This window comes from Calonectris borealis, chromosome 17 (genome assembly GCF_964195595.1).
Source record: "Calonectris borealis chromosome 17, bCalBor7.hap1.2, whole genome shotgun sequence".
Lineage (NCBI taxonomy): Eukaryota > Metazoa > Chordata > Aves > Procellariiformes > Procellariidae > Calonectris > Calonectris borealis.
The window spans coordinates 1,595,378-1,664,444 of record NC_134328.1 but is presented as its reverse complement, the minus strand read 5'-3'; the positions used below and the strand labels follow the sequence as shown (position 1 = coordinate 1,664,444).

Here is a 69,067-nt window from a genome sequence, read left to right as displayed (position 1 = left end):
AGGCTGGGATGTCCAGGTGGGGGGCAGAGCCAAGCGTAGGGTCTGGGCAGTCACGGCTGGGTCCAGCAGAACCAGGTTGGGGAAGAGACCTGTATGCGGGAGACAGAGGCTGGATGAGGAGTATGTGGGACCTGGGACCTGGCAGGGGGACCCAGGATGTGGGGGAAAGAACCCAAGATCTGCAGGGGATGGGGGATCCCCCATACTGGGGATGGGAGGACCTGGGCTCTGGAGGGACATGGATACCCAAATAGGAGGAACAGGGGAACCCCAGATTGGTGGGGATAGGGGAGATCTGAGAGGGAAAGAAGTGTTAGGGGGACCAGTATTGGGGGGCACAGAGGTCCTCAGATGGAGAACACAGGGAGACCCAGGATCCGAGGGAGCACGGTGGGGACAGGAGAATGTGGGAAGAAGAGCAAGGACAGGGGAGTCCCCAGAGACACGGAGATGCAGGATAGGAGAGGTGACCCTGGGCTCAGACAACACACCCCAAACCAGAGAGAGAGAGTGAGACTTGGGATCTACAGTGCTGCTGAATGGAGGGGGGAAGCCCAGAGAGGGGCCTCAGACAGGGATCAGGGACACCAGGTGTGTACAGGGAGTATCAGCGTGGTACAGGGGCTATTGGGGCCGCAGAGGAGCCCAAGGGTGTACAAGGGTGCCTAGGGGCGTTGGGGTTTAGAGGGAGAGCAGGGGACCCAAGGGTGGCCCAGGGACCCCCCGTCTCTTACCCGCCTTGGCAATGCCTCGCAAGAGGCTGTCCAAGCCTGGCTCCAGGTCCAAGGGCAGGAAGGACCCGGCCAGGCCAGGCAGGAGCTCCCTGTGGGGACAAACGGAGCTGCTGGGGGACTAGAGGGGTAATGGGGGGCAGGCAGCTTCCTGGACACCTGGCTCAGCTCCCACTCAGTGAGACCCGGGGAGAGGAGGAGGGCGGTGAGGCGCCCAAATGTCCAGGTTCGACCCTGGCCTCCCTTTCAGCTCAAGAGTGGGAGCTGCGCCCTGGACAACCAGCTCACCTGCCCACTCCCTCAGGGAATGGGGCTGCCTGGGGCCGCGGGCTCACCTGGGGCAGTCGGACGTGTCCACGTAGACAACGGCTGACGCAGTCCCAAAGGCCACGAAAGTCCCATCGGCGCGAGGCAGGAGGGGGAGACCCCGCAGCTCAGCATGGCACCCATCCCCGGCCACGTAGCGCAGCAGGGAGAGCCGGTCGGTGGCCGGGAGATCTACGGCCCCGTGGTGCCGCAGCACGTCCCGCACGTGGCCCGCCGTGGCCTCTCGCACACCCTCCGCCATCCCCAAAGCCAGCGCCCTCCGGACGTGGGCTGGGACCTCAGCCACTGGCTCCCCGGCTGCCACCAGCAAGGCTTGGACCACCCGCCGTGTGGCCATGTCCCCTGCGGCCTCCGGCAGCAGCACAGCCTCGGGGCCCCGCAGCCGCCCTGCGGCCCCCTCCGTAGCTGGCACCAGGATGGGGGCAGCTGCCAGCTCGCAGCAGACACGGGTCACCAAACTGCGGATGCGGCCACAGCTCGGTGTGCGCTCGGGGTCCGGCCAGATGCTGTAGGCGTCTGCGCCAGGCAGAGCCATGGCCACGGCAGCCATGTGGCTGTAGACCCGCGGCAGGAGGCCAAGGAGCAGCAGGGCGTTCCAGCGGGCATCTTTCTCACCCTCCTCGCCCTCCTCGGGCCAGCGGAGGTGGCGGCGGTCGTCGGAGAGGGCGAAGGGGGCGCTGGCGTGGACGGGCAGCCCTGTGGCCATCTCGTCTGTGGCTGGCAGGGGTAGGAAGCAGCACAGCCGCCCTCGGCAGGGCCCACGGATGGGGTGCGCCAGGCTCAGCTCAGGGCAGCACCCCAGCCCTGCGCCCAGTGCCACGGCCGGCCCCTCTGTGGCCCTGCCCGTGGCCACCAGCCATTCGCTCCTGTCCCCCACCCCATCCCCGTGCAGGGCCACCAGACACCATGCCAGACTCAGCCCCTCGTCCCCTGATGGCCCTGGGACAGGGAGAGGCTGAGAGGATGCCACAAGGGTCCCCATGAGGGTCTGGACCCCATCAGGGGCCACGTGGTACAGGGCCACGCGGCGGATGTGGCGGAGGAAGAGGAGGGCAAGAGGGGCCTCGGTGAGGAAGGTCTGGAGGAGGCTACGGAGGCGCTCAGGATCGGAGACCCCTGCAGCGATTCCCGAGGGTTGCCGGCGGAGCGGGAAGCGGAAGAGGGTGCCCTGGGCAGAGCCACGGTGCTGTCCCACAGCTTCCAGCCCAGCCCAGAAGGGCTCGAAAAGGCCAGGAAGGTCCTGGGCTGCAGAGACGTCCCAGCGGGCACCGGCACCTGACAGCACCCGGCATTCGGGGTCCAGCACCCCCAAGGATGGGGGGCTCAGCACACCTGGCAGGTCTGGGGACATGGGAACCATGAGGCCACAGGGATGGCATGGATACCACTGCCTCCCCAGATCATCCCAACCTAGCAATGCCCCAAGTGCCACCCAGTACCCTCAAGTTCAACCCCACAGTGGCTCCCGTGATCCCAGGTTTAATCCCAATTTATTAGTCCTCCCTCAGCTTTCCCCTGCAGCCCTGCTCTCCATTGCCACCCAGCCTCCCCCCAGCCTCCTGGTGCTCCAGGTTGCCTCACTTCAGACACAGCCCTCCATTTTGTGCCCCCTCAGTGCCCCCCTCGGTCCCCAGCACCTGTAGTTCAGTGCCTCCAGTACAACCCATATCCCCAGTTCAATTCCAGTTGAGGCCCCCAGTGCCACTCACCGGTGAGGTGGTAGACAGAGGTGAAGCCCAGGCCGAAGCGCCCCACAGTGCTGGGGTCCTCCCGCTTGTGCGACACCCCTGGGCGCAGGAGCCCTGTCCAGTCCCGGGGGGACATCAGGGCATCATTGTAGGCCAGGAGGGCTGGGCCTGGGGGGTCGGGATCATGGGTTAGGGGAGACTTGGGACATGTAGGGGGGATTGCGACCCACACTCAGTATCCCCACAACCTCAGTCCCCCCTCCAGTCCCACAAAATCCCCCTCAGTGCCCCCAGTACCACTGAGTCGTCCCAGTACCCTCAGTGCCCCCAACATCCCAGAACACCTCATTGGTTCCAGTTCCCCCAGTCCACTCTGATCCCTCTTCAGTTCTTCACCAGTATCCCCCAATCCCTCCCAGTACCTGCCAGTGCCACCCTGCACTTGTGCCCGTAGCACTTCTCACCCTGGGTGCCCTCCAGCCCCCCTCCGGTGACATCAAACTCCCGTTCGTCGGACACAAACACGACCTCGTTAGCGCCAGCGTCGTCAGCATTCTGCACCAGCTCCTGGGTTCAAGGATCAGTGCCCAGAGAATTAGGCCCCCACAGCCCCCTGAGAAAAGCACCGACCCGCTCTCCCAGCTGGCCAGCAAGGTCCAGGGGCTGGTGCTGGGCAAGGACCACCACCCACCGCAGCCGCCTGCGGTCTGTCTGCCCAGCTGGGCCAGAGAGCCCAGGTGGCTGGGTTCCCTGGGGGTCTCACCTTGAGGATCTGCCCCCCGTCGGGGTACTTCTGCAGGATGCTGTGCAGGTAGTCAAGGAAGATGGGTGCCCGCTGGCAGAAGGCCTCCCTGCAAATCAGAGAGAAGGGGCTGGGACGAGGGCAGGGCTGGCCTCCATGGGTAACCAGGACCCCCATGTCCTCCTCAGATCCCCCAGGATGTCCCCCTCCTTGGGGAGGTCAAGGACCCTATCTCCTCCCCGGACCCACTGAAACAACCACCTCCAAGCCCCCCCACCTCCCCAAGGCCCCCATCTCTTCCTGGGATCCTCCGGCAACCCTGAAACTTCCCCATATCCCCCCAGCAAGCCCTGAGCCCCCCATAATCCCCACCTCCCACAGTAACCCTCCAGGTGTCCCCACAAACCCCTGAGCCACCAGTCCCACCAATAGCCCCCAGTGACCCCCGGAATCCTCCAGCCATCCCCCATGTCCCCCCATAAAACCCCAGTAACACCCCAGTGCCCCCCCCCGCCGGCGCCACTCACGCATTCGGCTGCTGGAGGGCCATGACGGACGCTGCAGGGGGACGCCCGGGTCCCCGCCGATGAGCTGCCCGCTGCCGGATGCCCGGGTCCCCGCCGATGAGCTGCCCGCTGCCGGATGCCCGGGTCCCCGCCGATGAGCTGCCCGCTGCCGGATGCCCGGGTCCTCGCCGATGAGCTGCCCGCTGCCGGACGCCCGGGTCCCCGCCGATGAGCTGCCCGCTGCCGGACGCCCGGGTCCCCGCCGATGAGCTGCCCGGAGCCGGACGCCCGGGTCCCCGCCGATGAGCTGCCCGCTGCCGGACGCCCGGGTCCTCGCCGATGAGCTGCCCGCTGCCGGACGCCCGGGTCCTCGCCGATGAGCTGCCCGCTGCCGGACGCCCGGGTCCCCGCCGATGAGCTGCCCGGAGCCGGACGCCCGGGTCCCCGCCGATGAGCTGCCCGGAGCCGGACGCCCGGGTCCCCGCCGATGAGCTGCCCGGAGCCGCTGCCGGACGCCCGGGTCCCCGCCGATGAGCTGCCCGGAGCCGCTGCCGGACGCCCGGGTCCCCGCCGATGAGCTGCCCGGAGCCGCTGCCGGACGCCCGGGTCCCCGCCGATGAGCTGCCCGGAGCCGCTGCCGGACGCCCGGGTCCCCGCCGATGAGCTGCCCGGAGCCGCTGCCGGACGCCCGGGTCCCCGCAGCTCGGTGGCCCCGCCCCGCCCCCCTGCCCCAGCAGTTTCGTTTCCCCGCCGCACAAGCTTCTCAGCTCTTCTTTAACTCAAAAATTGCAGCGGGGGAGGGGGCAGGGAGACACGGGGCCAGGAGGACACAGCGGTGGCTCGCGGGGGGGCCTGGGGCCCGCCATGGGGCAGGGACGTGGGGATATGGCTATGGGGCAAGGACCATCAGGCCATAGCGATGGGGATGTGGCTATGGGGTGGGTGACATTGGGCGACAGGAGTATGGCTATGGTATGGGGGCAGCGTGTGGGTATGGCTATGGGTTGGGGACCGTGGCAATGGGGCAGGGGGCCATGGGGATATGGCGAGAGGGATGGGGCCACTGGGGTATTATGGCAATGGGTCAGAGATACATGGGAATATGGCTATGGGGTAGAGTACGATGGGACCATGGCCATGGGGCTGGGGCCGTGGAGCCATGGATCCATGGGGCAAAGGCCTTGGGGCTGTGGCTATGGGGCAGGGGCCATAGGGATATGGCTATGGGTCAGGGCCCGCAAGACCATGGCAGTGGGATGGGGTCCATTGGGGTATGGCAGTGGAGCAAGGGCCATGGGGATATGGCTATGGGGCAGGTGGCCATGAGGCCATGGTAATGGGGTGGGAGACATGGGATACAGCTATGGGGTGATGCAGTTACATGAGACATAGCTATGGGGTGGGATTGCTGTGAGCAGTGGCCCATCACTATGGCACGTGGGGACATGGAGACATAGCTGTGGGGTGGAATTGCTATGGGTCAGGGAGACACTGGGATGTGGCTATATGCTGGGGGCATGGAGGACATGGCAGCGGAGTGGGGAGGACATGGATACATGACCTGGAAATGAGGTAGGGAGGATGTGGAGCATGTATATGGGGTGATGGGTACATGTAGGACATAGCTATGGGGTAGGGGGTGACTTTGGGACATGTCTGCAGGATGGGATTGTTGTGGGGTGGGGGGGACATGGGAACATGGCCGTGGATTGAAGGCTGTGGAAAGATTGATGAGATCCAGATCATCATCGGAAATATACTCGGTCTTAACCAAGGGTCGCAGCGAGAGCGGTTCTAATTTCTCTACTTTTTCTCTTGCTGCCTGCAAGTTGTCAAAAGGATAACCAGTTTCTGATCTTGGGGATATTTCCTTGTGGGCAGTGCCCACAAGGAGTTGCTCCTTAAGAGCAGTCTGCAGATGTTTCACCTGGTCTCTCTCTCCTTCAAGCTGTTCTTTTAATGCCGCCACTTGCCCCTGAAGGGACCGAACAAGGTTTTGGAGGGATTCAACAATTTAAGATTCCTCAACGCGACAGCGCTCCCTCGCCTCTACAGCAGCGGCTAAACCGGCACCGAGAACAGCACAAACAATCGCTTTTCCTCTTCCAGATCTCACTCTCGCATCCTTTTGCAAAGCACTCGTTCAATCAACCACACTCTGTAAATTATACCGATTTCCCTGAGCCCAGTCTACCCCGGGCACAGAGGGTCGTGCATTATGTTTTTCCAAAAACTCAAACAAAACTTCTCTCCCCGAAGGGACAGTTTTAGTATCACTCGTCTTATATAAAGCGGGGAAGCGGTTGTCTCAGGAAGGCAGCACCTAAGTTTCAGTCCCGCACCCCTTACTTTCCTGAGAGGTCTCACATAAAAAAAAGTACGGCACTCTCGTCTCAAGGGATCCTGTCCGTAACGCCAATTTTAATGTCCCGATCCAATGTCGGGAGAGGTTTCGATGTGATCCCAAGAGTGAGATTAAGACACAAACGAGGTCAAATGCCGCACATCCTAAACAACTTTTTATTATCAAAAGTAAAAATTAGTAGCGATAGGATAGATCAGAACAAAGAGAGAAATCAAGCAAGCATTCGGGACAGAGTTGCAAGAATAGTCACCGCCGTGGATCCGTGGCGTCCCGGGGGTCCAAGTCTTTCGGTGTTTCGGCGGTGGGCGGTCGCGGCGGGGTGGGCAGTGGGGGATCGCCCTGGGGTCGGCGGTGGGTGACGACACCTGGGTCGTCTTGTGAGTTCCTTTTATTCCTGTTCAAGGGCTGCAGTTTCCATGGCAACAGCACGTTGCTACATTCCTGTGCTCAACCGAGTCTTGCACACAGCGCAGCCCCTGCAAACCGGAGGTCTCCATGGCCTTGCAAGCCACTTCTGATCGTATTCAGAGCAATCTTTGAGATAAGTGTTCTACAGCTCAGTCTTTCACACGTATTCAGAGGATTCTTTGCTTAGATAAGCAATCTTTGAGACAACTGTTCTACAGTTCAGTCTCTCGCATCAGTTGGGCACAGAGCTGGACCTATGGCCATCTATAGGGGTTTCTGGGGTGAGGTAGGACCAGGACATGTGTCCAGGTGGGACAATATGAGCCAATGGAATGTGAGAATGTGGGAATGTGAGCCAACGAGGAGAGGTGCTATGCTGGACCTTGTTCTCACCAACAGGGAGGGGCTGGTGGGGAATGTGAAGCTCAAGGGCAGCCTTGGCTGCAGTGACCATGAAATGATGGAGCTCAAGATCCTTAGGACAGCGAGGAGGGTGCACAGCAAGCTCACTACCCTGAACTTCAGGAGAGCAGACTTTGGCTTCTTCAGGGATCTGCTTGGTAGAGTGGCACGGGATAAAGCCTTGGAGGGAAGAGGGGCCCAAGAAAGCTGGTTAATATTCAAGGATCACCTCCTCCAAGCTCAGGAGCGATGCATCCCAACAAAGAGGAAGTCAGGCAAAAGCGCCAGGAGGCCTGCATGGATGAACAAGGAGCTCCTGGACAAACTCAAACACAAAAAGGAAGCCTACAGAGGGTGGGAGCAAGAACAGGTAGCCTGGGAGGAATACAGAGAAATTGTCTGAGCAGCCAGGGATCAGGTTAGGAAAGCTAAAGCCCTGATATAATGAAATCTGGCCAGGGACATCAAGAGCAACAAGAAAAGCTTCTATAGGTACGCGGGGGATAAAAGGAAGACTAGGGAAAATGTGGGCCCTCTCTGGAAGGAAACGGGAGACCTGGTTACCTGGGGTATGGAGAAGGCTGAGGTACTCAATGACTTTTTTGCCTCAGTCTTCACCAGCAAGTGCTCAAGCCTCACCACCTAAGCCACAGAAGGGAAAGGCAGGGATTGGGAGAATGAAGAGCCGCCCACTGTAGGAGAAGATCAGGTTCGAGACCATCTAAGGAACCTGAAGGTGCACAAGACCATGGGATCTGATGAGATCCATCCACGGGTCCTGAGGGAACTGGCAGACGAAGTTGCTAAGCCACTATCCATCATATTTGAGAAGTCGTGGCGGTCCGGTGAAGCTCCCACTGACTGGAAAAGGGGAAACATAACCCCCATTTTTAAAAAGAGAAAAAAGGAAGACCCGGGGAACTACAGGCCAGGCAGTCTCACCTCTGTGCCTGGGAAGATCATGGAACAGATCCTCCTGGAAGCTATGGTAAGGCACATGGAGGACAGGGAGGTGATTCAAGACAGCCAGCATGGCTTCACCAAGGGCAAGTCCTGCCTGACCACCCTAGTGGCCTTCTATGATGGAGTGACTCCATCAGTGGACATGGGAAGAGCTACAGATATGACCTGTCTGGACCTCTGTAAGGCCTTTGACACAGTCCCCCACAACATCCTTCTCTCTAAACTGGAGAGATACAGATTTGATGGGTGGACTGTCAGGTGGATGAGGAATTGGTTGGACGGACGCATCCAGAGAATAGTGGTCAACAGCTCAATGTCCAGATGGAGATCGGTGACAAGTGGTGTCCTGCAAGGGTCTGTACTGATACTGTTTAATATCTTCATCAATGACATAGTGGGATCAAGTGCACCCTTAATATCTTCATCAATGACATAGCGGGATCGAGTGCACCCTCAGCACGTTTGCAGATGACACCAAGCTGAGTGGTGCAGTTGACATGCCTGAGGGACGGGATGCCATCCAGAAGGACCTGGACAAGCTCGAGAAGTGGGCTGGTGTGAACCTCACGAGGTGCAACAGGCCAAGTGCAAGGTGCTGCACCTGGATTGGGGCAACCCCCGGTATCAATACAGGCTGGGGGATGAAGGGATGGAGAGCAGCCCTGCCGAGAAGGACTTGGGGGTACTGGTGGACGAAAAGCTGGACATGAGCCGGCAATGTGTGCTCGCAGCCCAGAAAGCCAACCGTATCCTGGGCTGCATCAAAAGCAGCGCGGCCAGCAAGTCCACCTCTGGGGAGGTTTACACGGCACCGGGCCTGCTGGGGGCAGATGGAGTTCAGCTGTCTCACAGGGGGAAAAGGATTCTCGCGTATGAGTTGGCGGGGCTCATCGAGAGGCTTTAAACTAGGTTCGAAGGGGGGAGGGGATAAAACCAGGCTCACTAGAGAAGAGCCTAGGGGCAGCACGCCAATGTTGGGGGAGAAATCGGCAGCCCAGCTCAAGTGCATCTACACCAGTGCACGCAGCATGGGCGGCAAACAGGAGGAGCTGGAAGCCATTGTGCAGCGGGGTAGCTATGACTTAGTCGCCACCACGGAGACATGGTGGGATGAGTCTCACGACTGGAGTGCTGCAATGGATGGCTATAAGCTCTTCAGAAGGGACAGGCGAGGAAGGGGCGGCGGTGGGGTAGCCCTGTACGTTAGGGAGTGCTTTGACTGTCTAGAGCTCGATGGTAGTGATGACGAGGTCGAGTGCTTGTGGGTGAGGATGAGGGGGAAGGCCAACAAGGCAGATGCCCTGCTGGGAGTCTGTTATAGACCACCTAGCCAGGACGAGGAGGCAGACGAAATATTCTACCAGAGGCTGGCAGAAGTCTCACAGTCACCAGCCCTTGTTCTCGTGGGGGACTTCAACTTTCCGGACGTCTGCTGGAAATACCACACGGCAGAGAGGAAACAGCCGAGGAGGTTCCTGGAGTGTGTGGAGGATAACTTCCTGACGCAGCTGGTAAGCGAGCCCACCAGGGGAGGTGCCTCGCTTGACCTGCTGTTCACGAACAGAGAAGGACTGGTGGGAGATGTGGTGGTCGGGGCCGGCTTGGGCTTAGCGACCATGAAATGATGGAATTCTCGATTCTTGGTGAAGTAAGGAGCGGGGCCAGCAAAACCGCTACCATGGACTTCCGGCGGGCGGACTTTGGCCTGCTCAGGACACTGGTGGAGAGGGTCCCTTGGGAGACAGTCCTGAAGGGCAAAGGGGTCCAGGAAGGCTGGACGTTCTTCAAGAAGGAAGTCTCAAAGGCGCAGGAGCGGGCTGTCCCCATGTGCCGCAAGAAGAACGGGCGGGGAAGGCGACCGGCCTGGCTGAACGGGGAGCTCTGGCTGGGACTCAGGGAAAAAAGGAGAGTTTATCACCTTTGGAAGAAGGGGCAGGCAACTCAGGAAGAGTACAGGGATCTCGTTAGGTCGTGCAGAGAGGAAATTAGAAAGGCAAAAGCCCAGCTAGAACTCAACCTGGCCACTGTCGTGAGAGACAACAAAAAATGCTTTAACAAGTATATTAATGACAAAAGGAGAGCCAAGGAGAATCTCCATCCTCTATTGGATGCGGGGGGGAACGTTGCCACCGAGGACGAGGAAAAGGCTGAGGTACTCAACGCCTTCTTTGCCTCAGTCTTTAGTAGTCAGAGCAGTTATCCTCAGGGTACTCAGCCCCCTGAGCTGGAAGACAAGGACGGCGAGCAGGATAAACCCCCCATAATCCAAGAGGAAGCAGTTAACGACCTGCTACGCCACCTGGATGCTCACAAGTCTATGGGGCCGGATGGGATCCACCCGAGGGTACTGAGGGAGCTGGCGGAGGAGCTTGCCGAGCCGCTCTCCATCATTTACCAGCAGTCCTGGTTAACTGGGGAGGTCCCGGACGACTGGAGGCTTGCCAATGTGACGCCCATCTACAAGAAGGGCCGGAAGGAGGATCTGGGGATCTACAGGCCGGTCAGCCTGACCTCAGTGCCGGGGAAGATCATGGAGCGGTTTGTTTTGAGGGCGCTCACGAGCCATGTCCGGGACAACCAGGGGATCAGGCCCAGCCAGCACGGGTTCATGGAAGGCAGGTCCTGCTTGACCAACCTGATCTCCTTCTATGACCAGGTGACCTGCTAGTGGATGAGGGAAAGGCTGTGGATGGGGTCTACCTGGACTTCAGTAAGGCCTTTGACACTGCCTCCCACAGCATTCTCCTAGAGAAGCTGGCAGCTCACGACTTAGACAGGTCCACTCTTCGCTGGGTAAAAAACTGGCTGGACGGCCGAGCCCAGAGAGTTGTGGTGAACGGAGTTACATCCAGTTGGCGGCCGGTCACAACTGGTGTTCCCCAGGGCTCAGTACTGGGGCCGGTCTTGTTCAATATCTTTATCAACGATCTGGATGAGGGGATCGAGTGCTCCCTCAGTCAGTTTGCAGATGACACCAAGCTGGGCGGGAGTGTTGATCTGCTGGAGGGCAGGAAGGCTCTGCAGAGGGACCTGGACAGGCTGGATCGATGGCCGAGGCCAACTGTATGAGGTTCAACAAGGCCAAGTGCCAGGTCCTGCACTTGGGCCACAACAACCCCATGCAACGCTACAGGCTTGGGGAAGAGTGGCTGGAAAGCTGCCCAGAGGAAAAGGACCTGGGGGTACTGGTTGACAGCCGGCTGAACATGAGCCGGCCGTGTGCTCAGGTGGCCAAGAAGGCCAACGGCATCCTGGCCTGTATCAGAACTAGTGTGGCCAGCAGGAGCAGGGAGGTGGTCGTGCCCCTGTACTCGGCACTGGTGAGGCCACACCTCGAATCCTGTGTTCAGTTTTGGGCCCCTCACTACAAGAAGGACATGGAGGTGCTGGAGCGTGTCCAGAGGAGGGCAACGAAGCTGGTGAAGGGCCTGGAGCACAAGTCTGATGGGGAGCGGCTGAGGGAACTGGGGTTGTTTAGCCTGGAGAAGAGGAGGCTGAGGGGAGACCTCATCGCGCTCTACAACTCCCTGAAAGGAGGTTGTAGCGAGGTGGGGGTTGGTCTCTTCTCCCAAGTAACAAGCGATAGGACGAGAGGAAATGGCCTCAAGTTGCGCCAAGGGAGGTTTAGACTGGACATTAGGAGAAATTTCTTTACTGAAAGAGTGGTCAGGCCTTGGAACAGGCTGCCCAGGGAAGTGGTGGAGTCACCATCCCTGGAGGTATTTAAAAGACGTGTAGATGAGGCGCTTAGGGACATGGTGTAGTGGGCATGGTGGTGTTGGGTTGATGGTTGGACTCGATGATCTTAGAGGTCTTTTCCAACCTTAATGATTCTATGATTCTATGATTCTAAGTCGAGGGAGGGGATTCTGCCCCTCTGCTCTGCTCTGGTGAGACCCCCCTGCAGTGCTGCGTCCAGTTCTGGGGTCCTCAGCACAAGACAGACATGGACCTGTTGGAGCGGGTCCAGAGGAGGGCCACAAAAAATATCAGGGGGATGGAACGCCTCTGCTATGAAGAAAGACTGAGAAAGTTGGGATTGTTCAGCCTGGAGAAGGCTCCGGGGAGACCTTATTGCGGCCTTTCAGTACTTAAAGGGGGCTTATAAGAAAGATGGGAACAAACATTTTAGCAGGGCCTGTAGTGATAGGACAAGAGGGAATGGTTTTAAACTAAGAGAGGGTAGATTTAGCCTAGGTATAAGGAAGAAATTTTTTCTGATGAGAGTGGTGAAACCCTGGCCCAGGTTGCCCAGAGAGGTGGTAGATGCCCCATCCCTGGGAACATTCAAGGTCAGGTTGGACAGGGCTCTGAACAACCTGATCTGGTTGAAGATGTCCCTGCCCATGGCAGGGGGGTTGGACTAGATGACCTTTAAAGGTCCCTTCCAGCCCAAACTGTTCTGTGATTCTATGATTCTATGATAATACGTGTGTCAAGGGTGGGGAGGGACCGAGATGTATCTGGGGCAACACATGGGAGCCAGACATGCGTCCAGGAAGATGTGGGACCAGGATGTGTGTTTATGGAGGGCAGCTATCTCAGACCAGGGCCTCACAGACCCTCTTTCTCCATCCATCCATCCATCCATCCATCCATCCATCCATCCATCCATCCATCTCTCTGTCTCTTACCATCTCCCTACAGGGTGCTGGCTGTTCAGGAGGGCAGCACACCAGTCAGTGTCCACAGGGTCCTTGGGGAGAGGTTACAGGGGGACATCAGTGCTAAGGACAAGGCTGGGAGGGACAGCGACCCCAGGGGGGTAGTTTCTGGTCTCCTGCCTATGACTGGCCTTCAGAATCATCTGAACTGTCCTGGATGAAGGGGCTGTATCAAATGGATCATGGGGACCATATGGAGATCACTTGCACTGTATGGATCACACAAGACCAATTTAGGCCACGTGGACTGTTACAGACCATGTGGAGACCACAGGAAATCACATTGACTGCATAGACCACATGAGATCCCCAAGGGGGGGTTAGACAGGAGGCTGGGCCAGAAGAGGTGCCCCAGAAAAGGAGGCGGCCAAAGGGCACCCTGCTGCAAAACTTCTCCTACCCCATGATATCTCCAAGGGAGACCAGAAGGGCTGAAAGGGGAAGAAAGAAAAGCGTAGAGAGGGTCTAGGGGGCACCACCTGGGGCAGCCGAGAGCCCTGCAGGAGTCCAGTGGCCACTTCTCCTTTTGCCCCTAGATTGCAGCCATACAAACACCATCTGCCTAGCCCTGACCCAGCGGTTTTGTTCCTGCTGGGGCCAGTTGTGGCAGAGATTGTGCACAGTCAGAGGAGGGCAGGACGTGCCTGCCTGCGGTTTGCAGGAGGGCAGGGAGCTACAGATGCTGCAGCCTTCAGCAGTGTGGGATCCCTGGACAAGCTGCCACCTGTCCTACACAGCTCCAGTCCCATAACAACATCCTTTCCCTGCTCTCCTCGCTCCCACATCACCCAAAGGTGCAAGCAACTTCCCCTGTTTAATTATCCCTTCGTTATTGCCAAAGGGAGCTCTGTCTACACCACTGGCCAACCCAGACTAGATGGCAGCCGAGGAAGCTGGAGGCCAGGCTCCAGGTGGGTCAGAAGTGAGCAGTTATTTGGAGTAGGGACCTTGCCATTGCTCCTGCATAGGAACTGGGGAGGCCTGGATGGATGAGGAACAGGGCCAACCCTGTGGGGTGGATCCAGACCTACAGGTAGGAGATATTGGTGTCCCTCCTCCAATGAAAGACACTATAGGCCAGGTGGGATGAACAGCCCCTGAGGAGGCCAAAAGGGAAGCTAAGTTCCCTCTTATTCCACTCTGGAGCCACCAAACCTGCCCCGCAGCCGTGGGGAAGAGCACAGCCTGGACAGCCTATGGCTGGACCCAGTGTCCTTTCCCCCTCCACCACCTGGTCTGCACTGCGGCGGGGGGCACCATGCAGGGTTTCTGGGCATGGCGAGGGGGCATGACATGGTGCAGAGGTCTTCCTGGACCTCGGTGAGAAAGGCCTGACAACAAATGGAGCAATAAAATATCTGTTTTAGTGGCATAGAATAAAAAAGAGGAATATAGATCGCAAGTAAATCTTACGCCCCTTCAGATGCTGGGCACATCTCCACAGACGGGATTTGCCCAGCATGCCATCGGAAAATCTATCCAGGGTCCACCAATGCTGCAGGAAACTGGGTGCCCTGTCTCCGAAGGGATGTAAGATTTACTTGCTATCTATAGTCCCCTTTTTATTCTGTCTTATTAAAACTGCTATTTTATGACACCACTTGTTGGAGCTTTGTCACAGAGATTCAGAAAGAGTCCTGCACTGTCTCTTCTCCCTGCCCTGGTTGCAGAACATCACCCTATTTCGCAAGGGCTGAGAGGAAGCCATTTCCACATCAAGTGACCAGAGCCAAGAAAGAGAAACTAAAAGCCCCAGTAGCTTCTCTCCTAAGGTCCGCAGGATCCTAGGACCAGGTCATCACGGGTGCCCAGCCCTGGGCAGGTGACTGGGACATTCTGGTTCCAGTTCAACCATCCCAGCCCTGCAATTGTGTCTGCAGAAACCCAAGCTGTGGGACAGAAGGTGGCTTGTGGCAACGAGGGTGTATCAGGACCCACAGGAAGCCACCCAGCTGCTCAGTGCCTCCGGCCAACGCCTTCCTCTGAAGAAGCCCTGCTTAAGCCGAGGACAGAGGGAGCCAAGAGGGACAGGATGCTGCCCGTGACCCACGTGCTAGCCTTCGGTGAGTGCCAGAGGCTGTGTGGGCTCCCAGGGAGGGACATGAGGCATCCAGAGACTCCACGGAGATGTTACACAGCTGTTTCTCTTGCAGGTGCTTGGCTGGTGGCACAGAGCAAGGCTACACCAAGTGAGTACCATGAGGGGGTAGAGGGGGACTTTGGACACATCTCTGGGCCCCACCCATTTCCCAGGGCTGTTCCCCAGCCCCACAGAACAAAACTTGCCCTTGTGTGGAGATGGGGCCTGGAGCCAGCCCCAGGCTCACGGCAGGGCAGCCGGGCGCTGGGGACTCCCTGCCTGTCTGGCAGCGTCTCTCTCCCTGTGCAGGTGCCCCCACAATCTCCATCTTCCTGAAGCCGCCCGGGGTGATCCCACCGGGAGGCTCCACCACCATCTGCTGCAGCTGCCAGTGTGACAGTGGGACGTTCGTGCTGTACAAGAATGGCCGCCAGCTCCGTAGCCTGGAACTGCGTGGCAGCAGGGCTGAGTTCTCCATCTCTAGTGCCACCCAAGAGGATGCAGGTGCCTACAGCTGCCACTACCTGGATGGAGGCACTGTGCTGGCTCGCAGTGAAACCCTGGATGTCATAGTGCAAGGTGAGAGATGTGCTGTTACCCCTTTGCGTGGGGTCAGACGCCACGAGGGCAGACCGGGGTGCACATAGCCACTTGGCTTCCCCGTCCACAGGATGGGCAGGGTTTTTCCTCTCTTCCTTGGCTTGGAGAGGTGGGGACCATTCTGCACCTCTGCCTGAGCCAGGTTGTGGGGTCATGGAGATCCCGGTGGCTCCTGGCACCATGTCAAAGCCTTGCACACCTTCTCATGCTCTCTCCTCTCCCCACAGAGTTCCGTCTCCCCAAACCTGTCCTCTCAGTCCTGCCTGGGCAGGAGGTGGCTGCAGGAGCTTACGTGATTTTCCGTTGCACCATCGCACACGCCAAAGCTGTCTGTTTCCTGTACCTGGAGGGCCAGATCAAAACCTTCGACTTACTCTCACAGGAACAAAATTATTTCAACATCTCCCATGTGCATAAAGGCAATGAAGGACGCTACAGCTGCCAGTGTTTCACCAAGGGTGCTTCGTTCAAATGGTCTGCTGTCAGCAAGACCCTGGATTTGGTGGTGAGAGGTGAGACATCCCCCCCAGCCACATCCTACTCTTCTCTTCCTCTCTGACATCTGCCACGTCCTGGGGCAACTAGAAAAGAGGATGTGGGGGAAGAAAGCAGCTGTAATAGGGGCCCAAGCAGAGGATGACAGCTTCCTTCAGATGTGTTTGAGCCTTGCCAACTCCTCAAAGACCCTAGAGATGACCTATAGACCCTATAGACACAGGGTTGCTAGGCTACCAGTTGGGGGGCAAGGGTCAGGGGACACCTATGCCTGCACCTACCAGCCCCAGGGACAGTCATACGTCTCGTCGCAGCCCAGTGGCACCATCTGGCTAGCAGTGGCAGGTGAGGGCCAGCTCCATGTTCCCGTCCTCCTCCCCATCTTTGGTGCCACTGGGCTGGGGAGGGGGTGCCCGAGGGGGGAGGTAGAGCCGACAGGAGCCCTTGGGGCTCTTTGCTCCCTATGAACTTCCCTCTATCCTTCTTTAGCCCAGGAGCTCCCCAGCGCGTCCCCTTGTCCGCGTGTGTCTGTTTGCCCTGGGATCCCTTCCGTCCCCTTGGGTCGCCTGTGGCCCCCACGGGACACCTTTGGTCTGGGAGCTCCCGGGGGGCTCCTCCCGGGGGGCTCCTCCCGGGGGCTCCCAGTGACTGTCCCTTCCTGTCCCCTACAGATTACGATTACACCCGGAGCAACGTGGTGCGCCTGGCCCTGGGGGCCGGGGTCCTGGTCCTGCTGGGGCTGATCGTGGCTGAGGCCACCTACAGCCACCGGCGCCGGCCGGGGCCCCGCTAGGACGGGCCGCAGCTCCCCCCGCCCCCGCGGGACAGACGGCGCTGCCCGGCCGCCGGAGCTGAGGGGCCGGCGCGCTCCCCGCGACGGGGACCAGCAAGGGGACACTGGGACCCCGCTCCACCGCCTCTCAGCGGGATAAATAAACCGCCCCTCCCGTGCGGCCGCCTCCGGGCGTCACTCCGCGGGCGGGCGGGCGCGGGGGGGCGCGGCGCTGCGCACGGTGACCCCACGGCGGGGGGGCCCGGGCGGGGGCTCCGGGCGGGGGCGCGGCTGCGGCTGGGGTGGGGCCCTGCAGATGGGGCGGGGCTCTGGGCTGGGGCCCTGCAGAAGGGGCGGGGCTATGGCCTGGGGGCGGGGCCCGTGGCACCGCAGCCCGCCCCCCCCCTCCGATGTGCCGGTGTGGCTGTCCGTGTGTCTGTGTGTCCGTGTGTCTGTGTGTCCGTGTGTCTGTGTCTGTCGGTGTGTCGGTGTGTGTGTGTCTGTATCTGTCAGTGTGTGTGTCGGTGTGTCGGTGTGTCTGTTGGTGTGTCTGTGCGTCTGTGTGTCTGTCGGTGCGTCTGTGTCTGTCGGTGTGTCCGTATCTGTCAGTGTGTCTGTTGGTGTGCCTGTGTGTGTGTCGGTGTGTCTGTCGGTGTGTGGGTGTGTCGGTGGGTGTGTCTGTGGGTGTGTCGGTGGGTGTGTCTGTCGGTGTGTGGGTGTGTCTGTGGGTGTGTCGGTGGGTGTGTCTGTCGGTGTGTGGGTGTGTCGGTGGGTGTGTCGGTGGGTGTGTCGGTGGGTCTGTTTCCCCCTGTCCCAGCAGGGACAAGCGCCTTTCCCCAGGGCAGGCAGCAGGCCTGAATAACCAGTCTCCAGCTGCACGGACTTCCATTGCTCACATTCGTTTATTATTTTAAAACACTGACGAAACACATCACACCATGATCTATATATATAAATTTACTTTTATGCTTTTATGCAGATATAAATTTATATATATAGGACCTTTAAACCTCTGTATACTCAGGACACAAAGTTCCAGAATAGCTTCACTGGCTACAACAAAAGTATTTTTGTTATGAAAACACAAAAAGGAGGTGCGAATATCAAAAACGCAGAAAAAAGAAATTAAAAACGAGTGCAAAATGAATGAAAGTGCAAAAAAGCTTTTGTTATCATAATCACGCTCCTTCCAAAATGCGTCCCCCCCTTTCCTCCCTCCAAGGACGAGCGAGCCTCGGACCCCGAGGGAAGGGGTGGACTGGAGGAAGGGAGCTAGGCTGCAGCCCTCAGGTCTTTCCCTCTCCTCTGCACCGAGGGGTCCCCTCCCGAGGTTAAGGAGCTGGGAAAGAGGAGCAGAAGCCAAGTCACATCCCTCTCCCGCCTCCCTCCTCTCCTCCAACACCCCTCATTGCACTCACATCCCCAGATTTGCCTCTGCAGGCGGCAGCTGCCCTAAGCCCTCAACCCTCCTAGACAATCTGGGGGGTTCTTTCTTTTCTAAAAGTGCTTGTGATCGACATGGAAATCACTGGAGGAAGGCAGAGCCAGGCAGCTGTGCTCGGCGAGGCGGGCATGGCCGCCCTCCTCGCTGAGCTTCAGGCTGGCTGCTCTGACGGAAATGGAGACCTTGGCCTCGCACCATCACGATGCTGCTCAGTTGCACAAGGAGGGAGAAACACCTTCCTGAGAGGCTCCAACTGCTCCCATGCGCCCGGAGTCACCTGCGGACCAGCCGCCCCAGAAGACACCCCGTGCCCGAGGCTGGAGCATGTGGTGGGACATCTCCCGTGGCTCCAGCTAAGCCCTGCCAACACCATCTGCAGCAGCAGGGGCAGGAATGACAGGAGCACAGGCTTGGGGGCCTCCACTCAAAAAAACATTTGACTTGAAAAATTCTTCATTGACATAGAAATTTTGGCTGCAGTCACATCTCTCAGACTCCAGAGAGGAACCTGTGGGCCAGACTCAGCCCCATTGTCCTCTCCGGCTTCTTAGTGACACAGCAGTGGACATCCCTGTGAGGAGTTTGGTGGGGCAACAGGGGAAGGATGAAAAACTTTGGTGCTTCTGCCTTGGTCATAGCTGCCCTTGATGCTCCTTGAGGGGGGACTCCCAATCAATGCTCTGTGGAGATGGAGGACCTGCCAAGGCCAGGGGTGCAGCAAACCTTCCTTCTCCTGGCTTCCCTGCTGGGACCAGAGACAACTTCTGCTCATGGAGGACACATTGCCCGAGACTCTGGGACCAGAGCCTGCCGCCTCCACAGCCACAGACACCACCACATTAAAACAGCGACACACCAACAGTAGAGAAATGGTGTTGTGGTACTTCCACAAACACCCATCCACACGTACACACACAATGCTTTGGGTTTGGTGTGGTTTTAAAGGAAACAAGAAGGTTGTAAGTTTTAACAGTAAATAGCCCTTGGCCACCTACAAACCCTGTAACTCTCACCCAGATGAATCCCGAAGCTTTGCACCCAAATGTCTGAGTCGGCCCAAGAGGCTGATGAACCGACGCTCAAGACAGCAGGTAAGTGCGTGCGACAGAGACCTCACATCTCACATCACCCTTCCAGTGGGGCTGGTTTTCCTGGCAGCTGCTCCCTGCGCAGAGCTCAGACCCAGCAGAGGCTGGGGCCCAGCTGTGCAGCCAGACCCCACAGCCCAGGGGAGCACCTTGGCAGTCCTGCCCAGTTTGCGTCTGCTCTCTTAGAGGGAGGTCAGAAGAGCCCAGGTAAGGCCGTACCCCACGGGCACAGCCTCCTGCCCACGGCTGGCACAGTCTGGAGCACGCACCTCTGCCCATTTTGCTGGTGCCCAGGCAGAGCACGGCTTGATTGCACCCAACAGCAGAGCAAGAGCTGATGGTGTTGGTTGTACCCAGTCTTGTGGGCCAGCCACAGCTTGGCTCATGGCTCCTCCTCCCCTTCAGCAGGGATCTTCTGAGCTCACCACCACCTCTGCTCTCCAGGGCAGCCCTGTGAGAGACAAGGCTCTCCATCCTTCACGCTCGTTTCAGATCCGACACCTGGGTAGCAACTCCTCTCCCAGCACCCAGGGACAGTGCTTAGTCCCTTCTCCAACAGGAGGAATGACTTGGCATGAGGGAATGAAGCAGATGAGAATAGGATGCTTTCATAAGATGTTCCCTTATAAGCTCAATAGCCATGTCCTGTGCAAGGGTATCAAGAGCCAAACAAGCCGTTCCGTTCCAGATCATACCCGGAGAAGTCTCAGCACTGTTCGCACAGAGAGTCTCACAGCTGAAGGTCCCAGGGCTCCTCTTCTCCCCCAGTACACAGTAGCCCAGAAAGAGACTCCCCATCAACTGAAGAGACCAACTTCAGGACCATTTACTGCAGATCAAGGGTGACTTGGAAGTGACTGCGGGACCCAGGGACATGGCTGTTCCTTCCCACTCCCCCTCTCTCCACAGCTGGCCACACTGCAGTGCTTGAAGAGATGGAAAAAAACAAAAAAGGAAAGGAGAGGGAGAGCTGCCTAAATCAAACCCAAGCATTGACAAAACAAATACACGGACTAGTTGCAAGTCCTGCGTGAAGAGCAAGCAGCAGACATTTCAAGAGCAGGTCAAAAGTGACCCCGAATATTCAATAACAAAGAGTCAAAATGCTACATTTCCATGGGAAGCCTAGAACAGATTGACCCAGGTGTGACAGCGGCTCCCAAGGAGTGCTGCTCCAAGACACATTGCTGGTGCACTTGCTAAGATCCCTTCATCCTTGTCTTTGGGCACCGGGAAAGGGGGGGAAATTGTTTTGCTACTGATATGTCATTCTTGGGAATGGGAAAGAAAGTGGACGTGGGACTTGGATCACATCGTTGCAGACTATGGAGAGCCCTCGGGGCAGGTGGCCGTCCTCCAGCACTGCCCTGGCACATCAGTGCTCCAACAGCACCCACAGCAGGCGTGCACAGGACGACAGACTATGGCGAGAGCAGTGTGGGTGCTGCCAGGGGACACAGGGACTATCCGAAGCTGCCTGAGACTCTGCCAGGACTCCCCAGGCATGTTGGCTTTCCTGGCTCTGGAGTCCTAGCCTACTCGGCCTCTCCTCCATTACAAGGGGACAGTGTTACATGGGCATTCCCAAAGTGCCTGCGCCCTTGTTGAAAAGGTGCTATGTTACTAAAAGGACAAAAAAAACCCAGTTAACTGCTGAATTTCTTTTAGCTCTGGAGGTAAGGAATCCAGGGACAGCAGAAGATCCTGCTCTGCAGACAGCAAAACCTGGGGGCCTCGTGAGGGCAAAAAAGGGGCAGAAGGCGGCTTGGCAGGATCGAGTCAGCCAACTCAGGAACACCTTCAGACGTGAGCCGTGGATCTGCCTACAGAGGAATGGACGCTTCTTGTCCTTGGCAGCTGTCTCCGCTCTAGAGAGGGCCTTGCGCCTAATACGTGGACCAAACAGGGCCCAACTCTCCTTTGCAGAGGATTTTTTAATTGCTGGGGGGGAACAAGTTAAACAAGCATCCTTTCTCCCAGAGGCATGCTGGCCAAGACAGCCTGAAGAGAAAGAGGAAATGCAGCTTGTTCTGCACCCACCCAGCCCGTGGGGCCCCAGGGCTGCTGCATTACAGTGAAGAAGAATAAAGCACAGACGCTGGTCATGTGCAGAGCAGCAGCCAGGGGACACTGCTCCCTGGAAGGGGCAAGAGGTGGGCCACTGGTTCCCAGTGAGGTGAAGGAGCAAAGCAAAGTCATTATCTGTCCTTAAATGGGAAAGTCAAAAGAATTCAGAGAAAAAGGCAAAGTGAGCAGAAGCTCCTTGAGTGTCCCTTGGAAACGATGTTAACACAAGCCCCCCCAAAGGAACACATTGAGGGGGAAAAAAAAATCTCTCTCTGCTGCTGAGCAAAGCCAAGACCAGCCTTTAAATGGTTGCAAGCACATAGGCGGGCAGTCATCCCTTCCCTTACCTGGGTGACTTGAGTAGTGGTGTCAGCCCCCAGCTGCCACACCCTCCGCACTGCTCCCCCGTCCCTCAACACAGCCCCCCGAATCAGTGCAGTCACAGCAGGACATGGGGTCAGCTGTCACGCTAAGACAGGCTAGTCCCACATCCACCCTCCGTCCCTGCAGCCGTCCCCGAGGCTTGGGGTCAGCCTGTACCCAGCGCTGGAGGGGAAGGGCAGTGTGGAGTGGAGGGGAGAGGATGGGAGATGGACTGGTGGGAGAGAGGAGATGCGGCATCCGAGAGGACATGAGCAGGACATGACAAGCTGTGGTCGGTCGGGGGGAATCTCTGTCCTGACGAGACAGTTTGGCAGCACCGGTGCTGAGGGAGGGTCCCAATCGGGCCAAGAAAAGTCACTTTAAGGTGTCATCAGCATTCTTGAACATGAGGATGGCATTGTAGATCTTGAGTGCCGGGCCCAGCTTGACACTCATAATCTTGACTATGTCAGCCTGCGTCAGCAAGAGGAACGCCTCGCCATCGATCATCTGGAGAGGAGAGCAGGGACAAAGGCACTCACCGAAAACCCAGGCTGTGAATTTCTAGGGACAGCCAGCACGGGCACAACCTGGGGACACGCACAGTCGCACTCACCCTCAGCCAGGTGCCACAGATGATGCCAGGGAGTAGGGCAGGGGCAACCCACAGCACTCCCACGCTGCCCCAGATAAGCCAGAGCTGGGAGCTCACGCGCCCAGGAACAGGGCAGAGAGGGGGAAAGGCCCTTCCAGGGGCCACCCCAGGAGCTCAAGCTGCAGCCGGCCCGGGCTTCTGCGACAGAGCACAACGGGCACAGCACACAGCCAGCAGGCAACCTGCTTCGGGCCAACACCCGTCCCTTCCCTGCTCCAGGTCCTGGCACGCGTGGAGGCTGCCCCCAGCTCAGCTTTGCGTGCCTGAGCACCCTTAAAGCACAGGAGCCATTTACTAACAGGCTGGGACACATTTGCTGTACCCAGTGTGCCCGGATCAGCCTGCGCTGGGTGTACTGCGCATGCTGGAAAGCCGCCCCTCTGCGCGTTTATCCACAGAGGGGTCTAAAAACAATGCACCGGGCTGACAGACAGCAATGCCACCGAACTGCTGTGCTGGTGAGAGGATGCAGGCGGGGAAGGGTGAATGGGTGAGGAGTAAGCAGCTTCCCTCGGGAGGTGACGGTGCTATTAAGGCTGCAGCACCATGCTCCTCCCGCTCCCCCCATCCTAGCCTCCTCAGAGGGGCCCTCCCTCACCCACGCCGGGGCAACAGGGCCACACAGCTCCTTGGGTGTCAGCATCTCCCTCCTGCTACCATATCTGCACAGGCAGACAGTGCACACTCGAATGCAGTGGGGCTGCTGCCCCCAGGGCTGCAGGGTGGGATCGCTGCCAGGTGCTGGACACGCTCGCAGCATTCAGCAGCAATCCGTTGCAGGAAGGCCACTGGCCAATTCCTCCCTGCCCTGTTGGCAAACAGCTGTCCTCGGCCACTTGCACTCATCCCCCAGCCCTTCTCACCTCATCTCTGAAGAGCTTGGCTTGGTCCTCGCAACCCGTCAGAGTCTGAACAAAGCTAAAGACCTTGAAATAAATAGAGAAAAACATCAAGATAGAAGCAACATTTCTGTCTGGAGACCCCCCATGAGCCCACATCCTCGCTTCCACAGAGACATTTTGCACCCTGTAAGGTGACATGTGGTGTTAGGGCAGAGGCTGCAGCTGCAGCACCCTCCCATGCCTAGAGATCACCCTTGGACCAGGGCACAGGTGCTGGCCTCCTCCAGCCCCAGAGTAGCAAATACCAAGCAGCTTCACCTCCAAGAAGCCACCTCCAGCACAGTGAGATGATTCCCTCTGAGGGGCAGGGGCAGGAGAGGGGCACACAGGCGGGTAATGGGGAAATCAGGCGGGGGCTGCTGGGACTGGGACCAGAGTTCCAGCTACCCAGGCCTTAAGAGGGGCCATCGCAGATGCCCAAGAAAGTGAATGAAGGTGACGACGAAGAATCTGAGGTGAAGATTTCTTTTTCAGAGAAACCGGGAAGTGACTTCTTATCTGCAGAGTCTATGGTTTAATTTTTAAACTTGGCAAAGATGAAACTGATTTGTTTGGAAAACTGTAACATGCTAAATGAAGAGACTGCTGTTTGCCTTCACCTGCCTGCCCTGGGCTGGGGTTACATTCAAGCCAAGCGAGAACCTGGTAGTTCTGCATGTGCTTCCCAGAAGCTGCCATCAGGGCTCATGTCTGGCAGCTGTCCACACAGTACTCCACAAGCGTGTCCAGCTGACCGCCTTCTCGCTAGCCCAGTGAAGTGGCCGCCGAAGCACCACCGTGCCTGGTGCATGTACCATGGTGCTGCACAGCCAGGTAGAGTGCTCCCAGCCATGCCAGGGGGGCAGGAGCCAGCACGCAGTCTTCAAAAACCATCTTACCTCATCAATGGTCCACTTGGCCACTGTAGTTGCTGTGATGCCAGCCACCCCCGGCAGGAGTTTGCAATGCTGCTCCCAGCAGAGCGACAGGGAGCGGTCGGGATGGGCAGACAGGGCAGACATGAAGAGCGACTGGTGCATATTGTCTGAAGAAATAGCTGGCAATAAAAATGCAAGATGTGATGCAAGGTAGAAGGACAACAACATCCCATCTCATCCTATCCTACAAGCCTTGGGGAGGGCCCCGTTCGGGGGGGGGCAGGGCTGGCAGCAGATGGTCTCATGGGTCCAGGCATCAAGAGCAGGTTGTCCCTTGGATTAGTAGAATATCAGTGTATCCAGTTTGGTAGGATTGGGGATGGTGGGGGAAGAAGTTTAGAGACAAGCTTGGCTTTGCCTTGTTCTCACCACCTTCAATCATTCGTTTTCCGTACTGAACTAGATTTCGATGTCAAATTTCACACCAGAATGCTAGCCCATATCATCAGTTCATTTCACATTTTTAAGAAAGCTTTTTCCTTGCTCTCTGCTCCAAGGAGCCAAGGAAACTCCCAAGAACAGATCCTCTTCATTCACCCCCCGCGCTGGGGTAGGCAGCAGGACAGCCCCCGGTAAAACCAATTCTGTCCGGAATAAATGTCAGTCATAGTTTTATGTCAGTCATCAGAACTAAATGCCAAGCAAACTGTTCAGCATCAGTTTCTGCACTGCAGCAATAATTTGGCACTTCACAACCACACTGATGTTTTGGGATACGGCAGCCACAGGATGAAGGCACAGCATCCCTGTCTGAAGAGGACAAAGTGCCGGGGAAAATGCACTGCCATAGAGAGAGAATGCTAATTTCCTGCCCTAAAGCACTCAAAGATTCACAAACATAAACGAAGAGACATGACGAGGGACCTAGAAGAGCTCTGGTAAGAGGCAGGGACGTTCCTTGTCAGACAGTCAACTTTGGCAGTTGACCACCAGCTCCTCACTGGTGCTCACCTGCGTGAGGTCTGACTGAGTGAGCCAAGGGAGACCTGCCTCCAACAGCCACCACCCCAGCTCCTCGAGCCTTGCCCCCTGCGATGACACTGCGGCAGAGGACGGCACTTACTCTGGAAGTCTTCCTGCTGGATCTTCCGGTACTTTGGAGGTCGCCCTCTAAAGAGACAGGAAGACTGATTTCCAACTGGGTTGGGACCGGCCCGAGGGCCTTCCTCCACACCGCACAGAGCCACGCCTTGGCAGTGGGAGCAAGGACCTCTCGGACCCTGACCCAAAAGGTTGACAGCTAAAGATACAAAACGTAGGAAGAAAAACCAAGAGAGGTGCCCAACAGAGCTGGAAGGACAAACGCCAGCTGCCAGCAACCGTGCTCCCCCGCGGTCAAGGAGCCTCTCCGGCTTGGCCATCCCTCCCAGGGATGGCAGTCACGGCACAGGGGCCCTTCACTGCTGCACGGGGCTCACCGGGCTTGCCCCTACCTCCCATGGTGCCGAGATTTCTTTCGCTGAGGGAAGCCAATCAGGTTCCTCTTGCGAGTTGAGGCCTCGGTGTCGGACAAGTCCGCCTTAAGCCTGCCCTGGTTCTTCTCTGCCAGCGGGCACCCTGAGAGGCAGTAATGGGCCGTGAATCTCCCAGTCACGTGTCCTGACCCGTCGCAACCCGGCGTGGGGCACTTCCTAGAGAACAGAGGGAAGGCAAGCGTTGGACGCGGCTCAGAGCAGCACGGCGGGGCGAGCCAGCAGGGTCACCCCTCTGCCCCCGAGCACGGGAAGCCGTAGCCCTGGCCACGGAAAGCACAGTAAAGACGTGCTGAACAAATTCCAGGGGCGAGGGCGCTGGGTGCACGGGCAGGGCACACCCAGTTCCTGCAGGTACAAACACCCGTCCCACCTTCTCCACTGCCATCACAGTGACCCTGTGCAAGCCACCACAGTGCTGGTCAAGCAGGTCACCGGGGTTCACAGGGTCTCCATCTTCCCTTCCTTATCCCCACAGGCATCCAGACTAGCCTCAGAGTGAGGAGGATGCAAGTGTCACGAGTGTGGCCAGTAGAGAAACCCCTGGGAGCCAGATCTACCTTCCCCATCCTCACAGACGCTCCAACATACTCGCTCCTCTTGATGCCAGCCTGCCGTGCTGGGGTCGGCACTACACCGTGTTTCCAGGTTTCCCCTGGAAAAAGTCACGCAAGTGACTGACTGAGCTGGGGCAGATGCACTTCCCTTCTCAGAACTTCCCAGCTCACAACTTCACAGTGAAAGGCATCCATGAGGGGCGGGAGGAACATCGTCCTCAAAGCTGGTATCAGTGAAAAGCATCGTAGAGGCACTGACCCCTACGTAGCCCATAGGTCCCCACCGGTAGATGGGCACGTAGGGCACCCCCAGGGGCTCTGGGTGCCGCAGGACAGTTGCTCACAGGAGTTACGCTAGCCGTGGGCTCCGGGCTGCCTTCGGGCCTGGCCTGGGGAGAGCAAGGGCTGTGCCTAAGCAGGGGGCAGAGCCGGGCGTGGGGTGGATGCAGGGAAGGGCTGGTTGCTGGTGGGTGTGGCGGATGCAGAGGAGCAGAGGATGGGTGGGCATGGGCTGGCAGGGAAGCTGTGCCCCTCTGAGCTGCGCTGGGGAGCCCACCTGTGGTGAAAGCTGTACTTGGAGCTCTTGGTGTGAGGGATGCTCTTGCAGCCTAGGGTGGGGCAGCCCCCGTGGGCAGAGGAGGCTGGTTCCTTTGGCCCTAGACCAGGAGGAGAAACAGGAGAGAGACTGTCACAGCAGAGGCCGACTCAGGGCTCTGGGCTCCCTGCCCATGCCAAAAGGGGAGGACTTTTCCAACTGAGAACTCCACGGAAAAGCCCTTCCTCCCTGCCCATCCTCGGCCGGCACCTGCCCTCCCATTTCTGCGCATGGGCAGGAGGCGGTGACAGTGGGGATCTGGCACGCTTTGGCCCTGGTATGAGGGACTGACCCAGGCGCAGGACTTACTGAGAGGAGGCTGCAGTGGGTGTCCAGTTTTTGAGCACCAGCCTATGGGGTGGATGTCCGGATGATCCGCATCAATCCAGAAATCATAGACGTGACTCCAGCCATCAAAATGGATCTGGGAAGACAAGTAGAGAGGTCACCCTTCAAATCTCAGGGCACCTCCCTGAGGAGCTCTGGAGCCCTCCAAGCTGCCAGCAAGCAGCAGGGTAGAGCTGAACTGCAGCACAAGGTTCTGCTCCACTCCTGGGACCTGGCACTGGGACCTGCCATCCTCCACACAGTGTGCTTCCACAGACCTTCACACACTTTGCCATTGCAACTGGCAGTGAGCTGGGAAGGGCAAGAGCAAGCCAGCACAGTGCCTGGACACAGGCTCAGGACTGGGACTCCAGCACCCACCTTTATCCTGTGATCTTCCACGTCTTCCACACTGGCCACTCGGATGAAGGAAGGAGTCCTCCTGTCCACTGCCTCCAGCTTCATGTTGACCAGGAAGCCGTGGGATGGGCGCTGGGGCCAGGAAGAACCCAGGTCAGCGGGGAGCAGGGCCATGCTTCGGGCTCCCGCGCCCCTCGGCAGCTTTCCCAGCAGCGTGCGCTCCTCAAGCCCAGCTCCCAGCCCTGGCCTGTCTGGGTAAGAGCCATCCCAGCTCACAGTGGCAACAGGAGAGAGTGGGGACAGGTCTCCTGGATCTGAGCTGTGTTTTAACAAGATGGGAAAGCTGTGCCCAAGGGAAGAGGGTCTCTAAGAGACACATTTTGGGGATCTATATTGCCGTCACACTTGGCTAGACACAGCTGCTGCTGCTGCTGCAGTTGGAGACAACAACTATCAAGCAAGCCTAAATGATTTCCCATCACCCGGCTCCTGTCTAGCCGAGGGGATGGTCATACTTCCCATTTTTCCCAGTTTTGAACTATTTGCCCAGGACAGCCGTGACTTCTGAACCTTGAGTGTAGATCCGAACCCCAGGCCTGTGGCAGGAGCATACTGAACATCACTTGACTCTTCATAAAAGCAAAGAGCTGACAATGGAGAAAACCCGAATTCCTGCCCAGGCACAGTGGAGCAGATGATGTGGCACTCACCACTTTGAAGGCCCAAGCTGGGACAGCAGATGCTCCGGTTTCCTTCAAGTACTTTTCCCAGGTGAAGTTGTCAGGGTCAGGATAATCTAGAAGGGGGAAGATGCAGGTGAGACATGCCTGCAGGAAGACAGCAAGTACCCCAGAATGTACCCCTTCTACTGCCTTGAAGGACCAACCAAGTCTGTGCCAGGCACATGGGAACTTGGGAGACATCAAGAAGTGCTACTATTTTCTCATGGAGCATGAAATCCAGGGTACAAGGAAGCAGAAACATCTGGGCCTGCACAGACAGCTTGGGTGCTCCTCATGTCTCCACTCGGCCCAACGCAAGCACCATGCTGCACCTGAACACGTGTACAGGAGCCTCGGCAGGAGTGTGCCGCCTCCCTGGCTGTGGCCTTGCTGAAGGAAACCGCCTGGGCCTGCAGACAAGCAAGGGCCATGGGGTTTGCGCCCCCAGGCTCCCCATGCCACCCTGGGAAACCTGTCCCCAAGGGGATGCACCAGTGAAGGTGCTCCCAGGCCACTGACTCACCTTGAGGAGGTGTGAGGGGTTTGCCGTGCTCCTGACACCATCCAACTGGGTGGATGTATGGACTGCTGGGGTCACACCTAGAAAACACACCCAAAGTCTTACAAAGGGCTGAGATACCCAGCTCATCACCACCAGACAGCGCACGTTGCGGGGGCCCAGGGCAGGCCACTTGGCAGCAGCCCCCAGGCCTGCACCACCAGCAAAAGCCCCTGCAGAAGCCAAGGTCTTCTACAGCACCCTTGTCCCTGAGTGACCCAGGGGATCACGGGCCGTTGCAAAGCAAGGGCTAGAGCAGGGGGACTCCAGCTCAGAGGGGCAGGACACAAACATGCCCCGGGTGCAAGCCCTGCTGCAGAACTGCCCAGAGAACAGCAACCCTTTGCTGCGAAAGGCCATGCCTTTCAGAGCTCGGAACAGTGAGACCTGAGCAATCGGGGGGGCTCATGTCCTGGTCACAGCTCCCAGCAGGTCACAGCACACTCAGGTGCTGCTGCTTCGCAGGCCTGCCCTGGGACAGAGCAGGTAGCTGCCCAGCACCAGCGAGTGAGGAGCAGCCAGGGACAGCAACTGCTGCAGCCCCACAGCTCCTCGGGGCAAGAAGTAAGAATGTCAGAGGGCTCCAGCCACAAAGAAAACAGAGCTGCTCTCAGGACCTGGATTGTGCAAACTGGCCATTTTAATTGGCCTTAACCACAACTGGGACACCTCGCCGCCCCAGCCACAATCCCCTGCCTACAGACGCAGGAGCTCCTTTTAAGATCAGGTTTTCAGTCTCTGCACTGCAGGTGGCCCCATCTCCCAGGTGGGTTTCAGGGCGAGCCCACAGCATGCGATCACGCCTCTTTGCCCCACGTTAACTACAGGGCCATGGCAATGTCCCAGGAGGTGGCACGGAGCAGGTAAAGGTTTGTCCCTCAGCTCTGCCTCACTAGACCCCTGGTGGCCTGTCTGCAGCAGCATGCTGGGATTGCCCCACGTCTTCCCCAGCACCCCGTCACTCTTGCTGAAGCAGTGGCAGGGTGTCTCCCCAGCACTGGCACCCCAGGAGCCTCTGTGCACTTACCAGTAGTCATAAGTATCATCCCAGTTGTCAAAGTGCACCAAAAAGCGATTGTCCACCACGTCAGTCACTGTGGCAACACAGATCAGGGAAGGGTTCATGCGGTCCACAGCTTCGAGCTTCATGCCCACCTCGAAGCCTGGGGAAGCCTCGTGCTGGGAGGAGAGAGGGGCAGGTTTCTTTCAGAGCCGTGGTCCCAGCGCCCTCCTCACCACTTCCCTTGCCTGCTGCAAAGAGGCATCTGCCCAAAAGCTCCCAAAACCAGACTCTCCCTGGCCTCCAGGCAGGCCCAGGATCACTCAGGATCCCAGAAGGGCAGTGCCGTGCTGTGCATGCAAGAAAAGAGGCAGAGGGTAAGTAACTCAGCTTGGCCACACAAAGAAAGAGGAAAAGAAATCTTCAGACCCTCAAGATCCTCTATAAGCAGTAACCTCCAAGAGAAAAACAGCCTCCAACTTACACTGATTCAGACTTTGTCACAAAACACTTGTCTGTGGTCACGCTCCTCCAGTGTTAGCAGTGACGAATGCCCTAGGCTTGGCAGGAGGAGCTGGGATGGGGCCCTTCACCCTATCTGCCTTTATTCCTTGGATCCAAAATCTGTGCAAAACGCTGCATCACACACGCTAGTGGGATTGTTGCAGCAATGAACAGGAGGGTTTAGACACAATAAATAACTTGGAGAGGCTGATTCATCAGTAGGTTGTTTCCTCTGCAGCTGACAAAGAAACCATCAGCATTTTGCACTCCGCTATATCCCCACTTTCCTTACCCAAGCTGCCATATGAAAAATAAAGGCAGAGACAGAAACAATGAAAACACAAAAAAGAGACAAAATAATTATACTTATGAAACATTAATTGAGGGGTTTTGGCAAAATAATTGTTGCGAGTAGCGGTTACTTCTCTTCACCAGCACTTCTGCAACAGATTTAACCGTCCATGAGACCGACCTGGATGAAACAGTGAATCAGACCAACGCCAATTTTGGGCACACCAAACTGTGTCCAAGCTATAGATGCTCAGCAGCGAAGCATGCCACATCTCACTAAGCAATGCCAGCAGTACACTCTCCTGGCTCTCTGCACTGTGGGCTTTCTCTGTGGGGTGGACAGAGAAAAGCCCAGCACTAGCACAGGCATTCTGCTCAGCTGGAGGGGAAGAAGTCACACCCGAACCTGCAGGCTCTGGCAGGAAGGAGAAGCTGCTACTCACAGTGTTTCGGACCATGAAGAGGTGCTTAGGAGCTGCCTGAGCCTTTGTTATCTTCAGGTAGTTTGGCCAGCTGAATTCTTCTTCCTTATAACCTACAACCCCTCAGGAAGAGAAATGAGAGCAGTGAGTTCACAGAGAGCAGCCGGGAGGTCATGAGGCCGAGCCCGGACACCCCTGACCAGCCCTCGCCTTGCCAGGCATGTCCTACTGTGGGTGGACGGGGTCTACAGCAGCCCTGGGAAACGCAAAGCCCGTGGCTTAGGCCCAATGGCTGATTTTGAAGAGGTGCTAGGAAACATTAGCAGTGGACTGGAAATCCAGAGCTCAGCTCTTGCCCAGAGAGCATCAGTCCCACCTGCCCTGGGACACAGCTGCTGGCTCCAGCCTGGCACTGGGACATCCAGGGTGACAGGGCTTTGCCCCAAAATGGGAGCGAGCGGAGATCTTTAGCGTGATGGGTGCCTGCAAGGTTGTCCTGTGGAAACCCCCCAGCACAGCAGCATCCCCCCCTGGGCCCCATGGAGCCACCCTGTCCCCATCTCCAGGTCTACGTTTGGGGGCCCACTACTTGTCCCCCTCCTTCAACAGGACTCACCAACTGAGACTCGCTAACTCCTTACCTTTCGGGGGCTGGAGTTTGTGCCCCGTCTCCTCAAACCAGCCAGCAGGGTGGATGTCGGGGGAGTCAGCATTCAGCCAGAAATCATGGCACTCAGAGTAGCCATCGAAGTGGAGGCGCATTCGGTAACCGCACACCTACCAGCAGGGAGGGCAGGAAAAGGAGAGGACCATGGAAACCTCTCGCTGTCCCTGGTTGAGCATTGCACGCACCTCCCCTCCCGCCCACAACCTCAGCATACCACCTAGGGAAGCCAAGAGTCAATCATAGGCCAGTGCCCAAATTGGGAGGCACATGCCAGTCCCAAAAGGTGTCCAGCACAGAACAAGGTAAGTGCAAGGCCACCACAAGCCAGCCCTAAGAAGGGAGGCTCAGGCTGGTGCGTGGGATGCCATGGTGAGGCACCTTGCTGGGTCCAGCAAGCGCAAGGATTGCCTTTTCTGCACCTGGGGGAGGTGCTGGCGCAGGGATTTTGGCTAAATGCCACGCTGCTTTGGTGAAATCTCTCCAGCAGCAAGAACAGCAGCCGCTGTTGTACAGCTGATCTCCCTGGCTGCCTGGGGAGCACTGTGAGGCAAGGCTGGTTCAGCTGCCACATGGGCAAACAGAGGGCCTCCACGGACACAACAGCAATGGGATGCCTTCATACCCTCCATCTCAAAGGCTTAGACCTATCTGAGGGGCATCAATTTGAAGATAAGAAACTGTTGCCATCACCACAGTCTCCCCCCACGGTCCTGCTGTGTCAGGGTGATGGAGAGACCAACGAGGCTGGGGCACGACAGCTGCTCCACAGCACTGTCTCCTGCCCCTACGAACTGGAAGGAAACTCCCCGTTTGCTTGACCGAGGTGCCGGCGCTCCAGCTCATCTCATGCAGCGACATGCAGGCGAGGGCCCAAAGCCCGTCTCCTCCACGGGCCAGCGGCAGCACCTCCCCTCCCACAGAGCCTCCCGCTGCGCGGGTGCGAGGAGAAACCAAGGGAACCGGAGGTGCCTTACCTCAGCCACTGTCAGGATAAAGTACATAGATGGGTGCTGCGGATCGATCCCCTCCAGCTTCATCCCCACTTTAAAGCCATTCTTGTGCTGGGAAGCTACTTGGTACTGGAAACAAAAATTAAACTACAATGTAAAAAACGACACAGGTAGTCGGGTCTAGAACCATCCCAAGGAGCAACCATCAGGCAATGGGAGCTGCTGGGACCAGGAGATTGTGGGCCACAGGTTATGTTGTTGTCCAAATTTTAATTCTTTTCCCGTAGAAAAACACATTCTTCCACCTCCTCGTGGGTTTGCGTCTCTTGCTACTGGCAGGGCAGGGTGTCCCTGGGCTAACAGCCGCGGCTGGGGAGAGTGGGGCACGGGCCTGGCTCCTCTTGCACCCTGGCAATCAGACGCCTGGGAGCAGGGGTGCAGCGCAGCAACGTGGTCTCAGGGGAGCCCACACCTGGCTTCGAGGAAGGGCTGGAAAGTCTCCACCACCCTGCCAGAGTCACAGGGGTGTCCTAGGCAAATGTGGGGTGCTTGGGATGGGAGACAGCACCCTGCTGGGGAGTGGGACTTGGGGCAAATCAAAACTGGAGGCTGACTGGTCACCTCCAGATGAAGATGGGAGCTTGCTTATTGCTCAGAGTCCCGCAAAATAGGGAAGCAAGGAAGAGAGGAGAAGGAGGAGGGGTGGGAAAAAAAGGGAAAGAAAAGAGAAGATGAAAGAGGGAAAAAGACAGGAAAATCCCAACTCACATCCTGGAAGAGATCTAAAGGGGCAGCGACAGCTTTCTGCTCCTCCAAGTAGGACGCCCAAGACCAGCCTTCTTTCTTCTCCTCACTGGCACCTGAGCGCAGCACAAACGCACACACAAGAGGCGCTGCTGAGGGTCCGCTCCAGCCACCATCCCTGCCTGCCTCGGGGCAGCGCGGAGGGCAGGCGAGCGCATGGGTCCTGCTGGGGCCGCATCCGCTTTCACGCACAGTCCTGTGTCCCTGCAAAGCTCAGCACCATCCTACCAGAGCCCCTTCTCCAGCAAACCTGGCCGGCTGTCCGAGGAGGGACAGAGCCAAGAGGCCCCCTCTCACATAGGTCCCCATGACCCAAATGTCCTCTGTCGCTGTACAATGCTCTAGTAAGGCACCTAAGGAGCCTGAGGGACAAAGCATCAGGACACCTCTGCAACCCGTCCTCCTCCAGCCAGTACATCCAAAATGGCCACAGCACTGATGGATTTGGGACAGCCAGCAGGATCCATACAGAGGTCTGGGAATCAGTCCCAGCTGCAAGGGGCTCCCGGCCAGTCAAACCAGCAGTGGGCTCACCTCCTGCTGCTGCTCCAGAGGCACCAGCTCTGCTATCCTCTGCTCTAAGACAACCACCTGAGCCCCCCTTGGCACACCAGGGCCACCCTGGTGCCCTAGAGATGCATTTACCCTCACGGTATTCATGAAAAGAAGACAGCACCATTTCTTCATAGGCAGGGAGGTGATCCTTCATGCCTTCGAACCCTTTGGGAAGGCCACAAAGGCCTTGCCCAAGGCACACAAGACACAACCCAAGTCTCTTGCTCTCCAGCCTCTTTCTCTCCCTGCTTTGTAGCGCCTGAAGGGACTTCAGGAGTGCTGTGCCTATTCCAGCACTGAGTAATTCACAGCTACAGGTCAGCCATGGCAGACAGCCTTGGGTAGGGCAGGTCAGAAATGCAGGGGAAAAACAGACCAACTCCTTTCTGCCTTGGGCTTAGGGAAAGTGGAGATGGAAGAAATAGGAACTCGTGGAAGAAATTAAAGCTGAGCTTCAGTGAGCAAGGTTACTGACCTAGATGCTTTGCTAATACTTTAGAGTGATGAACCTTTATTATTCTTTACGACATGGAAAAAAGTGGTGGCAGGCATGTTTGGGGAATCCGTAAGTACAAGCTCTGCACTTCTGGAGAATGACAAATACACCTGGAGATAGAGCATACACCGACTCTGCTGCGCTGAAGCATCCAGGTGTGTATTTTGTTTGCTGATGTACTTCTAAAATAAGAGAAAATAAAATGCTGAAGTCACAAGGCTCAGCACTGCTTACTTGTATGCAACAGGGAAGGTTACACGCTCAGGGCTAAGATTGTAGAGAAAAGGACCTGGCAAGCGCGTATGAGATCTCTTTCTAATAGTTGTTAACTCAGTGTAACATCAGGGGTTAACGACATCTAGCCCCTGCTACTGTCCCTACATTTGGCTATGGAGAGGAGTATGAAGCTGGAACAGTTTCATTTTAAAATTACTTTTAAGTATGACCTTTCACTATTCAAAGACAAAAGGTTTCCCATAAATGTTTATTTTCAGTATTTTCCCAAGTTTTCCTTCCCCCTCGCCCCCATCGCACTGCAGGGAAAAAAACAAACAAGCAAACACTGCATCCCTCAGCTTGTCTCCTTTCCCTCTGTGTCGACAGCTCTGAGTTTGAGATCTCCTCTGATACGGTCCAGGAATAGATCCCCACGAGATGAGACAGCCCCAAATCACCCGGCTTCAGCGGCACCAGACCTACAGGAGCAGCTCCCAAACTTGTGAGCTACCGATCACGTGAGGGAAGTTCCCCGTAAGACCGTCCAAAGGGGGGGCAAAGCCAGACATGGCGCAGAGGCACGTTATTGCTCAGGATAGTGCCTCTCGGAGCAAACATGGTATCCACGAGCAAGTAATAAATTCAGCTCCCAAGGGAGGGACCAGAAAGCACTGTACAGTACGGCCCAATGCCTGAAGAAGACACAGCCGTATCTGTAAGGGTGCATCCTTCCCATGGAGAGAAAGAGAGGAAAGGAGAGAAATGGAAAAAGACAGAGAGAGTAGGATCAAGCAAGCAGAGGAGCTTACAAGCCTTCAGGAACATGTATCAGCGCATTGCGCCGGGTGTTTGACTCTGCTGGAGCACCAAAATGCTGGTCCAGCCCCTCAGCAGGACCCCACAGCCGTGGCGGGAGCACTCACCCCACCGCCCGCCCGGCCCTCCATACCGTGCTGGCTCCCGTTCCACGCATCAGCCTCCGGATTGCTGATGGCAGAGTCTCCCACAGAGTTTTTCCTCTCTTCCTGCTTTTCCTCCTAGACAGGAGAGCAGACAAATCAGAAACCCATCATGTTGGAGGTCTGCACAGAGATTTATGCTGTGTGTTGCACCCTCACACCGGTGCCAAGGGCCATACTGGGCCTCCGCAACATCCATGATTTGACTGATGCTTGGCTCAGAAATGGGCAGCCAAGAGGATCTGATGATGGGAGCCCGAGGGGGATTTTGGTGCTGAGCGGTAGCAATCACACCTGGAGTGGATCTGCTACAGTCAGGGCTGGCAAGCAGAGCTTCCTTGCCTTGTCAAAGTCACTCTCCCTTCCCCAGGATACACATCACGCAGACAGACACTCTCTTACTTCAACACTTACTTTGGTGGCCCAGAATCAAGAGAGCAGTTCGGAGCACTCGATACCTACAGCCCAATCAGGACGTGTCTAGCACTGCCCGATCCGAGGCGCTCGGCATGCCAAACAGCCAGCCAAGTGTCTAGAAGCCCTGATGCTCCACACATTCAAGTCTTTTTGGCATTAAGAGCCAACAGGTTACCCCTTCGACATACAGCTGACATAGCACTGAAAAGCACCAATGAGAACTGCGCACACCCGCAGTGCACACAGGGGTGGCCCACGGCCCACCCTCGACATCAGCACGTGCGCACACATGCCCTCCTTGCCCTCTTCCTACCATTTGCTCAGATTCATATTCTTCCTCCGAAGGGCTCTGGTAGTCCTTCCTCTTTCGTTTCTTCACCGGCTTGAGGATTTCGGAGGCATTGGCACTGCTGGCAGAGTTTTCCACAATGACGGACCTGCACGGAGGAAGGGAGAGTAAACCACGGCGGCGCGGTATGTGGCAATGGCTGGGGTGTCGGTAAGGGCGTGGCTGCTGGAGAATCACTGTCACCCTATTTCTTACTCACAGGTGCTCCCATCCCTCGTGACTAACCTATGCGCTCCTCTTAGCACACAAGTTGGCAAGAGGTTAGAACCAGGGCACAGACCAGAATCACGCTCATGCGCTTGGGTCTCAGAAACCTGAACCCAGGGATGGATCAGAAGCAATCTAGTTTCGTAGCAGGGCTCTAAGCTGCATCAGAGTCACACAGAGATGCTGGAAAATGAGTCCCAGGAGTCACACATTAGTAAGCAGAGGGGCTGGAAATGCCCTTGTGACCCACACCTCCCACTGCTGCTCAGTCTGGAAGCACACACTGCAGCAACCTCCTGCTGCAGCCCTGTTCCACCAGACACGTGTTTGTCAGGCCACAAATTGGGCAGGAGAAAATCTAGCTCCTGTGCTTCCTGCTGTCCCCTGGGACAAGCCTTCATCCCCTCACACTGCAGCCAGGGTACTCTGCCTACAGGAAAGAGGGAAACAAGTGGTGTCGCCAGCACCTGCCGGAGACAGATACGCTTACATCCCTTGCTGGAGCATCCCTCCAGGGGAGGGAGGGCAGACAGACAGATGGATATGGCTCTGCATGGAGCAGACTCCCCCTCCTTTACCTTTCTTTGAACTGCTGGTGACAGTGCTCGCTGCAGAAGCCCCTGCCTTCCCGAGCTCCATCCGACACGTGTCTCCGGCCACAGGTATCACAGTGGCACATGCTTTCTGCTGTTGGCAGTTTGGTCTGCTCCAGCACATCTGAGTCAGAGAGAAGAGGAGCAGTGAGGCACAAGGTGCAGCAAAGGAAGGAGAGCAGGAAGCAGGAGACATTTGCCTCGCTCAGGGCCTACGCCAGACAGCATCTGCTGGATGATGGTACCCACCCCAGAAATGCCACCATGGTGCCCTTACCCTGAGCCACAGTAGGATTGTCCCGGCTGGTGGGTGCCAACTCTGAGTCCCCATCATTCTCTGTGTGACCCTCCTTTATAGCTTCCACTGGAGGCATCTTATCAGCACTCACCACCTTCAGCGTCCCGTACTCATTTATTCGAAACTATGTCATTGAACCAAAAAACAAGGAAAAATAGTTAACAAGGAGGATAGAAATATTAACTTGATAGCTAGTGGGTGCATGTGAGCTCTGAGAATGAGAGGGACACGGTTCGGTCATTAGTGCGTCCAACAACAGGACAGCTCTTCTGATGATAGAGGTGAGCATAGCACCAAAGCCACCTGTCCTGCTGCCTCTCCCTGCAGTCTGTGCTGGCCGCTGAGCCTGCCAGGGCAAGCACACTGCCTGCACTTGGGTAAGACCAGCACCAGCTGGCAGCACGAGGGGCAGGGTGATGGCTGGAGGATGTGCTGCCCTGAGGCTGAGTAGCAGCTGAGAAATTGGTGCATTTTGTGCAACCTATTTCATGTACCGCAGAGCCGGAACAGCCGAGGGATCCTCCAGCTGGGGTGCGGGTACTGCCAGGGGCCATGTCACATCCTGGTGGTCCCTGCCTGGCACAGTCTGCAGGACTGCCACTTACAAGGGCAAGCAGCTGCGGGGAGTGGCGGCGGGGGCAGACACGGTGGCCCAGGGCTACACTTACCCGCAGGTTACTCCCAGGCAAAGTAGCCACCCCATCTTTCCACTCCAGCACACGGACTGTGCTGCAGGTCTGCACCCCGCTGATCTGGGGAATGACAGTAGCTGTGATGGGCTCACTCCCTGCTCCCCTCTCCGGCCTCTCGGCCCCTGTGCTTCTCTGTGGTTCCCGGGGGAATCGCTGAATTTCTAAGGTGCTCGTGGGAAGGTTGATGGTAGTGGCATTTGCTTGAGAAGGGAAGAAAGGAAACAAACAACCAGAGGCATACACAGAACACTTAACTGATGCAAACAAGGCTCAAAGGCAGCGCAAAACGACAGAGAGGACATAGTCTCCCAGCCGCGGGCTCAGTGCTGTGGGCTAAAGCTCCCACAAGCAGGCAGTGTGACCCAACAAGATCTGCAGCCAGCAATGGCTTGTGCTGGGGGGTGGCACTAACACTATCCACATTCAGGGGTTCCTACTTCAGCCTAACCTCAGACTGTTCCCATGACCAGGATGCCCTGATGTGGCAGGAATGTGCTGGCGAGCTCCTGGACCGCATCTTCCAGTTTAGTTTCATTTCAAAGGAACACACTGTGCAGCCCAGGGCCCCTCTGCAGTGGGAACTGAGGCACCGGGAGCAGGAAAAATTGGGAGATTTGCTTCTAAAGAACACCCCTGATCTCACCTAACACACATCCATGCTTTGCTCGCACACCTCCTGAAAGCCACTGGTCAGCTGGGCTGAAAATTGTTGTCCCAATTTTCAAGAAGTATAAGAAGGACGACCCTGGTAATTACAGGCCTGTCAGTCTCACTTCAGTGCCTGGTAAAATTATGGAGAAGGTTATTCTGGGAGTTATTGAAAAACACTTGAGAGACAATGCAGTCATTGGTCATAGCCAACACAGGTTCATGAGGGGAAAGTCCTGCTTAACTAACTTAATTTCCTTTTATGAAGAGGTCACCCATCGAGTTGACCAAGAGAAGCCAGTAGATGTGGGTCTTTTGGATTTTAGCAAAGCTTTTGATACTGTCTCTCACAGTATCCTTCCAGACAAAACGTCCAGCACACAGCCAGACAAGTCCATAATAAGTTGCATGAACAATTGGCTGACGGGTGGGGCTCAAAGACTTAGAGTAAATGGGGTCACATCAGGCTGGTGGCCAGTCACCAGTGGGGTTCTGCAAGGCTCAATTTTAGGGCCAGTGCTCTTTAATGTTTTTATAAATGATCTGGATGCAGGAGTCGAACATACATTAAGTTTGCCGATGACACTAAACTAGAAGCAGCTGTGGACTGCCTCGTGGGTAGAGAGGCCTTACAGAGACATCTGGATAGACTAGAGAGCTGGGCAATCACCAGCTGTATGAAATTTAACAAGAGCAAGTGCCGGATTCTGCATCTGGGACGGGGTAATCCTGGTTAAATGTAAAACTGGGGGACGAGAGGCTGGAGAGCAGCCCCGCGGAAAGAGATCTGGAGGTTTGGGTTGATGGCAAGTTGAATATGAGTCAACAGTGGCAGCCAAAAGGGCCGGCCGTGTCCTGGGGTGCATCAAGCACAGCATAGCGAGCCGGTCGAGGGAGGTGATTGTCCCACTCTGCGCTGCAGTGGTGCGGCCCCACCTCGAGCAGTTTTGGGCGCCTCGATAGAGGAAGGACATCAGACTACTGGAGTGTGTCCAGAGGAGGGCGACCAAGATGGTGAAAGGTCTCGAGGGCAAGACTTACGAGGAGCAGCTGAGGTCACTTGGCTTGTTCAGCTTGGAGAAGAGAAGGCTGAGGGGGGACCTCATCGCAGTCTGCACCTTCCTCAAGGGGGGCAGCGGAGGGGAGGTGCTGATCTCCTCTCTCTGGTGACCAGCGATAGGACACGAGGAAATGGAATGCAGCTGCGTCAGGGGAAGTTCAGATTGGACATTAGGAAAAGGTTCTTCACTGAGAGGGTGGTCAGTCCCTGGAACAGGCTCCCCAGGGAAGTGGTCACGGCACCAAGCCTGTCAGAGTTCAAGGAGCATCTGGACGATGCTCTTGGTCGTATGGTTTAGTTTTAGGTAGTCCTGCGAGGAGCAGGGAGTTGGACTCGATGATCCTTATGGGTCCCTTCCAACATATTCTATGATTCTCTGATAATGCGGCAACCCAGGAGCCCACATGCCCTGCAGAGCAGGCACCCAGCACACTGTGCTGCACTGGCACAGGGCCCCAGACATCAGGGCTTTGGTTTAAAACTCAAGAGGTTTTGGTCGGCCACAAATCGTCCAAGTGACGTGGGACAGCCACAGGGAACCTCTAAGATGGCAACAGCAGCACGGCTTTGCCTCCCAAGGTTTGGGAGGAGCACAGATATAGAAGGAGTGTGAGGTATCAATGTGGGGGGAGAAGGCTGGGGAGGCACCAGTTAGAGAGGACAGTTCCGCATACCTGGTATGATGAAGGCAGTTGTTGGCAGGTGGGTGCTCTGCACAGTGCTCTCGGTGGTGACCACGTGGACGCTGACTTCCCCAGCAGTATTCCCCTTCGTGCTTCTCACAACCTCCATCTCTGCTCTGCTGTCCATCACCTTGCCTGGGCACAGAGTGAGACACTGGAAGACAGCGAGAAAAGAAATCGAGTTGGGTACAAGTACAAACATGACAAAGGAGTGACAAAGAGACTGTGGAGGATGGTCCCTCCCTTTCCACCAGAACCCCCTGTAAGACATATTAAAGGCTCATTGAACCCAACAGAGAACAGCATGAAGGTCACAGGTGGTACCAACATGACCTAGTAAAGCCCCTGTTGCGAGAGCCCAGCTCAGAGCCTGCAAACGCTAAGGGTTTTTTCTTACCTGGCACCACCATAAGATGGTACGAGCACAGCAGATCCACCACAAGCTATGATTGCTCCTGGCTCCCACGGAGGCCTACAGCACTCTGACGCAGACTGTGACCGAGGGTTGGCAAATCCAACCCTGGAGAAGACAGATGTCCCTGAAGTTCCCCTTCCAGTTCTCCCGTTGGGCAGTCACCCTTGATCTTCTAACTGACTGTAAGAGAGAATTTCACAAGTGACAGGAGTTAACTGGGGTTGGGGCAAGAGGTGGAACATGAAGTCTACTGCATGCAGCTGAGTTTCTCACAGGACTGGTGATGTTCAACCCATTTAGCCATGAATTTCAAGGAGTAGGCAAGGTGTCAGGGCCCTGAGGGCGCTCCTGGGCCTTACTGGCCCTGACCAGCCTCCCCTGGGACCCTCACCCATGGGCCCAGGGGCTCCATGTCAGCCCACCCTCAGCCTGTCTATGCCGTGCTGCAGCAGTGCTGGTCTCCAGCTGCTGGCTGGCAGCAGCGGGACCTGACCTGCCGGCTGGCATCCTGGCTTGATCTCAGACCTTGCCTGCTGGCCTGAGCTCCAGGACCTGGCCACAGTGGCCCTGCCAGCTGCCTTCCTCGGTTCCCTGTCCCCTGCCGTGCCCCAGCTGGCAGGACGGTGCCTGCACCAGGATGTCCCCGGACCAGGGCCTTCCTGCAAGCCGGAGGGAAGCATTGCCTCCCGGTGCCCAGGGCGCCTCGGCGAGGGAGGGCTCTCGGTGCTGCTCCTGCCCTAGTGAAAAACACAATGGACACAGGGAGCCAAGCAGAAAACCAGCAGTATCATCGCATACGCTCAGGGAAGATGGATCTCTCCATGCCTACGGAAAATGATGGTCCGAGTGTCCCGGAGACTGGTGGAGTCTGAGGACACTAGGCTGGGGAAGGATTTTGGACCTGCCCTGTTTCCCACACCCTCTTCAAAGCACTTGCTGCTGGGATGGAGGCAGGGCTGCTATGGGGCTAAGTAGGGGACCATGCTCATGTCTGGGTTGCTTTTGATGCAACCTGAATTTGAAAGAGAAGACAGCCATGTGGAAAACAGGATGATCATTTCAGCGAAACACAGTTCAATAAGAACTCGGCTACAAAGGGCAAAGTCTGCAATTTTAAAGCCTGAGACATTAAGATAAAGGTGTTACAAGCAGAGGATAAAGAGTGGGATGGTGTGCTCACGTTAGGGTAAAATCTACTTCTTCCTCTCTCTTACAGTGCTGTCAGGTTTGTGATCAGAAATACCTGATGTTCAACTGGCAGATGGTACAGACTTTTAAGGCTCTCCAAGTGCAATGTCAGAAAAGTACTGTTAAGTGTCAGGAGAACTGAAGGAACTGAGTAACTCAGTTGGACACCAGACTCCAACTGAAAGCCAAAATGGATTTGGCAGCCAATCTGTCTTGGTGCTTCCTAATACCCACTAGGAACCTATCTGCTTTCTTAGGCACTTAAATCTGATATTTATCCTTCATTCATCACTTGGGTCAAATGTTTCAAGGACAACTCCTCATTTTGTGTGAGCTGCTGGTTTCTTTTTAATTTAAACAGAACTTGGGACTGGAAATGCCTAGAAATGCTTAGAAAGAGAAATAACTAGATCCAGTGCCCAAGCTGGGTGATGCTCAAACTGATCTCTGTACAGCAGTCTATGATGTGAACACAACAGCGAATAATTGCACAGGAAATAGCCAGCAGTAATTATCACATGTCAAACACTCTCCAAATCCTTGCAGGGCTGCATGCCGATGCTGTTGAGACTGGTTCTCCTGTGCCTTATGAATTCAGGGTGAACAGAATGAATTTGGATTATAGATTGCAGTGCTATTCCTTAAACTGGAAGAACTACATAACTGAGATTTAGAACTTAAGTTCCAGACAATCCCTCCTCCAACAGCCTCCTGGGAATGGCCTCACTGCAGCAAAGGGCATGTCCCCCCACCGCACCACAGCTGGGAGCCCAGCTCAGAGGGTCAGGAGCCCTCCAAGGAGCTTGAGGCAGGCAGAGGAGTCCATCCAGCCCAAGGCCCTGCCCTACAAGAAACTGTCACTCCTGTTCCTCCTATCTGCCCCTCAGCAGCGGTGTCCGTGCTTCCCCCGGCAACTCTGGCCAGAGCAACCCCTTTCTTGTTGGCAGAAACCTTTCCCTAACACCTTGCCCCAACTCCTGCCCTTTGAGCACGTGTGGAGCACGAATTCTGTAAACAACTCCCCCAGCACGTGTCCTGCTCCATTCCGCAGGGGAGCAAAGACTTTGAGGTCCTGGACACCACAAAACCTTATGCTTACAGACATCTCGAGCCACGTTTCTCTCCTTTTAAGATCCACGGAGAGAGACAGGCCTGCAGCTATTCCAAGGCCACACATGAGTAGCAAGAACATTCTGGTGTGAACTTGTAAGCACATCGTTGCCACAGCTGAAACCCAGCGACTCCCAGGGCTCTCCCACCTCTTGTCAAGGGCTTCCATGGTGTTAGACTACAATTTACCACCAACACTGCTCACATCAACCATAGCACACATTGTTAACTCAGGATTTCTGAGATAACCCCCACACAAACAGTCCCAAGCCCCAGAGCACTGCTCTGGACCATTGCCCTGCCATGCTCTGGAGCCTTGCTGGTGAGACAAGTGTGGGCACGACACGACACCCGGGCTACAGAGCTCCATCCCCAACCCGGAGGAGTGAGAATCAGGATTGGAAACATTGTTTGCAGCTCACAGTTTTCAAAACCCTGGCAGAAAAACCCCTGGAAGCCCAGCCTGCTCTGAAATATCTCAGGTCAGGAGCAGCATATGAGGAAAAGAGGAGAAGAGAACAAGCATCTCTATAAAGGAGCACAGCCACAGCTATGATGTGCCCTAGCATCACTGTCACAGCAGAAGAAAGGCACTGGCACACATCCCTTTGGACAACCCTGCTCCCTGAGAGCAGGACCTCTGATGTCAGGGAGAGGATGCCTGCGGCTGAGAGAAGTCTGGTTGCTTCAGCACATGGAGCCAGAGCCTGGGCAGGTACCACCACCTCAGAGATCACTTCAAGGAGTCTCCTGCAAGCCCTGGTACGACCCATTAAGAATCGCAGGATAATTCAGGCTGGAAGGAACCTCACGAGGTCTCTAGTCCAACCTCCTGCTCACAGCAGGGTCAGCTATGGGATCAGACCAGGTTGCTCAGGGCTTTATCCAGTCTGGTCTTGAAAACTTCCCAGGATGGAAACAATACTTCCCACAAATTAGCACAACAATTAGCAAAACGACCTAACATGTTCCCTTTCTGCTCTAGACGATGAACAAAAGGCTCTTTTATTTTCTAAATTTTTTATTTAGTCGGGATCTTAAAAAGCTTTTGGCCTACACATGCCCCAGTGACGTCTGACAAAACTCTACCCGCCCTGACAGGACCAGAATTAAGCCAAGACTTAGCAGCTTTCAAAAATCCCACCATCCAGATTTTAAAATAGCAAGCAATTGTAGAGGTGAAAGCTATTTTGGACTTATCAGTGAGGCCCCAAGTTCTCCGTTTTTCCTGGTATTGAGTGTAACTCCATATATCTTACAGAGGGTGTAGGTCAGCCCCACTCCCCAGAAGCCTGCCATTCAGTCTCTCCTTTAGGTCCACAGGGACCTAAAACTCTGCACACCCTCTCCTCTCTTCTGCCTTCTTCTGAGGGACAGCCAAGGACCTCAGGCTCCCACTCAGGAGAAGCCAGAAAGGAGAAAAGCCACCGTAGGAAACCCTGGCCACACATACACACTGACCTGTGGTCCCTCCAGAGACCACCACAACATGCTGGCTGGAAGGAGGAGTTTTTCAAGACAGCTTTCATCCAGAAGCGCTCTCTTTCTTGCAATCACGTTCTCCATGTATAAGTACGTATGTGCATATGGTCATCTGTCAGACCCCGCCAGCCTACTTCAACCAGTTTTGACAGCAAGATTAGATGTGTCTGGAACAGTGGTCTCTACCAGAATAAAACCTTCAAGTTTGGGAAACCAAGCATCAGCACAGAGAAGGGGGTCTCTGCATTGCCCCTCACCTTGCAGGGGAGGGCGTCAGCACGGAGCGCAGGCTGAACTTCCTGAGCACCAGAGAGCGGCTGGGGACAGCTGATCTGTGCACACATACTCACACCTGCAGAGGAAACTGGCCACAAAACACACGTTTTAAGGCAACCAGGCTTCACTGGTACTGCTGCTCACTAAGTTTCTAGCTCATCAAACAAGAAACATTGGGTGCTGGCACACCAGAGCTCTGGACCAGCGACACAGGGGCTTGGAAAGCAAGCATTTCTACGGTTGCTATACAGACGAGCATCCAACTCTGCCACAGTCTCACACCCGCCCTCTCACAAAACCACAGCAAAGCCAGGGAATGATCCGCGGTTTGGAAAGAGGAGAGAGAGACTGTGCGCAACAGGCCATAGAGGAGCACGGAGAAAAGCAGCTCCCAGCACAGGGACGCTGTACAGTCCTGTCAGCACTTTATAAAGCACAGTCTGGTCAAAATATGTGTTTCTTTTAATCACAAAATTGGCTTAAAATAACTGTATTTCAAACAATATTAACATGTTTATTGGCTTTGTGGTGTCTCAGATTTTTAAATATTCCTGAAATCTGCACTGGTATATGCTGTGGGCCACCCAGTTGGAAAGCTAAAGTTTGACAGAAAAGGCCCTGGGGGTCCTGGTGCACTCGGGGTTGAAGACGGGCCGGCAACGTGCCCTTGCAGCAAAGGCGGCGAGCGGTGTCCTGGGCTGCATCAGGAGCGTCACAGGTGGAGGGAGGAGATCCTTCCCCTCTGCTCGGCACTGGTGAGGCCACCCCTGGAGTGGGGTGCCCGTGGGTCCAGTGCTGGGCTCCCCAGTATGGGAGAGACAGGGACACACTGGAGAGAGTCCAGCGAAGGGCCATGAAGGTGGTGAAGGGACTGGAGCCTCTCTGCTATGAGGAGAGGCCGAGAGAGCTGGGACTGTTCAGCTGGAGCAGAGCAGGCTCAGGGGGATCTCCTCAGTGTGTAAAGACCTGGGGGGAGGGTGCAGAGAGGACGGAGCCAGGCTCTGCTCAGCGGTGCCCAGGTCAGGGCCAGAGGCCGTGGGCACAAACTGGCACACAGGAGGGTCCCTCTGAACATCAGGAAACACTTTTTCACTGTGAGGGTGACTGAGCACTGGCACAGGTTGCCCAGGGAGGTGGTGGAGTCTCCATCCATGGAGATACTCAAAAGCTGCCTGACACGGTCCTGGGCAGCTGGCTCTGGGTGGCCCTGATGGAGCAGGTGACCTCCAGAGGTGCCTCCAACCTCAACCAGCCTGTGATTTGGTGAATTATTTTTTCAGGAATTTCCTCAGTCATAACAGAGAACTTCCCCATCCTTAACAACAGCTGAGGTATGCATTGCTAATTATCTCCAGTGGCAAAATTGAGCCTTTAAGAAAAAGCACCAGCTGGGATCATGCTAAAACTGCAAGTGGTACACCAGAGCACTGCAGAGACGTGGTGGGCTGGGAGCTGCTCCCTTGGATCTTCCCCTGGCTTCTGGCATTGCCCAGGGCAGGCGTTTAAGAAATTAACGGCACTGCAGAAATTATTTGCTCCATATACACATAGGAGCACTCTCAGTACACCCTTTACACAGGCAGCTGGCCCAGCAGAAAAAGGCAAAAACACACACCTCTTCCCTTCCAAATCTGACTGTTGCTTTAAACCCAGGAGGCAATGCCTTCTCTGGAATAAACCAGGGCCACAAAGTCCTCCTAGGTTATGCTGCAGCATGGGGTGAGGTTTGGAATGGACCATGGTATTTATCAACATCTCAGAATAGGATGAAATGTCCTTCTGTGTATTAAGAGGCTGTTCGTGTTGCACATTTCAAAACAGTGAATAGCTTCGGTGAGATAGAGATCGGAGCAAGAAGGGCAAGAGAGCAGCAAGCTTTAGGTTCAGACACAGCTAACAAAGCAGAGACACTTGGGCTGGGTGTCACCTGCTGTCCCCAGGAGTGTCACTGCCACCGGGACTAGCTCTTGGGCCTGTGGATCTGCTCAGACCCACAGGTGGGCAGAATGAGCAGTTACCAGTGATCTCCTGCGCCACCCCAAAGGCCTCAATCCAAGCTCAATGCTGAGGCCAGAAGGCAGCCTGAAGCCTGGGCAGCTCCGACTGGGTGCAGACCCCCAGCCACCACTGAGAGAGGCACAGAGAGGACACCCACATCCCACCTTCCACTCTGCTGCCATAAGCCACTGCCTACTGATAGCACCAGCCCTGCTGCAGCATCCAGCCCTGCACAGAGTTAGGGCATAACACAGGATATTGTTCCACAAGCAAAAGTTACACTTGTAAGCAGGTGGAAATATCCAGAGAAGACTGATATATGATCCTGAAATATTTCAAAATGTCCAATCTTTTACCTTCTTTTATAACTAGTAAGAAATAAATCCAGAACCTGTCCTAGACCATGTGGGGCATCCTCTCCGCAGCCTGGGCTGTTTGTTCTGTGTCCTGCTAGGCTAGACTTATGCCCTCCATGCTGCAGGACCCTTTCAAGGACTGCAGTGGTGTCGTCTTCAGGCTCCAGGACAGCATGTGCTCATGCAGTGTTTGAGAAACATCAGAAGGAACATGGTCAAGCATCCACCCTGGAAGGGGCTTCCAACCTCTGTGTCCCAGAGAGGATCCCTTGGGAAAGTCAGGGAAAAACAGTCCTATTCCCTCTCTCTGGGACACCACTGGGTCACTCCTGGGCAGCATCTCACACCACACACCCAGCTGAGACCAGTCAGCCCAGCGGGACCGGCAGCCGCACCAGTACAGAACGTGTCCAAAGGAAGTAAGCACCTGCATGTCTTTTTTTTAAATTTTTTTGGTAAGAAATCCCCCACTGTTGGGCATAGTGGCTTGCCTTGAGAAAAAAATACTTTGCTGCACATAAACGTGACAGTCCTAAAACGACCCACAGCGGGCCCGCCGGCCTCCCGTGGGGCGCAGGGCAGGGAGGGCAGGGCAGGCAGGCAGGGAGGGAGGGAGGCAGGGAGGGCAGGGCAGGGCAAGGGAGGGAGGGCGAGGCAGGGCAAGGGAGGGCAGGGCGAGGCAGGGCAAGGGAGGGCAGGGCGAGGCAGGGCAAGGGAGGGCAGGGCGAGGCAGGGCAGGGCGAGGCAGGGAGGGAGGGAGAGAGGGAGGGCAGGGCAGGCAGGGGAGGCAGGGAGGGGGGCGGGGCAGGCAGGGAGGCAGGGCAGGCAGGGCAGGCAGGGCAAGGCAAGGCAGGCAGGGAGGGCAAGGCAAGGCAAGGCAGGCAGGGAGGGAGGGCAAGGCAAGGGAGGGAGGGCAAGGCAAGGGAGGGAGGGCAAGGCGGGACGGGCAGCCCCCGGCCCGCTCCACTCCGCTCCCGGCCGCCCCCGCCGCCAGGTCGCTGCCCGCCCGGCACCGTTCCCCCGCCGCCCGCCTCGGCCAGGACGCGGGGCCGCCGGGCCTGGGCCGCCCCGCCCGCCCGGGGTGGCTTTTGAGAAAAGGCGGCAATAGCGGAGCGTCCCTCCCCCGCCGGGCCCGGGGCCGCCCCGGCTGCGGGGGGGGGCGCGGAGCGGGCCCGGCCCTGCCATCCCAGCGCCGGCAGGCCCCGGCCCCGCTCGCCCGGCCCAGGCCTCGCCTGTGGGGAAAACCAAAGGCGGCGAGCCCGGGTGGGGAGGCGGCCCCCGGGCTGGGCAGTGCCCGGCCGCGCTCCTTACCTCCACGGCGGGGCCCGGCGGCCGGGGCCCGGCCAGGGCGCTGCTCCGGGGGCGGCCCGGCCCGGCGTGCGCTGCGCAGAGCCGCGTTACGGCTGGGCCGCCGCCGCGGCGCCCGCACGGCCCGGCCCGGCCCGGGGCTGGCGGGGCTGCGAGCAGGGCCGCACCGGGCGGGGGGGCTGGGGCGGCGGAGCCCGCGGCGGGAGGGGCGCTGGGCCGGGCCGCGTGTGAGTGTGAGTGTGAGTGTGCGCGGGGGGAGCGGGCGGCAATTGGGCAGGTTGAAAATGCATGCACTTAATGAGCGCCGTCGCCATGGCAACCCGTGTATTCCTCCACGCCGCAGTGGCAGTGTTTAATCCCGCCGCAGGATTTCGGGGAGCTGCCGGGCGGCGCGCGGGGAGGGGGGTCGCCATGGCAACGCCCGGCGGAGCCCCCCCCCTCAGCCCGGGACGGGCGCCCCGAGGCCGCCGCCCCCTCGCTCCTCCGCCCCGGGGAAGAGGCCGGCGGGCACGGACCGAGGAGCCCGGGGCTGGCACTGGTCACCGTAGGGCGACTGTCGAGCTCCGGGGCCCCAGCGTCCCCCATCCTCACCTTGCGCGAGGACGGTGAGGTGGCTGAAACGCCATTTTCCGCTGTTCTGCTCTCGTCTGGGTTAGACGGGACAGGGGGGCTTGAAAACCAGAAGCTGCTTTTTCTCTAAGTCAGTAAAATTGACCTAACCCCCCCCGGAGAGCAATCGGAGTACATCGCTGGTGGTAACGTGTCCTCCTCTCGTTAGCAGCCAAGAGGCCCCGCAGACCAAACCAGTTCCTCAGGCCTTGTCTGACGCGAAGCGGCGTAAGCCTCTCCTCCTCAGCACTCGCACCACAGGCTCAAAGAATAACCAGAGAACGTTAACACGAAATCCCCGAGATCACTGGGAAGCGAAAGGATTGCTCAAACTAGTTCTCTGGAGGAAATGCAGGACTTGCCCTTGCACAGTGCTGAGTAGTGATTCCTAAGTGCTCTGGTCAAAAACCAGGGCAGCTTACCTGCCCACCCTTTGGTATCTTGTGGCCACACAAGTAATGTGCCTTTTAGACACACAGTGTCTATCCCACTTATCTGCAGAAGGTGGGAGTGGAAGAAACCAAGACTGGAAGCACAAGGACCAAAATGCACAAAAGCTGCTGAGATCGGCACTCGATGCGTGTTGGACCGGCTGGGGAGCAGGTGGCTCCTGCTGTGCCGAACCCAGAGCAAGGGGTGCTCGCTTCAGGGAGTGCAGGAACTAGCTCTTTGTTTCTAGCGTGAGTTTCTGCCAGGTTTTTTATCACCTTGAGTTTTGTACTCCAAAATGTTCATACATTAAAAAAGATGAAGTCAAAGACTCTGATGAAGCAATTAGATCCTGGAAATCAGGAAGTAAGTAACATGTATTACCTTTGCTGCTACTGCCTTCTTCCCTCTTTCCAAATTCCCCCTTTCAGTGGCACAGTATAGAAAAAGGTCTGCTGCAGTGGGAGGTTCAAACACATTCAAATCAGGAGCAGAGTGAAACTCAGTCACTTGAAAAGCAACCCAGCATTCACCTTTCCCACTGGTTCCCTGTTCCTGGCTATGCTTGCCATAAAAAAATCATGAATTCAGAATGAGGAATTTCTGGGACACAGGTACTTTAGGCAAAAAAGAGGAGGCATCCCTGGCTTCCCAGCGAGCCCTCTGGCTGATGTAATACCAGACCATTTCTCCCTCCTATGCCTCAACTTCCATTTCCACGACCTCTGTTGTGAAGCATTTCAACTTGTTCATACAAACTGGAGGACGAGAGGCTGGAGAGCAGCCCTGCGGAAAGAGATCTGGAGGTTTGGGTTGATGGCAAGTTGAATATGAGTCAACAGTGGCAGCCAAAAGGGCCGGCCGTGTCCTGGGGTGCATCAAGCACAGCATAGCGAGCCGGTCGAGGGAGGTGACTGTCCCACTCTGCGCTGCAGTGGTGCGGCCCCACCTCGAGCACCGTGGGCAGTTTTGGGCGCCTCGATAGAGGAAGGACATCAGACTACTGGAGTGTGTCCAGAGGAGGGCGACCAAGATGGTGAAAGGTCTCGAAGGCAAGACTTACGAGGAGCAGCTGAGGTCACTTGGCTTGTTCAGCTTGGAGAAGAGAAGGCTGAGGGGGGACCTCATCGCAGTCTGCACCTTCCTCAAGGGGGGCAGCGGAGGGGAGGTGCTGATCTCCTCTCTCTGGTGACCAGCGATAGGACACGAGGAAATGGAATGCAGCTGCGTCAGGGAAAGTTCAGACTGGACATTGGGAAAAGGTTCTTCACTGAGAAGAACAGGCTCCCCAGGGAAGTGGTCACGGCACCCAAACCTGTCAGAGTTCAAGGAGCATCTGGACGATGCTCTTGGTCATATGGTTTAGTTTTAGGTAGTCCTGCGAGGAGCAGGGAGTTGGACTCGATGATCCTTATGGGTCCCTTCCAACTCGAGATATTCTGTGATTCTATGAACTTCTGTTTATTTAAACTTAGCTCTTAGTAATGCTTTTATTATTTAATTTATTTTGACATGGCTTATCAGACTCCTCTATGCCATTAACACTTCTAGACCTAACTAGTGCAGACTGCAGCAGGGCTGTGCTTAACAAGAGATGCTCTGGGGTTCAACCCCGCGCGTTCTGCTATTCACAGGATGGCAACACCTGCAGGTGGTTGTGCCTGCCACTCCTGTCCTCACAGACAGTCATGTCCCGTGCTCATTTAACCCAAAAGCCTGATAGAGACCTTACGAAACATGAAGTAACAGGAGTAAGTTTGAAGTACAAACTGGCATCCGTAGCTTTTATTCCCACTGGGCAAGTTACTGCAATTCTGTGCCTCAGTTTCACACTCTCTAGGGGGCTTTCCTGTATGGAGAACTACAAAACAATTCTGCTCTGGGTTGTCAAATGTACATAGGTGACACCTAAATTATGGCAAATGGTGGATTACACTTTCAGCTCACAGAGCAACAATTTTTAATTGTCAGCCAGTAGACCCAGACGAGGTAAGCGGAGAGGCTCTTTCAAAACATTTTCTCCTGCCTCCCCAGTTACTGTCAGCTCTAACCCACACTGAGTGCATGCTTCTACCAGAGAGGTGAGCAGAACAGATGTTGTCACCCCAGGGCAGCTGTTGCACCCCGCCGCTGCCCCCCAGGTTAATTGTACAGCATCACTGTCACGCCACTGCGATCACGAGAGACTATTTGCTGTATTATTCTCCTCTCATGTTGGTGCTGAGCAAGGATTCTGACAGCGGACACATAGCAGAAGAAGGAACACAAACGTTGCGCAGGGAAAAGCTTTTTGCACTCACCCATTTCTAGGAGAAACACTGCTATGCCTAAACATAGCAGATTGACTGGGTGCAACTGTACATTGTGATTACACAAGCAGATGGGATGTGATCTATTTAACACCTACTGACTTAACGGCACTAACTTTTCTTATTCACATTTACAGGATAATCCTGTTCCAGGAGCTGCACACACCAGTAATAAATTTGCCCAAGTCATTCCCCTCACAACTCCATCCACATGACAGCACAGGCTGCATCTTCCAGTCACCTCCAACCCTGGCGTCACCCGCAGAGCTTTCCCTCCACTATTTTCAGTATTTTGGACTGAAATCACTGTACTTGGTTCTTGCCCAAAGGCCAAACATTGGAGCAAAACTTAAGCTTTTGCTTTTAAAATGAGTAAAAATACTAATTTTTAAAAATGAGTATTTGAGATATTCTAAGTTAAAGTAGACCACCCTGCGAAGTCACTTTCTGTGAACAAGAGGAAGAGGATGTAGCCCTTGAGTCAGAGAGTCGCCCAGAATCATGTCCAAAACTTGAGTATTAGTACAAACTGTTGTGAAGTACGTCCCGAAGCATGCATTAGCTGTAGACGTCTTCCTATTGCCACTACTTTTTCAGTGGTATGGATCACGCCAACTGCTGTGATCCATTCCTTCTTGTACAGGACCTATGTTCATCCAACCAACTTAAGACGTTATCGACAGATGTGGCTGAAAGGGTAGAAGTTTATGAGCCACTTCAGAGCAGTTCATTTATTTCAATTTTTTATTGGATTATGAAACAACTGAAACTTCCCCTCCAGCATCTACATACACATTTAGCAAAAATAATAATGCGTGAAGAAGCTCTGAGAGTTAAGAGCCCACATTCTGCTATTTGATTCTTTCCACCTAACCACAAACCAAAACATGGGGGAAAAGGGCTGATCACAATGTTAACAGATACCGTTATGATCCTAAGAACAGATAGTTAAAATTCTTGAACCGTTAATAGCTGCCACTATGCAAAGCAATATTTGTATTGGTTTTGCTTCTCACCTTTCAAAGTAATGCATTCCTATTCACATTAAATAGACATTACAAAGCACACAAGAAACACAGCAAAGATCTGCTAATTGTATCGCAGGAACTCTACCTTCTGATCAACAACATTTGAACTACGCATCTTTCAAATGATCACGGCATTTTGCATCATCTCTCAAGGACATACTGAACGTCAGCTCAGCTAAATTTTTGGGATTTCCTGGCTTCTGAGCCAAATTCCTACTTTCCCATCTTTTGCTCTTTGACTTATGTAATTGCTCTGTGGATGCTGTGTGGATGTTACAATGCCAACCTGAACGAGAGTTAAGTAGGAATTGGAAACAGTTCAAGTTATTCCATGTGTGAATAATAAATCCAGCAATCACATTTTAAATGCCCCTCCCCATTGCTCATGCAAAGACGGTTACAATCTTGTTTAGGACAGAGTAATCTCCCAATTGTAAATGGACTCTAAAAGCACAAAATTTAGAGGTAGAAATGTTACAGTAGGAAAAAGGAGTGTCACCTATTCTAGCCACTCACAGTTTCACTCTAAGCTCAGTAATATTGCTAGGTGAGATACTTATTTTGGTGTCCATCAAACACAAAAGCTGTGCTCTTCCTTACAGCAAGCCAACATACTGTACCTGTTTTCTCTTAGTGATGTAATGTAAATGGCCATTTCAAAGGGTATGTTTTGTGGCAGCACATTTTAAATCCTCTTACTCATAGTCCATCTCCTGCTCTTTTTTAAGCAATGATTTTTGAACACTTGCATGAAACAGGCCTATATGCCTGCCTGTTAAAGCATGCTGCATTCTTTTTCATGGTGGCACAGGCTCGCTGAAGCAGAACCACTTGCATGGACTCAAATAGCAGTGTTACCAGCTTCTGAAAATCACGTGTTGTTGATGTAAAGGCTAAGGTAAGCCTTTCTGGGCCTGGGCATGAGAGGAAGTAAGCATCTCTATTCATCTGCCCCCTTCACTGGCATTGGGGACAATCAAATTACCTTCCTTGCCAGCCAGATGCTCACCATACTCCCCAAACCCTAAAGCACTACCTCATTTCATGCTTCAGGACTGGAGTCAGTCACCTACCTACATCAGGAATAATCACATTTTGCAGCTTGCTTCCTCACCAGACCGGGTGCATTGGGGGTCCTGTTCTCTTCTCCATCAAAGCACTGAGCTAGAAGCCAAAGCATGGAAGAAAACACCTTCTTGAGCTGGGAAAAAGAATTCTCTTTTATGACCTCCTGACACAGGCAGTCAAGGAGATTAAGTTCAAAGCACACGAACGATGGGTCACCCAGAAGCTCTGAGCGAGAATGAGTTTTGTTTAATATCAGACTTCCCCATTTGTGCATGATGGCCAGTGTCACTGCTGCCCAAGGGAAATGGTGCAAGGAAGATTTTGATTCACTTCCAAGGCTATAGGTGGCTTCATGAAAAGCACTCTGACTCACCACCTACATGAAGTAGAAACACTTTCCTACCATCTGCCAGGGTTTAAGTGAGACACACTAAAGACGAGAGGTTTTTTCACCACCTAACTTTAAAGCAGATATTTTACATCACATGAATCGCTGATTTAAGGACGGAACTTACATTTATGTCGAACACCAAAATACAGGGAGGGACGCCTTTTTAAATACAGGAAAAAGCTAGGAACAGACTGCACATACAGCCCCAGATTCTAAGTTTCATTTTTTTTAATGGTAGGGTGTTGATTTCTCCTTCACAATTTGTTATAGGACACTTAACATTTTAAGTCAATCCTGCACTCCATATTTGACGAGAAGGCATGTTTCTCTTTTGTCTTTTTAAGAACAAATTTATATTGGTTATACCAAATGCAGAAAAAAAGAGACTCAGGATGCCTAATACTAAAGCACATCCCTGAAAAGATGGCTCCACAGTCAGGTTAAAAACTGAGATACGAGCAACACCAGATGGTTTTGCCATTGACTATTGCTAGTACTGCAGGCCAATGCAAAGCACATGCTACAGCTGCAAAACGCAGCGAGCACACAAGTCTTCTACAGTCTTTTACTCTTCTATGAAGTTTAAGTCGTTTATCCAAACCACGCTTTTGTAACACCTACAAGAGATCTTAGAAATAATCACACTTGTGATCACAAATACACACCAGAGTCTTCCGCTCCTACAGAAAATCATGCAGAGCGAGCTAGAGGGATTATGGTGTTTGGGGCTTGTTGGTGGGTTCTTTATGGCAAGCCTTGCTCTTAACTGCACCGGCTCAGTATCTGGCACTACTGAAATCCTACTAGCTTTCCAGAGGAAACAAATCCAGAAGGATGCAAGTCATGCCAAGGAATCCCTGCTTCACTTGCACAGAAAAGGGCCGTTTCTCTTTTGCATAGCAGCCAAGGGAGACATCACATGTGGCTCCAGTACCAGAAAAAGAAATCTTCAATATTGAAAGGTTAAATCCAATCTAGGCTCTCCCTGTGATTCATGAATAAAGATGACTTCAAACATAACTATTTTCATAACAACATTTCAGAAAGCTAAGAATATAGTTGGTGAAAGCCATCGTTAACCAAGATTGGGGTGCTAAACAGCTACTGCAAGGCCAAGACATTCTCATGCTGGCACTGGAAATCAGTTTTAGAAACAAGCTGTTACTAATATCTACAAGCACGTGCAAAAAAGTAATTGTTAACACCTTGTTTTATTACTGCAGACACACAGAGATACTGAAAATATGCACATATACCTTTTAATCCACTGAGGTCCAAGCTCAATTCTTGTTTCAGGGAGTGTGACATGTATTTTACTGAAGACTCCCCAAAGAGGAGCAGTTCTCCATGAAGTCCGACCTACTCCATGATCAGCATAATTAAAATCAAGGGGGCATAATGCTTTTGCGTCAACAAGTTTAAGGGAGGTTAAGTATTTCCACAAGTGTAGCTTAGGGCTGTAAACCTGCATTAAACTATGCTGGCACAGTCTGACTTCAGCTGCAAGACCCCAGTACTCCCCCACATTTGAAATCCAAAGCAGAGAAGGTATTGCCTGCAGTGATCAGAACTACAGCACGTATTTTTTCTAGTCATGATGCTAAAATACACCTTAACTAAAACTGCTTCAATTTAAAAAAAAATAATTACGTATCACAAATTAACTAAACACAGGAGTCACCTTATTCCAGGTGCAGAGAATAAAACTTTAGGACTAAATGCACTCTGCAGAAGTGTGGGTTTAGTCATGCCAGAAGTATCTGTAAGACTCCACGGTTATAGGAACAATCATGGGGAAGCTTGGCTTGGCAGCTCAAATACAGGGATAGAAACAGCAGGGACAAGTGTACAATATAAGAGCAACAGTAACCCGGTCTTACAGCAACACAAGCCATGTATCACTTCCAGTCAGGTTCCATTAGGAATGTGAGCTTATCAGGCAAAACTAACTTTACTCGTCCTGGGATCCCTTCTTGTATTAGCACAGCTACTCGTATGCAACAGGGAAAAGCTCAAGCTTTCTAGATATGATCAGGAAATAGTAAGAAAGCGAGTGTTAATTTTCAAGAGAACTTTTTAGATCATAAAGCAAATCCAGGAAACAAAAGTTGGCATCAAGTTGCATTTGAACATGCACTTGATGTGCTCCTTGCGCCTGATCCAATTCATCTGAACAGATGTGCAAGATTCCGACCAGCCAGAGGTGCTGCTTTCACATCCCGTCACGCCTGAAGAAAGGACAACGCACTGGGACACGCGGCGCGTGGTTGGCTAGCTGGTCTCAAGCACGAAACCAAGTGCGTTTCAAGAGCTCCCAAGTCTCTTACTAAAACAAGTAAGTTACTCCAGCAAAAGAGGTAAGTAGGATAAATTGTGATTTCCCCAGCATGAGAGGCAGAAAAAGAATCCCATTACACTGCAATAAACACAAGAGTTTGAGTCACCAATTTAATTTTATACAAGTCAAACTACACATTGTATAAAGAGTACAAGGCAGTTCTAATGTTTGCTATTGCATGTTACAAAAATCAATTTAGCTATAAAGGGGAATTTTTGGGATGAGTCCTATTCCACAATTTAAGTGAATTGGCAACTGTGGTTTAGCAAAGCCTTTGTTAAGACTAGAACTCTAGCTCAGAGATTATATTTCCAATAAAGTTCAGACTTACACACGATAGGATTATAGTTCTCCTAGTCTAAAGCAAAATGTTAACATAAATGAGTCAAAAGGGAGGGAAGACAGTTTTATTTACCTAGTTTTCATATCCAATAGGTATTTAGAGGCTGACAAACCATACAACATACTAGTGACTTGGACCACATCCAAGAGACACAGTAGTGTCTGACAACTGAGTGACACTTGATATTCAAGCAAAAAAATGTCAGAAAGCTTTCATTCTTTCAAGTTTGAAACGTAGCATTTTTCAGCAATACTGTATGAGACAGGTTCCAGAGTACCTTTATTACTTTTAATACAGTCACAGTATGGAGGGGAATGTTCTTTTGGCAAGTTAAGATACAACACAAACGCTCCAACTTGAGTTTATTGCTGATCTAAAATCGTCCTAGTATTGTTACCAGTTTATATAGTTTGCAGCCTGCTTCCACAAATTAAGATAAACCACAGAATTATCTGACCTGCCCAGCAAGGCAATCCTGCCTTTGGTAGCAAGCTGTAACCTATTAAGCTAATGATACCCATAGTTCTAAAACCATGAAAAAAAATAGGAAAAAATGATACTTTCAAAAAAGCCAAGATTTAAGCCTGTTTATATTCAGTTTATTTTTAATATAAAAACCACTTTGCACTTAAGAGTAGTTAAGTTACTCCCGTGGAAATGCTATAAAATCAAACTTTTAGCTGAATTTCTACAAAAGGGGGACTTTTCCTGCTTTGTACCACCACCCGATCTCATATTTTCAAATTTGGGATACAAATTAAGCCTTTATGCCTCATTACTTAGTTCTTAGGCCATTCACTCCTGCAAGAGAAAAAACCAACTTCTGAAGTACTAACATAACACTAATGGCCTGACAAGTAGGAAAATGTTCCGTAATAGTGTGCAATGTAAGAGGAGAGTTCTAGTCTTAATCTCTTGAACTAGATCTTGATCGTGAGCGAGATTTTGAACGAGATCTGGAGCGGGACCTCGATGCAGCTCTTTTGGGTGGTGACTCTGAACGAGCCTTGGCAGATGGCTGCTGCTGCGGAGAATTGGAACGAGACCTACTCCTTGACCTGGACTTAGACTTAGCATCTCCTTTACCATTTTCTTTGGGAGATCGAGACCTGGACCTGGATCTGGACCGAGACTTCTCAGACTTCTCCTTGGATCTGCTGTGAGAGCGTGAACCCCTGTCAGACTTGGGTTTCGATTTGCTCTTTGATCTAGACTTTCTGCTTTTAGATCTGGAACGTGAGCGGTCTTTGCTTCGTGACCTGGATTTAGACCTTTCAAAAAGAGACAAGAGTTTATTCTGCGTGAATTGAAGTGTACTTACAGCAGTTGTAAATAACTATCAATTAGTAAGTAGCAATTCCTGAATTAACAGAAAACAACGTATCACTCACCGCGAACGGCTTTTGGAGACACTACGGGACCTGCTGCGGCTGCTCCTACTTCTACGACTTCTGCTTCTAGACCGTCTTCTAGATCGCGACCTAGAAACATTTGAAATGGAATTTGCTCCTTATTCTTTGTCTGGTGTGCCCTGCTATGCTATCTAACAGAGAAAAGCTGCTAAAGCACTTCTCAAAAACAAGCATGGCCACATCGAGATGTACTATTAATCCACCTAGATTCGACACACTGTCAGTGAACTACATCTGATGTTTCACATGAGAAAAACTCAAACCTGGTCTTCCTGCATTACGTAAAATAATCCCTTCTACATTCTCAGGCATCATCCTATTCCTAAAATATCAAGTGAAGGTAACTTTTGCAGGTAGGGCTACCTACACCCATTCTTAGTGTAAGTAGTCTTGATGCACAGACTGATGTGTCCCAAAAGTTACCTTGACCTGCTGCCAGAGTAAGACCGCCTGTGGCTTGACCGTGGCTTGTCTTCAACCAGCCTGATCTTCCTTCCATTTATCTCTGTGCCATCCAGTTTGTCCAGGGCACGCTTCATGTCCGAGTAAGATCGGAACTCAATCACTCCTTCATTTGTACGTTCTTTGTGAGCATCTGCATAGGTTACCTCACCAGCTTGCCTCATGAAATCCTTTAGGGAGTAGATGAAGAGTTACATAACCGTTCCACACGCTTATGCTCTGCAAGCACATTAGCTTAAGACAAGTCTGAGCACATGCAAGGAGCATTAATTGCATGTAAACATTCATGCACGAATACTTCTCAATTTCTTCTACCTACATCAAAATGAACACTGATATTAAAGGAAGTTATTGCTTCCTGCTAGTCACAACAGGCTTTATGATAGAACATTAATACATACTTTCAAATCCTGCCAACTACAGCGACTGGAAAGGTTTTCAACAATCAGTCTGTACTCTGTACGAACAGGCGGTCCGTATTTATCTCTTCCAGATTGTCTCCGACTGCTATATCCGCCACCACCCCCACCTTTATTGTACAAAGAAATAAAGTTAGATTGTCTCCTAGCATGAAGAAAACTAAATGTTCTGAAAAAGTTAGTTAAACAGTTATATTTACTGGAGTAGGACTTTATTTCTCTAAGCCTCCAATAAACTTTGCAATTTTGCCATAATCTATATTAATGGCAAATCAAACAGACTAAAATCCTACAAGTCTGTGCTCCTAAGATCTGTTAGAGAGTGACTGCTCCTTATTAGATTCACCTTGCTAAGTTTTATTTTACAGAACATTGTAAAATATAAAACTTAACTGATTACATGCATTTCTACATTTTACAAAAACGTTTACTAGTTACACTAAGTACTTACATCACAGTATGAGGTTTTTGGTGGTGGTTTGGCCACAAAACACGCAAGGTAACAGTCACCTAGTTCAGTTTAACCAGTTTTGTCTAACCCTTGGAATCCTCACCATCACCCTGCGTCTAATGGCAAAAGGCTGCTGTCGTCATGGCTTCCGGTAAGGTCAGCCAAAGGGTCATAGGGCAAGGGTCACACAATGTATGGAAAAGCCATGGCCAATCAGGAAAGGCAGTCATCTTAGCCTCAGTGGACACAGCCTCAGCCCCACTGGTCACTTTTAAATTGAAACATCAAGGACTTGTTAAAAAGTTTGAATTGAACATGCAACAATTTTAAACAACATACATTTGATTCTTTTTAAAAAGACAGATACCCACCCCCCCAAACACCAAGCTTCTAGAGATTACTGAAAGATGAACCTTAGTACTTTTAATTACAGTACTAGGCCAGTTAAGTTCTATATAGCTCAGCTCAAGAAGCTATACAAGTTAGCTGAGCACAGAAATATTCACAATATCCCCCACTTAGTACAACAGATTCCTGCTCGAAAACCTCCCCCCACCCCTTCTGTATATTCAACTGAAACATTCACATGAAAGTTCACAGCTGAGTGCTTCTACCCCAATTATGAAAAGGTATTTATTCATTAACATTAGTGATGCAACATCACTGTTTCATCTAAATGCTCCCAAGAACACTGGAGCCCTTAAATTAGCAGAGCATATCGCTTCTAATTAACAAGAAACCCTTTCTAAAAGGCCACAATTTTGCAGCCGGAATTGCTTCACATATTTGCCCTCGTAACTTTCTTAGGAGATACCTGAGCGCAGCGCTGGTGCCAGGAAAAACGTCTGCAGCACTAAGCCAGCAGACGGCTGGCTCCCAGCGATGCACCAGGTACCCCCCGCTACCACGCTCGCAGAGACAGCGGCACCCCGCCCCCTCAGCCCCACGGGACCCGGTCCCATCCTCCACTCAGTCACCCCGGGCTCTGCCCTGCCACACAGCCGAGCCGCCTCCCCGAGCCGCCTGCCCTCGCCCGAAGCAGCCCTGTAACCACGCAGGAAGATGGGCCCCTACTCACTGCGACTACTGTAGCTGTACCCGTCCCTGTCGCGGCGGGGGCCGCGGGCGTGCTCCACGATCACGCGCTCCCCGCACAGATCCTTGCCGTTCAGCTCGTAAACGGCATCATCGGCGTCTCGGGAGTCCTCGAACTCCACGAAGCCGTAGCTGGGGGAAGAAGAACGGCCCCGTCAGCCCGGCCCCGCCCGCCCACCCGCCAGCGGCTCCCGGGGCCGCGCGGGCCGCGCCGGGACAATGGCAGCCGGCCCCGCCGCAGCGCCCCCGCTCCCCCCGCGCCGCCGCCATCTTGAGCCGGGCGCCACGCGGCAGCGCGGGCGGGAGCGGCCGACAACATGGGGGAGGGAGAGGGAGGGGGGCGGCGGGCGCGGCCCGCCCGGCCCCGGGGACCGCAAGGGGGGGGCGCGGGGCATCCGCCGGGCGGGGCCGGCCCTCGGGCCGCGGGCCGGCGCTCACCCGTTTTTGAGGTCGACCTCGAGCAGGCGGCCATAGCCGCTGAAGAAGCGCTGGATGTCCTTCTCCCGGACGTGGTAGCTCAGGCGGCCGATATAGACGCGCGGCATGTCCGCGGCGGAGGGGGAGGGGGAGGGGGAGGGAGAGGAGAAGAAAGAGGAGGGGGAGAGAGAGGAGAGAGAGGCGGCGAGAGGGGCGCGGGGAGCAGCGCTGCCAGGCCCGCACGCTGCCACAGCCGCGGCCCGCTCCGCAGCACAATGGCGCCCGCCGCCCGCCGCCGCTTTTATAGCGGGGGGCGGGGCCCGGTGCGGACGTTACGGCGCGGGCCGGGCGGGGAAGGGGAACGCGGCGCGGACGTCATTACGCTCCCGCGAGCAGGCGGTGGCGAGGCGGGGGGGGGGGGGCCGTGGGGCTGCGCGCATGCGCGGAGCTCCGTGCGTGCGCTCGCGAGGCGACAGCCCGCCCTGCGCAGGCGCTGGGCGCTGGCGGGCTCCGGAGAACGGGGCGGGCTGCGCTGCTCCGCGCGTGCGCAAGGGCGCCTGCCCCGCGCCCCTCAGCCCCGCGGGCCGCGCCGGCCGGTGCCGTGCGCCCTTCGCCGCCGCCCCCCATCCCGCCCCCGTGGCTGCGGGCCAGAGCGGCCCCTCCGCCGGGTGGCGGCTGAGCCGAGAGGGGCCGCGGTCCGGCTTTGTCGGTCAGCTCCGGCCGGGCCCGCTTCACTCCGGTCTGCGTGGGGCTGGGCGGGGCCGGGCGCTGGCAGGGAGGGCGGCCTGGCGGAAGCCCGTGTGCCATCACCCGGGGTCGGTCGGAGCAAAGGCCCGGGGTGGGAGAGCCCCAGCGCTGGCGTCCGTGCGCGCCTGGCCGGGCCCTCAGAGAGCGCTGGCTGTGGAGCTGCGGTCTGGGCGCGGTTACGTGGGAGTCCCGGCCAAGCCCGAAGTTAACGGGTTCTGTGTCCTGGCTTCCCTCTACTGTATGTTCTGAACTAGAAAAATCCTCCCAATATATTAATAAAACCACTGTTTCAGTCCGCTGGGCTTTACATTGTAACACTATTTTATAGTGTATACTATGATTTGTATACTTGATATATATATTATATTTCAATACATACAACATTTTTATATTGCATACTGTACAATTCAAATATTTAAGGTTGTGATAAATGACTGAACCACAAAGAAGGTTCCAATTAAAGTGTACAATTTATTAAACGAATAGAGGCAAGCAAACAGCGCTGGGTGTGCCGGGAGTCTCCGCTCCACCAGGACACACACCATAACGCGGCACTCATCATAAATATATACAGTAAAACATTACATATTCATATAATTTTGTAATATGCCTGTACATATGCATGACCTGTCCCCGCTTCGTATTAAAATGAGTTCCAAAAGTCATTTACATAGTCCAAGCATGCGCAGTAAAATTAGGGTTAGGGTCTTTTCCTCTCCAGTGGTCGTTCATAGTCTTCCTCACTGCGTCCGTTAGCTGCACTCTGGGCTTCCTTTGTCTATATATGGTCATTTAATTAACTCATCCGTTCCTCGACTCTTGGAATGTAACAAGGCATCGGGTTATCTTGTCCTTTACCACTTACCCTTTCACAGGTGTTCGTTATTAGTGATTTACATAGGACACTATCTCGTTACAGCTGTTACATAGGAGGCCTAACGAGCCAGCTCAAGGCCTGTCTGCTCTTATCAAGTGGGAGGATGTACCATGGTGAAATCTCAGTCAGGAATTGTTAGTTAATTTATGGCTTAGGCTAGACAATGGCTCTGTTATTAACCCTTAAGTGTTAGTTCCCTCTATCAATCCCCCCTTCTCTAAAAAGTTAGTAAATTCATTTACTATACCAGAATGTTCACTAAGTGGCTTTTGCAAGAAGCAGGAACTATATACATACTATATACATTAACCACTCTGCTAGACTTAGGCTTGTGGTCATACAAGGGTATGTAGGACAGAAGGTCACACTTCATCACACGAATCAGATGAACATATTTCACAATCCCCCATCTTCTTTTTTATAGTATTGATTCATGTTTTCGCTTCCAATCGAGTCAACACTTTCCGAATTGGTATTAACTTCGGATCATCTTTTGTTTTTATTATCATAAGGGAATGAGTTTTCCCTGGTTTGGGATCAATAGATACTGCAGATATTTGCGTTCCTTGTATAACCGAGTGGATCAATCTAGTAAAACAAGGTATCAAATATGGATTTATTAACAATCCCCCACATATTCCCAATACAACTATCCCGATTTTGGTAAGCCAATCACCACTCATAAAATTTCCCCAAAATCCTCCTAGATTGATTCCATTCCAAGTTTGAACTGGGACATGTGCAATTTTCTTCATTTCTTTTACAAGCACATTTTCAGCTTTCCCTTCATCATCAATTCCTAAACAACAATTACTAAGATTGAATTCTACAAATAGATTTTTAGCAACTGTGGGAATTTCATATTTCACTCCTGTTTCCATTTCATGACCGATGTACTCAAATTGGCTATAACCTTACTTGTTCCCGTTAGTCTTCCCGAATTTGTCTTCATTTCCACCCAATATTGATAAGGGAGTTCTTTTGGATCATAGCATACGGTCCTGTTACCTTCTCTGCATAGAGCATACTGGGTTTGGTTATAAATGCAGATTCCTGTTTTCTGGCCCTTGCAGTCATAGAAAGTGTGATACACCAAGGTCTGGGAACTTACCCGTCCCCTTCTAGTAGTCACCACACACTGACTGCAGTTGTTTGCCGTAGTCAGGGTCAAGGAACTCACCCCAAGTAGGATTAGAAGAGGTCCGGTAAGGGCCATAGTGATCGGCGGTCACAGCCCGAAGGGGTTGCAGCCCTTGGCAGACCTTTTCAAGCCACAACACCGGTTCCCTCTCCGGTCTTGCCCTCTTCTTTAATCTTAAGGGGTGGCCTCTTCCAATTTGTATGCTATGTCCCAAAAATCTGGTGTATAATGCTTAACTGATCCCTGTTATTAATAAATTGTCTCCCTTAATGGGTATCCATTCAGGAGTCTCTCCGTTCACCAATTCTACAGGAGTAGTCACAATAAAATTCCCACAGCAACTTAGCTTATACTCTTTCATTAAGGCCTCTTCAAGTTCGTCTGATGGTTAGCTTAGTTTCTCCGGGTTCAGATGTGATCTCCACTCCTTCACTGGACCTTTTACTCGCGACACATCTGTCCATCCTTTTTCAGCAGTTCTCACAGCAGTTTCTGTAGTTAATAAAACAATAAAAGGTCCTTCCCAGAGGGGAGATAAATTTTCTTCTTTCCATGTCTTTATTAAAAATTTATCTCCTGGTTCCAACTGATGAATTGTAAATCTTAAAGGTGGTGTTTGGACCATCATCCCAATCTCTCTTAACTCTTTTAATCTTTTTCCAATGGTAATTATATATTTTTGGATACTATGATCCTCAATTACATTGTTCCCCAGAGGCATTCCTTGAAAATAAGGCATGCCATATAACATTTCATATGGCGATAATCCAGTCTCACTATGTGGTTTAGTTCTTATGTTTAAAAGTGCCAATGGTAAGCATTTTGTCCAGGGCATTTGTGTCTCAATCATCAATTTAGCTAATTGTTGTTTTATTGTTTGATTCATTCTTTCTACCTTCCCCGAACTTTGTAGGTGCCATGGAGTGTGGTATTCCCACTGAATACCTAATGATTGACATAATAGTTTTATTATTTTAGAAGTAAAATGTGTGCCCTGGTCAGAATCAATGTACTGGATTATCCCATATCTAGGTATCAATGTTCCAATAAAAATTTTTACCACCATCTGTGCCGTAGCTCGTGCTACAGGGTAAGCTTCTACCCATTGTGTTAAATGATCTACTGTTACCAATATATACCCCAATGTGTTTGCACATGCAAACGTTCCAATATTTGCCTGGCGTAGGCTTTTGGCAACATTTCTCGCCCATCGGGCAGTGTCCATTTTCTCCTATTTTCTCCAATTTTGTTCGTTCTTCAGGGGTAACCTTCTTCTCTCTTTCCTCTCGTCCTTCTTCGCTGGTGTCCTCCTTTGTTTGTAATTTAATCTGCAATTTGTCCCCTTGACTCTGAATGCTCAAGTTTAACTTCAAAATCAAATCCCTTCCTAATAAATTGTATTCCGCTTCAGGGAGCAAAAGTAAATCATTCCACTAAAAATAAAACTTCCTCTTTATGGGGACCAATTAATAATTTTATCAAGGGCTCTGTTGATGTTGAAGTCCCCAGAAAATATAGGCCCTGACACCCCTAATCTTCTTTGAACATTTCCTCATCTTGTTCCCGCTTACGGCAGTTCTTCTGAACATGTCCCCTCTTGTTACAGTAGTAACAGACGGGAGTTGTAAATCTTTCTCGATAAGGCTGTCCCCGGGGTGTCTGCTCTATTCTTTTTTCCCTTTTTTCTCCAGACGGAGTCTTATCTTTTTGACTTTCTCTTACTGCTGCTATAAGAATCTTAGCTTTTGCTTTCTGTTTTTCCTTATCTCTTCTAACGTAAACTTTCTGTGCCTCTCTAAGCAACTCTGCTAATCCCCTCTCTTGCCAGTCTTCCAACTTTTCTAATTTCCTTCTTATGTCCCCCCAAGATTTAGCCACAAATTGTGTTTTAAGGAGTGCGGTTCCAGCCACAGTATTCGGATCTATTCCGGAATACATTTGTAAACATTTTCTTAATCTCTCCAACCATTCTGTCGGAGATTCATCTTTTCCTTGTTGTTCATTAAATGCTTTATTAATATTTTGTCCTCTGGGAACCGCTTCTCTTATTCCCTGTATGATTAATGTTCTCAAATCTCTCATATTCTGCCTTCCTTGAGGTTGTTGATGATCCCAGTGGGGATCCACGCCTGGCCATTTCTGGTCTCCCGGCGGTCCTGCCTGATTCTGTCTTTCCCAGATCCTCATTCCAACTTGCCTTATCATTCCCCTTTTCTCAGCAGTAAATAAAATCCCTAAAATGGACTGTATTTCTTCCCAGGTATAAGTATTAGGGCCTAGGAATTGGTCCAGTTTTTCTGCTACTCCTAAGGGATCATCTAATAAATTACCCATGTCCTTTTTAAAATTTCTCACATCTGTGGTATTTAGTGGGACTGTCACAAACCCGATGCCTCCTTGATTACCTCCGAGGGGTAAGGGATGTAGGGGAGTCCCCTCTGATATGGCAGTTTTCCTTCTCGTACATGCCGCAGGAGGTTGATCTAATTCTGGTGCTGTTAATGTTGGAGGCAGGGGCTGCGGTGACTGTGAAAAAGGTAGCGCAGCCACCGGAGGGGGAGCCGAAGCTGGATTGTTATGGTACGGAGGAGGTAAATTATCCAGTGAATCCCATTTATCATCTTTTTCTTTTTCGCTTTTTTCCTCCTCCTTAATTTTTTCATCTGTTTTTAATGTAAATATTGAGGCTGGAAAAGGACGAAGTCCTGATCCATAACTCCGCATAATCGCTTTCCTCCTGACTAAAAGGTTCCTTTGAATTAACATATTCATTTAAAACCTGGCAAACCCAGTCGTCAAAGGATCCAAAAACAGGCCAAGAGACATACGGTCTTAAAGGTTCTTTTGGCCATTCTATCATACAATATTGAACGAATTTTGATTTATTTTTTCCTTTTCTGGGGCCCCTTTCATTCCAATTTTTAATCATTATTCCTAATGGACTCTCCGGAGGTATATCTGGTAATTTGCTCCCTTTCTTCTGGTCCTGGGTCCTCGATTTTATCTGACCCATCTAGGAATTTTACTGTGGCAATTCCTACAGCCCTTGGTTGCCTAGTAAGAGTGTCTTGCAGGGGGTTTAGGACCTATCACCCACCCACGATCTCTATCTTCGTTCGGGATCGAACCGAACGGTACAACCACTCCAATCGCCCCAGTCGCTTCGGTCCTTCACCGGCCAAGTCCCTCGCGGGAGATTGAACCGCGGTTAGAAGACCTCCGCACTCGCTTCGGAACTACATTCCGTCTCAGTCACACTCTTACACTCAGTCACTCACACTCTCACACACACAGGCAACCGAATACCCACCCAACCGAACGGTGTCCGGGATCGAACCGGACGTGTGTGCAACACTTACGACTCCGTCGTCTTCGTTCGGGATTTAACCGAACGGTATCTCCATTCGGATCTTCGCGCACAGAATTACGGGTGAAACACACTGCTGCAGCCGGCAAGGGAGCGAGCTCAAAAAAAATATCCGGATTCTTTGCTTGCCTCTATTCAGGTTCAGGATGGCGTTAGTCCCGACCCGACCTGACCAGGAGCCACCAAAACGGTGGGGGCACCCTCTCCTAGATCAAGTCAGAATTCGAGAACCAAGACCATCCCGGACAAGCCCCCAATTTGTGATAAATGACTGAACCCCAAAGAAGGTTCCAATTAAAGTTTACAATTTATTAAACGAATAGAGGCAAGCAAACAGCGCTGGCTGTGCCGGCAGTCTCCGCTCCACCAGGACACACACCATAACGCGGCACTCATCATAAATATATACAGTAAAACATTACATATTCATATAATTTTGTAATATGCCTATACATATGCATGACCTGTCCCCGCTTCGTATTAAAATGAGTTCCAAAAGTCATTTACATAGTCCAAGCATGCGCAGTAAAATTAGGGTTAGGGTCTTTTCCTCTCCGGTGGTCGTTCATAGTCTTCTTCACTGTGTCCGTTAGCTACACTCTGGGCTTCCTTTGTCTATATATGGTCATTTAATTAACTCATCTGTTCCTCGACTCTTGGAATGTAACAAGGCATCAGGTTATCTTGTCCTTTACCACTTACCCTTTCACAGGTGTTCATTATTAGTGATTTACATAGGACACTATCTCGTTACAGCTGTTACATAGGAGGCCTAACGAGCCAGCTCAAGGCCTGTCTGCTCTTATCAAGTGGGAGGATGTACCATGGTGAAATCTCAGTCAGGAATTGTTAGTTAATTTATGGCTTAGGCTAGACAATGGCTCTGTTATTAACCCTTAAGTGTTAGTTCCCTCTATCAATCCCCCCTTCTCTAAAAAGTTAGTAAATTCATTTACTATACCAGAATGTTCACTAAGTGGCTTTTGCAAGAAGCAGGAACTATATACATACTATATACATTAACCACTCTGCTAGACTTAGGCTTGTGGTCATACAAGGGTATGTAGGACAGAAGGTCACACTTCATCACACGAATCAGATGAACATATTTCACAAGGTGAAAAGGCCACATTTGCTCCTACTCCTGGATTTTTCCATGAAAAGCAGCTCGTGTTCACCTGATGCTTCAATACTGCAAGCCTCAACGTCAGTCCTGCAACCCACCAAAGTAGACCACGATTGCCTTCAGTTTTCAGGACGTTGCCCTGAGTTAATCTGTAACCAAGCAACTGCTGAGTTTGAGTTAAAGAAGTGGGGGAAATCTCTTGAGTCTCATTTTCTTCTCATTTAATAAAAGCTTGATTCATATAGCACAGCAGATGACGAGTGACCTCTTCCATTGTAGTAGACAGTGCTTGGAAGAATTCGTGAGTTCATTGAGTGTTTTCT

At 53.5% G+C, this 69,067-nt stretch overlaps 4 protein-coding genes across 5 annotated transcripts in view; 1 reads left to right on the top strand and 3 right to left on the bottom strand.

Annotated features, from left to right (window-relative positions):
• Nucleotides 1–4,094, bottom strand: part of LOC142089588 (sacsin-like) — a 14,624-nt gene extending 10,530 nt beyond the window's left edge. Inside the window, exons 1-7 of the mRNA XM_075166241.1 lie at nt 4,016–4,094; nt 3,510–3,597; nt 3,211–3,313; nt 2,768–2,914; nt 1,067–2,399; nt 735–823; nt 1–89 (exon numbers count right to left, since the gene is read on the bottom strand). The exon at nt 1–89 is cut by the window's left edge and continues 10,530 nt beyond it. Coding sequence (XP_075022342.1) covers nt 1–89; nt 735–823; nt 1,067–2,399; nt 2,768–2,914; nt 3,211–3,313; nt 3,510–3,597; nt 4,016–4,038 — 1,872 coding nt within the window. The 5' untranslated portion in view covers nt 4,039–4,094. The remainder of the gene's footprint in view (nt 90–734; nt 824–1,066; nt 2,400–2,767; nt 2,915–3,210; nt 3,314–3,509; nt 3,598–4,015) is intronic.
• Nucleotides 4,095–14,505: 10,411 nt separating this feature from the next.
• On the top strand, nt 14,506–16,965 carry LOC142089487 (osteoclast-associated immunoglobulin-like receptor). Of its 2 annotated transcripts, XM_075166076.1 has the most exons (6): nt 14,522–14,859; nt 14,950–14,985; nt 15,186–15,455; nt 15,704–15,988; nt 16,069–16,071; nt 16,643–16,965. In XM_075166076.1, exons 1-6 carry the CDS (start codon nt 14,829–14,831, stop codon nt 16,762–16,764), a joined length of 747 nt encoding a protein of 248 aa, XP_075022177.1. In that variant the 5' UTR covers nt 14,522–14,828; the 3' UTR covers nt 16,765–16,965. The 2 variants fall into 2 exon arrangements, with proteins under 2 accessions (XP_075022176.1, XP_075022177.1); XM_075166075.1 differs by lacking the exons at nt 16,069–16,071; nt 16,643–16,965 and having other exon boundaries at nt 14,506–14,590; nt 14,677–14,859; nt 15,704–16,041.
• A 661-nt stretch (nt 16,966–17,626) lies between these two features.
• Nucleotides 17,627–41,170, bottom strand: LOC142089587 (lethal(3)malignant brain tumor-like protein 1). Its single transcript, XM_075166240.1, is given in 23 exon segments — nt 17,627–22,215; nt 23,224–23,286; nt 24,141–24,298; nt 25,243–25,289; nt 25,613–25,810; nt 26,765–26,864; nt 27,113–27,227; nt 27,512–27,622; nt 28,201–28,286; nt 28,736–28,812; nt 29,799–29,950; nt 31,010–31,110; nt 31,630–31,765; nt 32,630–32,734; nt 33,374–33,465; nt 35,600–35,614; nt 35,617–35,713; nt 36,366–36,489; nt 37,187–37,325; nt 37,479–37,623; nt 38,168–38,391; nt 40,574–40,736; nt 40,980–41,170. Coding segments are annotated over 22 exon segments (2,556 nt in total). The 5' UTR covers nt 40,710–40,736; nt 40,980–41,170; the 3' UTR covers nt 17,627–22,080.
• A 15,813-nt stretch (nt 41,171–56,983) lies between these two features.
• On the bottom strand, nt 56,984–61,918 carry SRSF6 (serine and arginine rich splicing factor 6). The gene is made up of 6 exons (XM_075166239.1): nt 61,508–61,918; nt 61,053–61,201; nt 59,506–59,633; nt 59,066–59,274; nt 58,622–58,711; nt 56,984–58,501 (listed from the first exon to the last, which is right to left on the bottom strand). The coding sequence occupies exons 1-6, from the start codon at nt 61,612–61,614 to the stop codon at nt 58,138–58,140; spliced, it is 1,047 nt and encodes a 348-aa protein (XP_075022340.1). The 5' UTR covers nt 61,615–61,918; the 3' UTR covers nt 56,984–58,137.
• Between the last annotated feature and the right edge of the window lie 7,149 nt (nt 61,919–69,067).

Excerpts from the sequence above, each read along its gene's own strand:
- LOC142089487 (XM_075166076.1), top strand. The coding sequence starts at position 14,829 with ATGCTGCCCGTGACCCACGTGCTAGCCTTCG. Across the intron at positions 14,986-15,185 it reads ACAGAGCAAGGCTACACCAA|GTGCCCCCACAATCTCCATC; the intron begins GTGAGTACCATG and ends CTCCCTGTGCAG. Across the intron at positions 15,456-15,703 it reads CCTGGATGTCATAGTGCAAG|AGTTCCGTCTCCCCAAACCT; the intron begins GTGAGAGATGTG and ends CTCTCCCCACAG.
- SRSF6 (XM_075166239.1), bottom strand. The coding sequence starts at position 61,614 with ATGCCGCGCGTCTATATCGGCCGCCTGAGCTACCACGTCCGGGAGAAG. Across the intron at positions 61,202-61,507 it reads GAGGTCGACCTCAAAAACGG|CTACGGCTTCGTGGAGTTCG; the intron begins GTGAGCGCCGGC and ends TTCTTCCCCCAG. Across the intron at positions 58,502-58,621 it reads GTCTCCAAAAGCCGTTCGCG|GTCTAAATCCAGGTCACGAA; the intron begins GTGAGTGATACG and ends TCTTTTTGAAAG.